This window comes from Macadamia integrifolia, chromosome 7 (assembly GCF_013358625.1).
Source record: "Macadamia integrifolia cultivar HAES 741 chromosome 7, SCU_Mint_v3, whole genome shotgun sequence".
Taxonomy (NCBI): domain Eukaryota; kingdom Viridiplantae; phylum Streptophyta; class Magnoliopsida; order Proteales; family Proteaceae; genus Macadamia; species Macadamia integrifolia.
This window is the reverse complement of record NC_056563.1, coordinates 8,623,746-8,688,613: the sequence shown is the minus strand read 5'-3', so window position 1 is coordinate 8,688,613 and position 64,868 is coordinate 8,623,746. Positions and strand designations below refer to the sequence as shown.

The following is a 64,868-nucleotide window of genomic DNA, read 5'->3' as shown; positions in this document are numbered from 1 at the left end:
TTTTATGTTATGGGTATCTTATTTTTCCTTTTGGTTTTTCTATTTTCCCCTTCAATTCATAGTTGGAAAGAATTAGAAAACTATTATGGTTTTATCATTTTTGGTAATGATGGTTTCATCAAGTCGTATCAACGTGATATGTATGGAGAAATTCTAAACCTCTCCTTGTATAGGGAGATTTTTTCATTTTTGGGTTTTTTTTTCTTTTTTTGTTAGGATCTGTTCCGGGGTTAACCTTGTTGAAGAAATCAAGAGAATGGACACCTAATTCTCGTCACTCAATACAACATTCCAAAGAGAGCAGAGAATATTCACGTACGTGAATGTACCTGAACAACCCTAGTCCATGGATATGTCATATATTTTCTCTCTCCTTATTTAATAGATGTCATATCTACATAATAGGATTGTTCACGTACATTCACGTATGTGAATATTCACTTTCCTCCATTCCAAAACCAGAGCTATAGAATACAGGGTAGAGAGTAGAGACACCAACTAAATCTTCTTACCCAATTGGAAAAAAAAAAAAAAACTAAAATAGTTGGGGAAAAGGTTCCCCTTCCATTCGAAAATACTTCATTACCCCTCCTATGTCAAGCACTGATTGATATATATCATCACTTTATCAAAAATTGATAGCATGCCAAATCTTGGTGAGAGCCAACTTGAATTTGAGTGGAAGTAGGGGTGTCAATATCCAAACCGGACCGGTTAAACCGGACCGAACCGAACCGATTAAGCCCGATCCAAACCGAACCGATGGCTTATTGGGCCGGTTTCGGTTTGTATATTAAATTGAATCCGGTCTCGGTTCGGTTCGGGCTAGCCCGTTGGGCCACCGAAAGCGCCGGAAATTTGCACCGAAACCGGAACCGATCCAAACCGACCCGAGCCCACCGTTTAACCCTAAATATAAAATTGCAAATTCGACATTTTAACCTCAAAACACGGCTTCAAGTCTTCAACCTTTCAAAACCTGAAAACCCTAAATCCCTAATTTTTCAAAGAGCGAGTGAGCAGCAGGCAGCCCAGGTTGGTGACGCCGTGACGCCGTGACGCCGTGACGCCGTGACGCCGTGACGCCGTGAGAGAGTGAGCAGCAGGCAGCAGCGGCCAACAGCCAGCGGACAACCGACAACCCATCGCCTCAAAGCTTTTGGGTAAAGCTTAGAATTGGGCTCTGCCTTCAAAGAGAACGAAGGAGAGCGGCTCATTTCACTGCTTGAGAGCTTCAGAAGAGTTTAATGAAAGGGCCTAATTTTATCATCTTCAGCTACAATTTCTACCAAACGTCATCTTTCTTTTCCTCTTTTCATCACAAATGTTAATAATACTGGGTCGAAAATCAATGACACCGAAGAGGGTCCGTAAGATTAAGTTCATTCAATGACAATAACTTGAAGAAGATCTACGGGGGCTGTAAGCTTTCTTACCTTAGTTCGTTCAACAGATCAGGCGATCAGCGCTAAAGCTTCTAGAACAGAATCTTGGATCAGAATCGTAAAGGTCTGCAAATCGACCATAAAAGAATGCCCATTTGTTCCATGAAGATGGAGATCACTGGCTGATTCTTGAAACAGACGAGGTATACACTTCCCTTCTCTCGTCCCTCCCTCTCTCCCCTTCTCGATTTCCAACTTCTTTTTAGTTGAGTTCTTTCTTCTGATTCTCTGACTTCTTGAGGTCGTAGGCTGTTATGCTTATGTTTTACTTTTTTTTCTTTGTCAAATGTGTGCCTAATTACATAGCTCGATTTTGAATAGCATAATGCCATAATCTGTAGGATTCTTTCATTATCTCTATGACTCTATCTGTGGTACCTTTTCTAGGCTCCTGTTTGCATTATACATATACAAAGTAGTTCTTCATTTTAAAACTTTGTTAATGTCTTCTAATTAGGAAGGGCCGAAGGGGCAACAAGGTGAGTTTTGTATAAACCTAGTTCTGACTTTTGAGTTTTGACTACTGCAAAATAACTTGCTGATTTTCTTGCTGATACAATAGTTAGCTGTCAATATATAGTTGCACACGAGCCACATCTATGTTCTCTTTCTGTTGAAGACCATTTTTGTACCTGCATCTATCTCTACATGTACATTATTTAGTGTCTTTTGTCCTTATAGTCATTTTTACCTAATTATAAGAAAAGTAATCTTATGTATTACTGATTGATTGAAATGAGGGGATTGAAGGACTGAATTGATCAGTATTACTTTGTTTTCCCCCTTAATATCATAATATAGAACTTTCCAATTCAGTTTGGTGCATATAAACACTGAAGGTCTATGTCAAGATTTGGTAATTATTTTTGTATATTGTATAAATTATTTGCAAAGATGCGTCAGACATTTTCACTTGACTATTTTACCCTTCATTTTTATTTAAATTACATCACTCCTTCATTATTGCACGGTTTGCACATCGACAGACGACAGCGACGACAGGTAAAGTTGTAAAGCTTGTGTTTTAATTGAGAACTAATGTTTCCCTCATCCAACAGCCGATTTGAGACCCCTGCAACCTTCAAGTTCTCTCTCTACAAATTTCAGCTCTTTCTCTGGTACTCCAGCCTCCAGGACCCAGGTATATCCTTTCAGTCAATTTTATCCTTCCATATTTTATTTTTGAATCTTATTTATGTTTTTTCAACTTCTTCAAATATGAGTGTTTGAATCAAATTTCAGCATGCAATAGTGTATTATATAGGGCTAATTTAAAGAGGTCATTTTTGAATTTGTAATGCTTGGTATTCTTATTTTATTAATATCTTATTTATGTTTTCTTATTAATTATAGAAATGCCCATCAATATAGAAGATGAGCCTGATTGTGGGTCAGATGCTGATGTTATGTCTGATGATGGACCATATATTCCTGGAATTCCATCAACAGAACCTTCAAGTGTCGTAACACTTGAAACAAATGCAACTACCAAAAGGAAAAGAAGGAGTGTAGTTTGGGATGATTTCACAATCATTGATGGGCAGGGTTTTGATGATGGGAAGAATCGAGCTGAATGCAAAAGATGTAAGCAAGTTTATAGGGCTGATAGTAATATTAATGGAACTGGAAGCCTTAGGAGACATATTCTACATTGCCCAAAAAGGGAAAACAAAGGAAACACAAGCACCCAAATGATTTTTGGTGTAAATGATGGGAAAGTGATGTTAAGAGACCAAAAAGTTGACCAAGATTTTGTGCGGGACAAAATTACGAAGCTTATTGTGAGACATGAGTTACCTTTAGTTTTTGTTGAGTATGAGGAGTTCAGAGAGTTAATTACATACCTTTTTCTGGACTATACACATATTGCTTGAAACACACAAATGTCGGATATTTTGAAGTTATACAATTTGGAGTCCATTAGAATCAAGAATTTACTTAATTCATTTGCTGGGAGGATTTCTTTGACAAGTGATTTATGGACATCTATCACTAATGATGGATACATTGCTTTGACTGCCCATTACATTGATAAGGATTGGGTGTTGCATAAGAAGTTGTTGAAGTTTTGCATCATGCCACCTCCACACACTGGCATCCATATTTGTGAAATGGTTTCAAAAATCTTGTCTGACTGGGGTATTGATCGGAAATTGTTTTCAATTACTTTAGATAATGCCACAGCTAATTTCTGTTTTGTTGACTTGCTGAAGAAAAATTTGAATTTGAAGAATGCTCTTTTATGTAGAGGATTACACTTTCATAATAGGTGTTGTGCACATATTCTCAATCTTATTGTACAAGATGGACTGAAACACATAGATGACTCTGTGGTGTTGGTGCGATCTAGTATAGCCTATGTGAAAGGATCACATGCAAGAAAAGTAAAATTCTTGGAAATTTGTAAGCAATTGGGATTACAAAGTAGTAAGGGCTTACGTGCTGATGTCTCCACAAGGTGGAACTCAACCTATCTCATGCTTGATTCTGCATTATTTTATTGTAAAGCATTTGAGAACCTTGGACTAGTGGATGACAACTTTAAAACTTATCCTAGTTCTGAACAATGGTTGAAGATTGAGAGATTAACGAGTTTTTTGTATCCCTTCTATGCAATTACTGTTTTGCTTTCTGGTTCCAAGTATCCCACAGCAAATTTATATTTTGAAAATGTTTGGGAGATTCACAAAAGTTTATTAGAAGAGGTATCACGTGGGCTCAACTTTATGAAGCCAATGGCAGTGGAAATAAAGAAAAAATTTGACAAATATTGGAGTGAATATAGTCCAATTTTGGCCATTGCTTTGGTGTTTGATCCTCGATATAAACTTAGTTTTGTGACTTGGGCATTTTCTAAGCTTTGCAATCTGGACTTAAATGCATCTACAATGTGCCACAATGTGAGGAATTCTTTATATCAATTGTTTGATGAGTACAAGAGTATGCAACCAAGTGATTATGATGTTCCTACACTTACCCATCGTCCTGGGAGATCTAGAACAAGATTTGTAAGTAAATTTACATTCTGATAGTAATTTTGATTTATTTTTTAATACAAGTTTTCAACATTCATTGCTAATCTTATTAATGATTCATATTTCGACTATTTCTCAATTTTCATAGGAATTTATGGTATCCGAGCTTGCTGAGATGGATAATGGAAATAAATCTCAATTGGATATATATCTAGATGAACCCAAGGTCCCATTCAATGATAATGAATATGATGAGTATGATGTGTTGGCATTTTGAAAAGCAAATGGGTCAAGGTATCCAAATGTGGCTCGAATGGCTCGTGATGTCTTGCCTATACCAGTTTCCACAGTTGCTTCAGAGTCGGCTTTTAGCGCAGGGGGCCGTGTTATTGATAAATATCGGAGCAAACTCCTACCTACCAATGCTGAAGCATTAATATGCCTTCGGGATTGGATGTTTGATATAGACTTCAGAGGTAATTTTTCATTCAGTATTTTTTTCATTTTTAATTGTCTTAATTAGTTAATTAGTGTCTTATTTTACTTTGTATGTAGCTGAGCCTTTTGATGATCCCACTGATGTGGATAATGCACTTGGAAATATACTGGAACTATTGCACATTGAAAATGAGAGAGGTGCAGTAGCTAGTTCTTCAGCTGGTCCTACTCCTAGAGAAGGATAAGCTCAATGTGCCTGCAACAAGAGAAAGACCTTCCTAGGTACCTGCAAATTCTAACATCTCTGATTTGTTTGCTGGTTGTTATTGCTTTTTGCATGCTGTGGTAGTTGCACAACCACATGGGTTATCCAAATTTATATCTTCAAGGGGTTTATTCTGTTACATATATTCATTAGTTGAACATTGGTTAGTGTTTTAGGTATTATAATACCTCTATTGCTTGTTATTTTCTGTATGGTCTAACTGTAGATGATTTGATAAGGTTTGTCTTTGGATATACCTGTGGATAAATGACAACAGTGTTGTGGGAGCCATTGGAAAGATATTTATTGCAGGTTTGTCTTTGGAACTATAGCCTTATTGCTTTACAGTCAAAGGGATCTCATGGTGATCAACCTGGACTTTTTTCTTAATATTTCTACATGATATCTTCACTTGTTGATGTGCAATTGTTTGTTCATTTTTTTCCCAGTCGCATCTTTTACTGTAGCACTTGGTTTCATTTTTTGTGGAAGGAAGTGAGTCTTCTCAATTTTAAAGCATTTACAATTGATCTAGATTTCTATTAACATAGTTGTCAAGGTGTGCCTTGGCGGCTTGTTGGTGTCATTTTTGTTTTTCACCTCTCCACCGCCTTGGGTCATTTAGCCACCTTGAAACTATGCTTTTCATGTGTGTGCTTTGTTTAGTTTAAAAGCTTTTGGATCTACTGGAGTTATTGTCATATCTTTTGTTCTACTTGTAGATTATTTTTCGTTTTTTAGGCCTTATAATATTTTCAATGACAATTAATTTGTATATATTGTAAGAAAGATAAATCGGTAGTTGCTGCTGTTCTTGTTGGGAAAACTTTTCCCTGTATTAGTGTTCTACTGTATGCTTGAATTTTATTTTTCACTCGTGGGGTTTGAAATATAGTTTTCATTTATCTTGCTAATGAGAAAACACTAATTCTTTCTGCTTTCAGGTGTTGAGAAAGCTTGTGGATGATGCATCAAAGTTTTTGAATGACAAGGCACTAGCATCAATGCCAAGAGAAGAAGAATGGCGCACGGTTTCATTTGTTTCAAAATTCCAAATTTCTTTAGAAATTCTAGTCTTAGTGAGAATTATATTCCTAGTATAGTGTGGAATTCTGTTTGAGTTTTGCTTTTAGTTTCTTTCCACTTCAAACTATTTTTACCTGTCTTCGTCTAAGGCTCCAAGTTGTATAAGGTCTCTATTGATACAATCTTGTTTTGAATTGGTTTTTTATATCTCATCAAGTCCTAGTTAATTAACAATCTCCAAACATAATAATATAATGGGGAATTGTTAACTAGTTTTAAGTTAAATAGTTAATTAGTTTTAAGTTAAATATATTGGTTGTTTTTCATTTTTCAAATATTAATTGAATTGTCAAATATTGGTTTTCAGCAGGTCAGTTTATTGTTTCCTAATGGCTCCACCATACCGGTTTAAAAAACCGATCCAAACTGAAATCAACTTGATAAAACAAAACCGGTATCAACCCGAACCCAAACCGCACCGAAACCGACACCGGACCGAAACCGATAAATCCTTAATGGGTCGGTTTCGGTCAGGTCTAAAATCACACCGAAACCGGTGGAACCGGACCGAAACCGCACCAAACCGGACCGTTGACACCCCTAAGTGGAAGCATCAATAGTAATGGAATTTTTTTATTTTGCATAGAATGGAGATGGTACTTTCTCGCTTTCCTAGTATTTGTGCGGAGCCACACTATTGATCATCTTTTTTTCCCTATAATTTTTTTTTTTAATGGGAAAAATAAGCATAAAGCTAAAAAGGTAATGTAGCTCTTCACCCATGCAAATAAAAGGTGAAAATGACCATCCCACTCCTCATGAAAAGTGAAAATTTCTACCCCTATTGATGTTTCCAAGTATATTCTCACTTTTATAGATTCCTCTCCCAAATTAAATATAATGGTGTTTCACATGGGGGAGTGCAATTCCTGTATAGATGCGCATGCATCCACTAAGACATATAAATCATAGAAAACAAAAACCCTCTCCTTCAATAATTGAATGGAAACAGTCATTGTCTACATTGTGCGGCTAAGGAGAGTCATTGACAACTTCTTACTAGTGGTGAGTGACTGAGAGCCGGCATGGAAAACAAAAACCCACTTCTATATTTGTGCTTTCGTCTTTTTTCTCCACTACCAACCAAAATTAAAAGGTGAGGCTATCAACCTACCTCCGCTACCTCTTCCTTCCTATAAAGAATGTTGGCTCCTCCTCCTCAGTCCTGGAAATCCTTTTCAACAAAATCTATCCTCGATTTCGAAAGGAAGCAAAGAGGAGGAGAAGATGGAGAACGGGTCGAAGCAATGGCGTTTCAAGGCGAGGAAGGATTTGACCTCTGCTTCTGATATCACCGTCAGAGGGATGCTCAACAAGCTCCATGGAGCTATTGTTGCCACCGACACAAGACCCACAGTCTTCCTCGGCCATGGAGATCCCTCTGCTTTTCCTTGCTTTCGGGTTACTCCGACAGCCGTAGACGCCATCGTTGATTCTCTTCGTTCTGCTAAGTTCAATGGCTATGCTCCCACTGTCGGTGTTCTTCCCGCTAGAAGGTAAGAGTACTCTTTTTAGGAAAAAATTCCGTTGCAGTATGAGAGTGGATCAGGTACTTAGTCCGTAGGGATGCAAGTTTGACACTGACAACCCGAATCTGCCCTTGACTCGTCCTGATCCTGAACAAGTACTAATACGAAAATTTTGGCCTTGACGGTCCGGCTCGACCCTGAGTTAGGGTTAGGGCGGGTAAATGTTGATATCTTTGGCCCACCCAGCCCACCCGGCCCTGATTTTTTATCCTAATTTCTAGCCCTGATTTTTGCCTGACCCAGCCATGGTTTTTGTCTCTGATGTTGGTTTTGAATTTTTTGTTTTCTTAGGATGTTCTTCTTTTTATTTAATATGACGAGGGTTTTGAGATATTTGGATTATTTGCCCTATTAATAAGGTCCTCTTTGGTATCATTTTTCTTTTTGATTTTTATTCACAAAAATAGGTTTGACTGTGTTTGGTAATCATTTATGGACCTTGTTTCTATTTAAAAAAAAAATTGATAAAATACAAAAACCAAAAAGAGATCAAGAGTCATTTATGTATTTTGGCGAAAAATGATTTTCAATATTTTTGCGCTGAACTTTAATAAACACGTGCATAAAATTCTAATATGGAGGGGTAAAATAGTCATTTGCTTAGAAATTCAAGCCCCTTGCCCTCTATTTTTCAGTCCAAAGTAGAGAAAAAGAGTTATAAGAAAGATAGATTAAGGGAGTCTCTTTACCCATTTCTTTAAAAAACCATTTTGGCAATAGAGATACTAAACTATTTCTCACAAAAAATCATTTTTGTCAAGTAGTTACCAAACCATTTTTATGTTTTGATAAAAAAAATGGTTTTCATTAATCATTTTTGTTAAATAGGTAAAAATTAAAAAGAAAAATCATACCAAAGATGATCTCTTTGTTTATCATGACAAATGATTGAAATTTTTGGGTTATTTGCTTTCTTCTTGTTTATCATAATAGTTGGAGTTATTTGTATTGCTTGAATGTTTGTTTTAAGATGTTTTCCTTGTGACAAGTAATTTGTGACTTTGTGTTTTTTTTTTTTTTATCTCCTCTTTATTATATATATATATATATATATATATATTATTTTTTTAGTTGGGGTGATTTACATTAGCCTCTCCTAACGTTTGCCTATATTACATCCTCCCCCCTAAAAAATCGTTTATTACATTTAAACCCCAAAAAAGTAACACTGTTAGACTAGTGTTAGTTTTAGAATGTAAAAAGACAAAATGGCCCTTCTTCCTTCTCCAACGAGTCTCCGCAATGGGTCAACGAAGGCTAAATCATTGAAATACAAACACCGAGTTCTCTGCAACAGAGAAGATGTTAAAATTGCAGAATATAAGTGGAAACCAAAACTCAGAAGCCCTAAAGCTAAAACCAGTCCAATTATGGCTTGGTTTTTTCTCTCTTTGTAAAGGGAGATGGCCGATTGCTGGAAGATCTTCTCAATTATTCCTCATGATTACCGGCTCCTCAAAGAGGTCAGTAATGGCGGCAGCACCATTGTTTACAAGGTGATCTATATCTAAGGATGTGAATTTGTAATCGAAACCGTTTACCAAAATCGAATCGATCCGTTTACACCGAAACCACAAAACCGTTTAGTACATGGTGCGGTTATGGTTTCAAGTTTCATGCCGATTAGCTAAATGGGTCGGGTCAGTTTTAACCACAAAACCCGCTGGTTTCAAACCAAATTGAAACCGTTTAAACAGAACCATTAAAACCGATCTGGTTAATCCATATAACAATTAAATAAAGCAGGGGCAGTAATCCGTATAACAATTAACAATTAAATTAAGTGTCCATCCTGCTTTGGTATAATTTATTGCAATTCAATTTAGGCTTTAAATCATGAACTTGTAATCCATATATATTACTATGTTATTTTGTTATCACAGACGGGGTGTTTTTGGCTGAACCACCTGTCATTTTAATATTTTATGTTGTAGAAGGCTGGATTTGGATGTTGTATGATATTAGTTCTATACATTTGAGAATGGCCCTGCAAAGAAATAGTATTAGATTATCAAATTAAGACATACCATCGTCAATATAGAATTTCTTATTTATGATTGCGAATTATTTTTGGTTAAGCTTATGATCTTCAGTTTAGAGATGGTTGCAAGTTATAACAAACCGATTGTGAATCGTTTTACAAACCGTATGGAATAAACCGAAATCAAAACCGTTTAAAACCGTAAAACTGAAACCGTTTAGAAACCATGAAAACCGAAACTGTTTACTAAACGGTCACGGTTTCAGAAAGTGGAACCGTTTAGTAAATGGTGCGGTTATGGTTTTAGTCAAATAAATGTGAACCGAATCGATCCGCACAATTTAAACCAAAACCAAACCGATTAACACCCTTATCCTCCACTGCTTCCTTTCGAGACCGCTTCCGAGACCTCGACATCTTCTTGTCATAGTTATTAACATTTTCGCCGCTGCGGTGAACTTGGTGTTTGTATTTCAATGATTTAGCCTTTGTTGACCTGCTGTGGAGAGTCGTTGGAGATGAAAGAAAAAGAGGAAGAGAAAGACGAAGGGCAATTTTGTCTTTTTACATTCTAAAACTTATACTAGTCTAACGGTGTTACTTTTTTGGGGTTTAAATGTAATAAATCATTTTTTAGGGGGGAGAGTATGTAATATAGGCAAACACCAGGGGGAGGTTGATGTAAATCACCCTTTTAGTTATTTCATATTTTGTAGGGTCAGGATTAAGATACACCCATCAGCCCTTGATGGCAAATCAGGATCAATCAGGGTCAAGGTCAAAGTCAATCAGGATCATCCCGACCTGACCCTGAAAAATCAGGGCGGGTAAGGGTTGGGTTGAACCCTAAAGGGTTGGGCCTGGGTTGAAGTTTTGTAGCCCTGAATCAAGGTCAAGGCGGGTTTGGACCCAATTAAGGGGACTCAAGGTTGGGTTAAGGTTTTAAGAAGCCCAGCCCAACCCGGCCTTATTGCACCCCTACTTGTACTAGAATAAAGTGTTTGATCCACATTTGGGGATCGGATTTAGATCCTCTCCATAGAGCCTAGGGACCAGATAGTAATCCCATAGCTAGGAGGACCTATGCACACGTTTCGAGGTCACCCCAGCTATGAGATCACTCTATGGAGAGGAATCCTATTGATCCCTAGTAAAAATAAAAACTAATTAAAAAAAAGAGAGATTAAATGGAGTCAAAGTGTGAATCAAACACCATACAAGTAGGGGTGTCAAAACCTAGTTCGAACCGATAAAATCTATCAAAACCTACCAATAAAATCGGAACCGAACCAAACCGATTCTTATTGGATTGGTTTTGGACTAAGGTATGTTGGGATGGGCTGAAAACCAGTCCAAACCGAACCAACCAATAACCAAACTGAATGAAACCGATAAAAAAATAAATGATTATGAGATTAAATTGGTGAATTGACTATCCATTTTTCACAATATTAGTGAGACAAATCAAATCTTTCCCATACAATGATAAACCATGATTTAATCATAAATTTAAAGTGTTTTTTTTTTTTCCATCAAATCTTGTCACTATAAGTTATGAATGTAATATTTCATTATGGTATAATCCCAATAATAAATCGATCTAAACCGGTATTAACCCGATATTGAAAAACCAAAATAAATTGAAACCAAATTGGATCAAAACCGAAACCAATCGAAAACCGGAGTTCCTTATCAGATTGGTTTTGGTCTCCCTCATTCTTAGACCAAAACCGATTCAACCCGATCGAACCCAAACAAAACCGACCGATTGACATCCTTACGTACAAGAATAATTCTCATACGATTACCTGATCCGGAGTCAAGTCAGGGTGTGGATCAGGTCCTCGTAAGAGAATCATTCTCTTACGGTGTTTGATCTACACTTGAACTCCACTAAATATAAAAACCAATTAAAAGAGGAGAGAGATTGAGTGGAGTTCAAGTGTGGATTAAACACCGTATGAGAATCATTCTTGTATAAAGATTTAGGGGACGGTATCAGTATCGACAGAGACCAATACCAATCTGAATCAAATCAGATCGGTGGATATCAGTTGGTTTTGCCCCTACTTCTTATAAAAAAGTATTAATTTTTTACTATTTTACCCCTGAGACCATCTAGATCAATGAGGGATTGGGAGTGTTCTCAACTGGTACCGATTTGATACAGCCAATCCCAGACCGATACTTGAAACCACTGATCCGGACTCGTCGAGGGGTCATAACAGTCATTAGTCAGGCATGACCCGTGGGAGGATGAAATTTCTATTCTCCTACTTGATTTTTGGTTTTATGAACAGAGCAATAGCTGAATACCTATCAGGTAATCTTCCATACAAGTTATCTCCTGATGATGTGAATCTCACCTCTGGTTGCTCGCAAGCCATCGAGGTGGTTCTATCGGTCCTGTCTCAACCGGGTGCCAATATCTTGCTTCCAAGACCAGGGTTCCCTGCCTATGAATCTCGTGCTGCTTTCAGCAAACTCGAATTCCGACATTTTGATCTTCTACCCGAAAAGGGTTGGGAGATTGATCTTGATGCTGTCGAAGCTCTTGCAGATGATAACACTGTTGCCATGGTTATCATCAACCCTGGAAATCCCTGCGGGAATGTCTACTCTTACCAGCACTTGCAGAAGGTACAAAGTACAGTAGAAGCATTTCTATTTCTGTGTGGGTTGTGTTTGAGAATGTATGTATTTGAAGTTTCTAAATTGTATTTTAGGTTGCTGAGACTGCAAGAAGGCTAGGGATAATGGTTATTGCGGATGAAGTTTACGAACGTATCGCTTTTGGGACTAACCCATTTGTGCCCATGGGTACTTTTGGATCGATTGCTCCTGTCATAACACTTGGGTCCATTTCCAAGAGATGGGTGGTGCCTGGCTGGAGATTGGGTTGGCTTGTCATAACTGATCCCAGTGGCGTCCTTAAACAAAACAAGGTTCCGACTCTTCTCTCTCTCTCTCTCTCTCTACAGTTCTTTGCCTCAGGGCAGAGGTGCCAATTTTCAAACCTCATATGGTGTTGATTGTTGAAACAGTTGATTGTCTTCTTTTGTTGTCCACTCAGTTCTAGTATTGCGTGTAAGAGAGCAGACTTTCTGTCCAACACAGTACTTATGAAACATTGATGCCTTACATACCTATTGTTTATCTATTTGGCACAAAGATTCTTTCCCTTTCAAAAAATTTTTGGGGGTGGGGTGGGGTTTCATCTCTTCAATTTTACAATGTGGTATGCATTTATTCTCAACTGCCAAAACAATTAATGTAATTTAGGGAAATGAAATAATGTTCATTCCAGAATGTTTGATTGCGTTTTTGCTTTTTGTTATGTGTTGTTGCAGATTACTCATGGTCTTTATTTTCTGGAGGCTAATATGACTTCCTGTTTCTTCTTCTTAGATTGTTGACAGCATTCATGGTTGTCTCAATATCTGCTCCGACCCCGCAACTTTCATTCAGGTTTATATTCATATCCATATAGAAGATATGATATCTGCAATCTTTCTGACATTAATCACTGATAAGGATTTTTATGACCCTGTAGTTCGATTCAAATAACATTACCTGAATAAGCATCGCCAAAAACAAATTAGCTGCTTAAACTAACATTTCGGTATGGATAAAGTACTTGATGCCAACAATCCTTCAGACTCTAAAACATAGCAGCCAATGTTATCCAAAAAGCATGAACTTTGGGGAGTATATTACATAGATATAATCTTGTTTGCTTCATTGAACCTTGACAAACTTACAATATTCTAGTAAAATTGTAATGGGCTATTGAAGGAAGTACAACTTTGGGCCATACTGAACTTTTCTCTTAACCTTTAGAATTCAAGCTTTCATCACTAAATGTGAACAGAGTAAGGGGAGAGGGGAAAAGATGAATATGCAGTAATTCTTTTAATGCATGAATGAAAATTCTCTTCTAATGAACCCATACAAGGCCGAATGCAAGAGTGATAATATTAAAGTTAATACTAATGGTTTATGTATTTTTTCTTATCTTTTTATTACAAATTACAAACCCAGGTATTATGGTTACTTGTTTGAATTTTAACTAAAGCATATATTGAACTAGACAAAGATACCATCTACTTTTTATCAATGCTGCTGTGTTGCCTAACAACTTGTTCAACATAACAGGGGGCAATTCCTAAAGTTATTGAGGATACAAAAGAGGATTTCTTTAAGAATACAATCAATATATTGAGACAAGCTTCAGGCATTTGTTATGAGAGAATAAAGGAAATTGATTGCCTTACTTGTCCACATAAACCGGAGGGATCTATGTTTGTGATGGTAAGAATACAAGACAAACTCAAGGGTTTTCTTTGCTTGAAATTAATGGTTGGTAAAAAACACTTCTTGATTAATATCTTGTAATGCAGGTAAAATTAAATCTATCACTTCTAGAAGATATTGTTGATGATTTTGACTTTTGCTTCAAGTTGGTCAAAGAAGAAAATGTGGTTGTTCTACCAGGTGAGGAATGCATTTCTGCCTTTCTAGAATTGGTTTCAAATACATAGGCAATACTTTGAGGATTTCTTAAGAGAATAAGGCTTTTTCCAGGAGAGATCTTAAGATATCGAACAATATGATAAGCCAAATCTAAGTGAGCTGTCTTGGAGACACGCATATAATTGCTAATTATTCTCACAACATAGCTAGGCTGTGTGAATGTGTGAGAAATAGCAATTAGAGTTCTTACTTACCAACCTTTTGTATCTCCTAGCATCAACAGCTTGATCTCTACTCTCCTATGTCCTTGCCGAATATGTAGTTCTGCTCAAATTGGACTGTCTATAGGCTTACACCCTAACATCCCGGTCTCCTCAAGTAGATATTGGAAACACATCTTCTCTGTGATATGAAGGCGCCCTTCTTTAATCCCGTGTCTATTCACAGGGAATAATTTGAACTTCATTACACCAGAATCAATTCTTCCACTTTTTAATGCAAAATAGGGGACGAAAAACAGAAAAAGAAAAGGGGAGTCTAAATCAACTGTCAAAATGGGCATTGAAACAAATAACAGAAGTAAATACTGATTTGAAGAGCAGAAGAAATCAGGAGAGGGAGATAAAGAACCGATTGTTCATTCTATTTTCTTATATATATATACACACATGTTGTAGTTACAGTGGACAAAATTGAAAATTGTATATCTTATCCAATTTACAGTTGTGTTTTAACCGCATCCACAACCCACCCCCACCAGAAAAAAATTATTAACAGCCACTACTCTTTGTATAGGGCTTGTGTTAGATTTTAAATTTGAAAAGATTGGCAGTGGTTTGTGTTGCCCTTGATGTCTTTGAATGCTATTTGCTGCAGGTATCACGGTGGGATTGAAAAATTGGCTCCGTGTAACTTTTGCCATTGAACCAGCTTCTCTCGAAGATGGTCTTGGGAGGGTAAAATCTTTTTGCGTAAGGCATGCCAAAGAAACAGTAAAGAACCAGAACCAGAACCACAATCAAGAATAACAACCATGGTGATTATCAACATAACGTTGAATCCCATGCTCTACTTTATTACTGAAATAAAGTTTAGTCGCACCAAATTGTTGGAATAATGTTTAGTCGCATTTGGTTGAAGTCCTGTATTCATGTAAGGACATGTTGGTCGACGGGTTCGAAACTTGGAAACAATCTCTCCTACGAAACAAGGGGTAAAGTTGCGTACATTTCCCTTCCTAGACTCGACAATAATGAGAGTCTCGTGCATTGGGTTTCTCATAACTACATGAATAATTGAGGTAGTAATAATCCAGCAATTGATTTTACTACATGTAGCGAGAAGGATCATTAATTTTGACATAGAAGTAAATCCATGAGGTATTGGGGGTGCTCTACCGATTCAATAGCTGGGTGTAGGGTTGTCAAAAAGGAGAACGACGCGATTGAATTGATCAGACCAAATTGAAACCGATCGAACTCTTTATCAATTTGGTATTGATTTTAGTTTTTAGAATTAATAAGAACTGAGACTGGACAAATAATGGAATGGTAAGGGATAAGATCATTCTATTATTTAAGATCCTGATGTATTGAAGAAGTGAAGGTCCTTCCATAGCAAGAATGAAAAGGTGTGGATTAAGAAGATAATCCTACCAAATTCCCCTAGATGGTTAAAGAAAACCAAAGCTTCCACCCTGTAATTTAATGGAATATGTAAATGTAGAGATAAAGGCGGTGATCATCTCACACCAATGCATACTAAAATCAAGGAAGTCAAAGAGAGCCTTCAGAGTTCCCCATTCAACCTTATCGTATGCCTTAGATATATCAAATTTGATAACCATTGAACTTTTTTCTTTTCATGTTATCGAAGATGGTCAAATGTTTCATGCAAGGATTAAAGTATCGGTATCGGTCGTCGTATCGGTCGGTCAAAATTAAGATACATATCGGAGGGTATCGTATTGTATCGGAGATACACTAAGATACGCTAAAGATACACACATAAATGGATAGGAAACATTTTTTTAAACACTTTTGCATAAAGAATTTGTTAAAAAAAGCCATTGATAACATGTATTATGCATAAACACTAAATTGAGGGTATCGTACTAAGAATTTATGGTCAGTAGTTGTTCCATAAATGTAAAATCCTTGTTCCCAACCTTGATTTCCACTTTAGTTAAAGAGAAATATGGCTGACAGCAACTTGGAACAAAAACCCTTCAAAAAATCTTTTTTTTTTTCTGAAAAATTACCCATATTGGCCATTTTATGACCGTAGCACCGATACGTATCGATACTCACCGATACATACCGATATATATCGATACTCACCGATACATGCTGATATATACTAATACGTACCGATCGATACATACCGATACGTACCAATACATACCGAAACGTATATTTTACCTCAATTTTATATTTTTCATGGAGTCATATCAAGGCATGTCATATCGTATCGATGTGTATTAGTGGTGTATTGATGCATATCGGGATGTATTGTAGGATATATATCGATACGAAATGATTTAAAAAATTCAATGTATCGTATCGGTGTGTATCGTATCGACCGATTAAATTTAAGATACGTATCGGAGGATATCGTATCGGTATCGGAGATACTTAAAACCATGGTTTCATGAGAAATGATGATATTCAGTAACTTGACGAATATGAACAAACACAACTTCAAAAGGAGAGATAAATTTATTGAGGGGGGGGGGATGTAACCTAAATAATTTTAGAGTACAAAAGTATAAACATCATTTCTTACAATGTCTCAACATCTTTGTAAGAAGATGGCAGGAATGCCTTGAAAGCACCAGTGCTAAAACCTACTGCCTTGATTTCCTACTCAGATGGAATGACAACTAAACCAGCATTTTCAGGATTAGAGATCACTTTTTTTTTTTCTAAGAATCAGGAAAGAAATTTATTAAGAAAAGGAGAAAGAATTACAATGAAAACTGGTCAAAAAGATAAGAAAATAAACAATTAGATCACACCTCCACCTTCGACATGACCATTAGCAGAGAGGACAAACCAAATGAGAAGCTACATACAAGTATCAAACTAAATGATATTGAGGCTCACTGTGAGCTTCAACTAATATCATAGGCAATAAATCATATTTAAAATTAGCTTGGGGGCTTCTTACAAACCCTGATGCTCCATGGGCATTGATATTGAAATCCAAGTATTTTAGGTCTTGTCACTTGTTGGACCCGGTAGTTTGTTGGAGGGGTGGTTCTTGGGTGTGGAATAGCCTTAATAAGGTGTTACCAATCTTGAGAAGGTAGGTTTGTTAGCATGTCGGGGATGGTTCATAGATCTCTATCTCCGGACTGATCCATGGATTCCATATCTTGACAATTTTCATGTTCTCCAATAATTCATCGTCATACTTCTCTCTCCAAAGTATCCGAGTTAATAATTAATGGCTCTTGGTGTCATAGTCCTATGCACTCTCATTTTCCTTCTAATATGGTTAATTTTTTTTTTTTTTTTGTTAACCAAGGTATTCGGGTAGCTTACGCGCATCTTGATTAATCCTCGGAGAGATTAGTGTAGCAATCCACCGCCATGGTCTTCGTTTAAATCGTAGATGCACATATAGGGAATCGAACTTGTCCACACAATCCCCTGTTTGCCCTAACCATCTGGATAACCTATGGATGGATAATATGGTTAAGGGGAATTTACTATCACTCCCCTACACTTGTCCTATATTAACTAAAACTCACTTACCTTTTACTTTTTTACTGATACTCCACTGCTTTTTGATTTTTACATCTCTTTCTCCCATGTTCTTTTTAAATACCCAGATTACCTTTCCTTTTCACTTGTAACCTATTGCACTTTTTTTAAATTGCGGGGTCTGGAGAGGGTCATAATGTATATAGTCTTACCCTTGCTTCATAGAGAGGCTGTTTTCTGACTCGAGCCCGAATTCATTAGATGGCAATGGAGCAACCTTACCGTTGCATTGGGGTCTTATAATAACCATGCATATACTGATTTATTTATGCACTCATTTGTTTGTTTTCATTTGCATGTGTGAATCCTTGGACGAATCTGTTCAAACTTGTGTCGATCATATTGCAATGGTATTCCAACAGGAATGGGAATGAAAAATTGGCTTCGCATCACTTTTAATGAACCATCTTCTCTTGAGAATGGCCTGGAGAGGGTAAAGTCATTCTGCCACAGGCATGCTCAGCGAGATTAGTGCAATTTCCAATCATGTCTCAAGACTCTCAACCAGTCTCACGGCGGGGGTGAATCATAATCCAGTGCCTATTGACCCATTTTGAAGAATGACCCGCTTCAACATCTTTTGATGATGATCCAAATGGGATTTTTTCTAAGATCTGTGATGGAAGCAAAGGGGTAGGTGGCAACCCACTCTTCAATGAAAGTTTCCTGAGTTTCATTCGCAGTCCAAACGAAATCTCTACGACATAAGAATCCCTCTTGGGATCCTTAGTTCCACTTAAATGTTCATGAATATTTGCAGATTCCCCCCTCCCCCCTCCCCCCCTCCCCGGTGAGATTGGACAGGTGAGGTGAGAAAAGTTCAATTTATCAAAGCTTCAACTGATCAATACTATTATATAAAGACAAACTACTTTTTAACTGTTTAGCATCTCTCTCTCTCTCTCTCTCTCTCTCTCTGTTCTGTCAACATTTCCAAAGTTCAAATGGAATGTGTACATGACCACAGAGTTTGAGCACCATCGCATGAAGGATAACCCACACTATACTATCATGACAGATAATCCAGAATGTTGGAAGAATTTCAATTGAAGCGAATCCATATACCTACTCACAAAATAATAATGAAGAATATAAGACACAAGTGGTCATAAGTTGAGGAATAAATTGGATAACAAATGATGCATTATGGGTTGAAAGTTGAAACTAAGAAGCAAGTTTCCTTTATTTTCTTTTTTCTTTTCCCCCTTATTTTACATAGCAGCAGAAATAGGGAATACACCGAGAAATTGGGAAGAAAAATATATACAAATATACAATATCAACAACTGTACAGTTCAAATTGCACATAGGCAAGCTGATTAGGAAGCAACATTGCGACCACATATACTTGCTCACAAGAACATGTTGCTCAAAGAATGGACTAATCCTTGTAAACATCTCTAAAATGTTAAAGCCAAATGCTAAAACTCTCGGCAAAAGGTTTGAGAGTCAAATCTTTGCACAGCTCAACCAGCAAGTAATCAATCCCATGAAACCTGTCTCCATAGGCTGGGCAATCTCTTTCTCCCTTCTTTCTAGAACTCTTACAAACTCTTCTGTGCTTAATCTCCCATCACGGTTTGTATCAAACATGTGGAAAATTATGCCAACCACATTTTCAGTGAGATCAACGCCGCATACATGGGACGCAGCTCGTCGGAAATGCTTCCTTGTCAACAAACCATTTTTTCCATAACCAGAAATTGCCTGAGACAGTGGCAGCAATTTTTTTCGGAGCTCTGCGAAGTCCTTGAATTCATCCCATGTAATTAAGATGTCTCTAAGACGTGGTTCATTGTTCAGTTCTTCAACCCGATCAAGGAACATTTTTATGTGACTCATGTCAGCTGAAGCAACCATGGACAAAGCAAAGTCCTTAGCTGATATCGTTCCACGTAACTTGTAATCATAATGAGCAAACTCCAACCGCAAGATCTATGAAGTTCAAGAAGATATGATTATAATCTAATAACTGTAAGCATAAAGAATAGGAACATTAAATTCACTGGAAATCAACAGATCAAAATTTTTATTATGATTGATGAAATGCAAACTCAAAAATGAAAGGCCTCTGCAGTTGCATGTTTGAGCTAGTAAAGGATGTCACTGAATGAGGGGTTATACATAATAGCATTTTGAGTACTGGTACATATATAAATAAATATATAGGATCAAACCTTCCACCCATCTCAAGGATAGCCTACACTTCCCCCTCCCAGTCGATCTTGCTCTTTGAAGTGGTTGTCAAATGAGGCTTCACTCCACCCTCGCACTTTCAGTTTATTCTTTCTAACTTTGAGAGTGACATGGATCCCACCAACCAACCAAGCAAATGTCTACGGGTCTAAGTTGAAAAGGTTTCCATTATATAGGTTAACATGGGAACTAGGTCAGTTTACACTTTACACTTTAAGCTTATCCTAGACTCGCTCACCCCTCTCACTACACCTCAACACATATATTAGAGCCTGCATTTATCTTTTTCCCCAGTACCCAAGATCCATTCTTCCTTTTTTTTCTTCTTTTCTTTTGGCAATTGTCCAATCTTTAGTATAAACTTCCTAATAAAATGTGATCCCAATCCCCCTTAGGGATTGCTTTTCCCCACTTACTAACTGCATTTATAATTGTTTTCTTTCCGTCCTCTTTCCATAAGCAAGAAGAGGGGAAGTTTGAGGGAATCATACCTCTGAACGGGATCATCCAGGGTTCATGTAACTGAAACTTTGATTTGGGGAAAGATGCCATGAAACTACTCTAATAAATATTTGATATTGTTTCAGAGTTCCAGAATTAAGAAAATAAAAATAAATCAAAAGTCAAAAGAGAGCATACACTTAAAATGTAAAGGTTTTACTTGAACAAGCAGCATGCATAGAAGATACAATGAAAAATGATTTCATGTAAAAAAATCCATATTAAGAAACTAACAAATAGGATTTCTGCATAACGACCTACAAAATGACAAGTACCCTAGGTGTAGATTAATTCAAGACCCAAGTCAAGAGACGAGGGAAAAAAAAAAAAAGGATGAAAAAGGGAAGACATACCTCATCATGTAAATTTCTCAAAAATTCGACAAATTTTTTATGTTGCAGGGATGCTTTCCCATCCTTGCCAAAGAAGTATTCCAGCAAACCCCCATTTTCTACAGAAGTCCTAACTTTAAGCCCAGTTCGCCGTCCATCCCTATGTTGAGTACCTTGTCTGCTATGGGTCCGCATCAAAGCCATCACTTTCTTAAATTCTTCCCTGTCTATCTCTCTGTAAATGGATGTAAATGATCAACATCACATACAAGGCACGAAAATAAATAATAAGCAGCAAAGTTAACTAAGAAAACCCTTTAACCTGATGATACAATGAACCAATAGTTTACAAGAAGTTATAAAAAATGTTAAATATTTTTCTTAACATCATTTATCAAGTCATAATGTAGTGAAAATAACAATATTTCCAATTAATGCATGAAGAACAAAGTCAAGTTCAACACCACTCCAAGGCAAGCGTTTGCCATAATGTCTTTAAGATTAAGCTTTACTTTCTCGTTCTACCATACCTCAAGACATAGCTTCAAACTCATTTCAAAGAAAGCCATATTACCATACAGATGCTGCTAACCACTATTGCAAAATTAGTTGATATAATATTGTTTCATCTTTTCCTAGTCTGTATGTTGTTTCTATTGATAATTATGTCCTAGTGAGAATTTAATTCCTATTAAATATGGATGGCATGTCCTAAGGCTCTGTTTGGTTCAAGGGAAATTAAAGGGAAGGGTTATGGAAATCTTTAACTTAAAATAGACTTTCATAATCATTAGCCCACATGGCTATGTCCCTAAAATCCAAAACATTCTATAATTTGCTATTAAATTTCCTAATACTTTGCATCCAAAACCCTTGGGTTTGAAAAGTAAAAAACAAATATCTAAAAAGCATCATAACTAGATATGGTAATAAATTCAAGTAGTTTATAGAATCATGCTGAGTAATAAATACAAAATTTTCCTCCTTCAGGTTTGAAAATTTTCACTTTCTTTCCCTTTAGTTTCTCTTGCAACCATACAAAGCCTAAATATTTTATAGTTATTATATGCACGGCATACTTAAGAAAAGAAAAAAAGTGTTTCCTCAGCTTCTCAAAGCTAAAGCCAACAATATGGCCAATGTGTATTTAATATAATGACCTCTTGGATATGAAGACAAGTCATAAATAACATCCCTATCCATTACTAGACACCTTAGTTAAAGGGGAGGTACACACTGCACTGCAGCAGGTGATGAAAAGGAAGCAGGTTCCTAAGATTTTTTTTTTTTTTGGGGGGGGGGGGGGGGGTTTGTGTGGGGGGGTTCTGAAGGATTGGAAGCTCGTTGAGAAAGAATAAGAATACAGCACAAGATACATATACTGGTAGCATCTTTTCCCATAATCACTCACATCTTGATAGTCATTTGGACTATTAACTTGATCCCGTATACCAAAGTGGCAGTTGAATGGATTATTTCCATGAGGGTTATTCATGAAACAGCGATTGAAGGAGATTCATGGAGATTTTTGCATCTCATTAGGCTTTTTAGGCCATGTTTAAAACCTCATTTCTTTGGTGGAAAGACCAACCAATAAGATGGTTGATGAATTGGCTAAACAATGCATGCTAAAGCCAATGACAACTTTCCCAGCAACGAGAAACTACAGCCTCTAAGTATGGATATCCATGGTCATGTCCTTTGTCGGGACAACTTCTTGTGATTTGGTGGGCATTCCTGCATTATTATGGCTTTCTACAATTCCTGGTTTGAGTGCAATCTCTGTTGAGTTGTTGTTAGGTCTTTGCTAGCTTCGGCCTCCTCCCAGTGTGCTGCATCCCTGTTTATTGTCTGTTGTGGTTTCTCTGGGTTCTTCTCCCTTCTCTCTTACAGGTCCATGCCTCCCCCTCTGTAAAGGCAGGGTCTTGTAATTTATTTGTTGTAATAATTGTTCTCTCCCTCCCCCTTCTCTTTCCTTTGGTAATGAATTTTTTATTCATCCAAAAAAAAAAAAAAACTTAAGCCTTGAACTTGTTTTGCGCAATCCCTTCCACTGTCACACTTTAACTGTTTCCTCAGTGGTTTTGATTCTGGTCACACATCTGATGTTCTCAAGGGGCACTCTATTGGAGGAAGGGTACTGAATATATTTGTTCCTTCAATCAATAAAAAGTTAAAGAGAGAACAAGGATAATAAGGTGGATGTGAGAGAGAGAATAGCCAAACAAAGAAGCAAATAGTTGAAAAAAAAAAAAATACAATCTAGATTTTCCCTTCGGCCATAATGCCATTGTACAAAACTAGCAACTAGTATGTCTCAAAGATACATACCCACTATGATCAAGGTCAAACATTTTGAATGCCGCAGAGAAGCTAGATTCTGGGATGCTGAGGAGTGTTACAAAAAAGATATACCTGATAAAAAAAAACAAAATAAACTGGTCGGTTGGAGCCCAATTAAAAGCAAAAAATGGGAAGTAAAAAAAAAAAAAAAAAACTGAAAATATGATTGAATATCTTATTTGAGAAAATATGTTAAAAAGAGAGAGAGAGAGAGAGAGAGAGAGAGAGAGAGAGAGAGAGAGATTATAGATTGGAAACTAACTCTGCAAAAGATATAAGTCCGTCATTATTAGTATCAAAAAGCATAAAAAAGTTCGAAGGATCACATCGCAACTCGCTAGGTCTTCTCTCCCCTCTCAAATACCCTTCTCTAACAAGATTTGATTCAGATGGAGGAAATACAGGAACAAGTGCTCGCATCAAGTCTGCCGGTGTCATAAACAGCTCCCCTCCTGGAGTCCGAAAAGATGCAAAATACTCAAAAACCTGAAGACATCGCACCAGTGATGTATCAATAAGCATAACTTAGTTACAGCCTAGCAAGTCAGTCCATAAAAACATTGTTGCGATGTGGACACTCAATGCAATGTACAGTTTGCAGCTTAAGGCGTCTGATAAATGAAATTCAATCACTAGGCCCAAGGATGATAATCTGTGATTAGTGAAAAATAAGCCCCATAACCAAAAGGGTCAAATAAGAATGGACGGATCATTTCCCAAGGAAACTAGACGCAAAACCAGCTGAAAAACCCTCAAGATATCCTTAATGTTCAAACAATGGTAGCGATTTTTTTTTTCGAGGATGAAGAGAAAAGGAGAAAGAATGAAGACAAGTATAACTGAGTACACAGGCATTTTTCCAAATATCGAAGCATAGAAAAGGAGCTCAAAACAACATTGTACTAGATATGGACAGATAACAGTACAATAAAAACACGTACATGCTGTGCCAGCATATTTATCAAGAGTCAGATATCCAGAAAGGTGGGATGGTGACTCTAGGAATCTTGTTCAAAAGGACCTCAAGTGGAAAGTCCTAGCACACAAAAGGTGTAACAATAAATTATTAGATTCCTATTCAAATCACATAAAGTGCCTTTAAAGCTTCAAATCTTCAAGCGGATGCAGCTGAAAACAGAAAACAAGTATGACAGAACTATAAATATCAAAATAAGGGAAGAAAATGTGGATGACAACATACATAAAGACATCAAGTTACCGAAGTTGTTCAGCAGAAAGGAGGCATTGTACTATTGTTGCATGACTGTACTAATAAAGCAAAAGTTGTTTGATTTGAATACCTTTTCAGGAGGACTTCGCATCCTAATGCGCTTTTCATAGTTAAAGAAAACCTTCCTCCTAAATGCATCTGTGGAGACAAAAAAGCCGGAAATAATTGAGTTGTGCATTGTATCATGGTTGAACCCAACAAAAAGGAAATAAAGGCCAACAAGACACAAGGAATAGCAGAAGAAAGAAAGATGAGATATATAAGCTGGTATAACATAAATTTCAATATAGATGTTGCATTGATAAATGAAAAGTTTGTCAAACAATGAAAACTTATTATATTGTATCAATCAGCCAGAAAATAACCACATATCAGTTGAATTTCAAGATACTAATGTTCTGAACACTAGTTATTAAATACCACCTAGGTTGTTAAGTAAAATAATTGACTAGAAAGAAGATAAATAAGAAATTATTTTGCTTTAATAAAGTAATTATGGTGTGGAGGATAGTACCAGGTACTTGACTCCTTTCAATACAAGTTAATGCAAATAATAAAACATTGCGGTATAGAAAAATGGTGAATGGACACGGCATAGTAAAAAAAAATTCTTTATCAATACACCTTGAAGGAACATCAGAAGATTTATTGGTTTTTAAAGCCAAAAATAGGATCAAAGGATGGAATTCTAAGATGTATGCAAAAAAAGGCAGCCCACCATCTTGCACACTGCACAGAAAAGGATTTGGCTCCCAATTAATCCATTATAACCAAACCGGAAGCCCAAGGAAACCTTCAGTCCTTTCTCATTAAGAAAAATTATTTTGGATAATGGCACTCTTGAAACCCCACCGAGATAATCATCTCAACATCTTTAGATTGAATTATAACAAAGGGGCACCCAGTGCTCGAGGCTTCTATACAGGAGAGATTTTCCAAATGCCCCCTCCCAAGAACTAGTACATTCAAGGATGAAGAGGCTTTTTGCAATTTTTTGTGAAGCATTGACTTTTCAAGAGGAAAAGCATCCAAGTTGACGCAACAGATCCAGGAAAATACATAATAGACAATGGCAGCAAGCATGCAGTTGATAACACATTATATATATATATATATATATATAATAGAGAGAGAGAGAGAGAGAGAGAGAGAGAGAGAGAGAGAGAGAATTAGTGATGCAACGATTTAAAGGCAATTCGAAACAATACAAACTTTAATAACCTGTCCTCCGAGGTACATTGTTTCTCATAATTTTCCTCTGAAGATTATGTTTGCAGCAACAAAATCACAGAAGTATCCTTTCGAAGAATAAAACTTTTATATTAATCAACATGAACTCAGAATCATGCAGAACATCATATGGAAATACTGAGACTCAAGTAAGAAACAATGCAATGTCAATGACAAATATTTCAAGCAATTGAATATAAAGGGAGCTGAGTACAAAAATGAAGCAAATAAATCATATTATATCATATAAATGAAGAATATGAAGTCCACGTATATGTATCATCTGAAAATCCAAAACAAAGCAATGTTGAAGTTGTAAAAACCCACCATGTCAAAATATAATCACAATGTCTAAGGTGGCATAAATGTCGATTCGTTGATGAACAGGTTAGGCAATCAAAATATAAAACCGAAAGGCTTCATTGGACTTAAAACAAAATCGAAAATTCTCCATTTTCTTTTAAACAGAGTATGACACAGATAATCAATTAGGATTTGAAACATACATCAATGTCAGCTTTTAATGAAATGATTGGGAGGGAAAAGTAAATACCTCCGAAGAGGTACGGAGATTTATTTCTTTCAACCGCATCTTGAATGGTCGAATGCAGTTGCGAATCCTCCTTCGCTGTTGCAGTCGACCAATCAGCATAAATCGTAGAAAGAGAAGAATGCCAACACAAGAACCCAAATCCCAAACCGACGGCAATCCCTGAAAGGAATTTCGGGGAGGAACCAAAACCAGAGTGTTCCCACTTTTCTCCGTCAATGTTGGGCGCATCAAACAAGCTTGATTGAGAAGAAGAAGAAGACGAAGAACACAAGCCTCCTCCTGCTTGATTGACAAATGATCGAAAGTTCAGCCGATAGATTCCTGGGAGTCGGCAGATGGAAGGTGCATATCTCTTGAGAGAAGCAGCGGAATACATAGTATGGACACGTCCTGGAAGTTGCAGAGAAGAGAAGGGAAGAGAGAAGGAAGAAGTGCTGAATTGGTGGAGAGTCGTCCGGACGAGTTTTGAGCGAGAAAGGTGAAGGGGTTTGCATTTGAGGGTTTATATAGAGTTTGGATTCGGGAATGGCGGAAGGAAAAGGGGTTTGTAAGTTTTTTTTTTTAGTCAGTTTTGTTAGTTTCTTTTGTTTCGCTAACGGTTTTTAGTGATCAGTGGTCGCGCACTGTTTTCGGTTCCTCCATTCTAAACTAATTTCTGTGGGCCACAAAGTGAGGGAGAATGAGAATGGCCCCTCGGCTTATGTTGGGTCACCCAACTACTGACTCCGGTCTGTCCCCCCTGGAGCCACAGGAGCCAACCATCCACTTGCACAGGGTTATGTGGGTCCCACCTGAATAGGAGAATCCCAAATTTTTATTTTTTTGGGTAGGAGAGAATCCCAAATTAGAAGATGATTAGGTGGTTATCAATTGATATTTTGCTGTTTACTTTGGGTAATTATTAAAGCTTGTACGTAAGGTGACAGATAAGAGTGGTTATTCTTTGATGTGAGTGTGGCAGTGTGGCAAGCATCAGATGATTGAGAGCATTTGGGCACGTGCCCTAAGGTCGTCTTGGCCATCCAATACTCATTGCACTGTCACACTTACTGCAGAGGATGTTTTCACGATAGATACACACATCCTTTTGGTTAGGAAAATTATTTTTTTAGGAAAATAAATGTTCACGTGGCTTCATTTGAAATCCAAAAAAAAATTTTGCACCCCCTATCGGGTTTAGCCCAACCTAACCCGACCCTGATGGACCTTGATTGGGCAGGGATGGAATGAGTTGGCCCTGATTGAACCTGCCAACTTTGCATTTCATTTGTTTCTATATGCACTAAGAAAATTGAAACATGAATCACCAATCATTTTAAAAGAAAATCTGATATAAATAAAGAAAACATAACCATAATATATCAATAACATGTAAATACTAATGTTTCCCCCCATTTTCACACTGCACACTAAGTTACTATCAGCTGAAGTATGAATTGTTTTTAGTTACTGATTTCAGGAGAGTAATTCTCTGGCCCAAAGGTAATGGAAAAGAGGAATCAAAGTTCAGGTCGGGAGGCTAGCTAGTAGCTAATGGTTAAAATGTTCAGATCCCTTCAAAGCGAGAAAGTCGCCTGGGTTGCTAATGGTTAAAATATTGAACAATGAGAGAGAGAGAGAGAGAGAGAGAGAGAGAGAGAGAGAGAGCCTATGTTGAAGTTGGTTGTTTGAACTTTAAAGCAATGTAGAGGCCAAACACAAAGAATTACAAAGATCTTGATGCAAAGGCCAAAGGCACGGTGTGATGCAGGGCCTTAGCGAGAAGAGTACTTTTACAGTAATTCCATCAGTCACTTTGAGTGTTTACAAAAAAAAAAAAAGTCATTTTGAATATCATTTATTATTATTATTATTATTATTATTATTATTAAATACTTGTTATATATGCCTATAGGGTAGGGTAGGGTTGGATTGGCCCAAGATCTCAATTTAGGCCCGGCTCAACTCGGTCTTGGGCCTAATTCTCAATCCTTATCCACCGTACGGGCTGAAATCTCAGCCCAAGCCCTGTTCGGGATTAAGGAGGGCTAGGGCAGATTTGGATTGATCGGACTTTTTTGAGACCCTTACCTCCGAGCGATCAAGAAGTATTCTTTTCTCTATACATTTTGGGAAAAAAAGACACCTGATCCCAAAATACCAAAACACCATACTTTTTTTCGTCTTCTTTTGTCCTGAATAGTAGTGGTGGAACAGTGGAACGCGTGTCTGCTATTAATCATATGTATAATATAATCTGATTCAAAATAGGAACTTTCTCATGATCTCATATCTTTCTACTTTGCAATTTAGGATTTTTTCAATACTGTTTGCTATTTTTTTCCTCTTTTATTTAGCCAACATATTTCAGCATATGTATTATTTATTTTCAAGCTTTGATTTTTGTCATTGATCTCTCTTATAAAACTTTCATAATATTTCATGGATGATTTTCATTATGTTTATCAGATTATGGTTATTGAGTTTTCTCTAATATCCAGATGATTTTTCGAGAAATAACTTCTTTTCATGAATGATAAAAAAATGCTGAGAAATATTTATATTTTACTTAGATGCCCTGACTGTTATTAGGGGTTATTTAGGGACTAAACCAACCCTCTTATGGATTAGATATAGGTAATTTTTCAGTTGTGGGTTCACCTATTTGTAACCAAGACACTTTGTAACCATATATATATATATATATATATATATATTAATTCTTAAAAGACGAATTGTCAAATATTTAGGACCCGTTCAATTTTGTTTCTCCTGTTTCTGTGTCTAGAAACTAGAGCAGAAATGGTTTTAGTCGTTTCTGTGCTAAGAAACGATATTTGGAAATGCAAAAAGGTGTTTGATTTTTCTGTTTCGTTTTCAACAGTGTAGTTGAGTTCAAGACATAAGTGAAGGCACAACGTTGTAAGAATGCAACTCACGAGTGAAGGCATGACGTTGGAGTTACATTTATGCTTCATGAAGATGAGCTTTAGAAGGATGAAGGCAATTCGAAACTGTGAGCTTCGCACAACCAGGTTGGAATCACCGCATTTGGATACCAAGAAGTTTCAACAATGAGTTGGGGGTTTTGATAGGTCGAGTGAAGTATTGGATTTTTCACAATTTTTGTTGCTCCCACATTTTTTTAGAAATAGAAAAACAAGTATAAGTTATTTCTCCATTCCTATTTCTAGACACAGAAATAGACATAAATTTCTATTTCTGTTTCCAAAAACAAGTAAAACGAAACAGAAAAATCAAACGGTTTTTGGGGTGTTTTTTTCTGTTTCTGATCACAGAAAAACGGAAAAACCGTTTTAATAAACAAAATCAAACGGGCCCATAATGTCCAAAGTTGTACATTCGCAAGGACCCCTCATCTTTCCTAAAATTATGCTAAAAACTGGTGGTGGTAGCCTTTATAGAGGTAATTTGGTGAATTCCTACCTAATGGAGCCATTTTCCTTTATGGAGGTAATTTGGTGAATTCCCCCGAAGGGAATTATTAACTTCTGAAAAATTATGTTGTCTTAGCCAAAGGTTTCAAAAATCAGAATTGGATTGATCAAATTGGCTGATTTGGATTGAAATCGATCATGATCGATCCCAATTTCGGACGTTTCAAAGCAGCCGAAATGTGGACCCATTTAGTCTGGTTACCAATATTTCTGTGTGTTTATCTATTGGATTTAATTGGTACCAGATATGATTATTCTAAATTGGATATTCCAAGGTTTAATTGATAATCCTTCCATATCCTGTAAGACAAAATTATGTATAAAATGTGAGGATTGTCTACTATGCTTGATTTGAAGAAGTTGTAAAACATTAGATCATGGCGCTGGGTTTTTGGATTGGACAACTAGAACAAATTCCTTGTCTTCAAACTTATATTTGTCATATGGGAGGTTGGTAATAGCATGATTTTATGACTACGTAAACCTTAATATATCCTTCTCACACAATAACTTTCATTAAAAAACAGAATTTTTACATCCCAAGTTTTAAGATCTTCATTTGCAGAGTTACAAATACGGGAATCTCGACTAAAGACAGATTAGATAAATGGGTAGATATTGATCCACTTTGTGTGTTTTACCACAATCAGCAGGAATATGTGTGGTATGTATTATTTGAGTGTGAATTTTTGAGAAGAATTTGGGCAGCCAACCCGCTTGGTCTTAAACCTGAGCTTTTTCCTTATTCTTTCTTTAACAAATTTTTAATGTATTGTTTTCACCCATTTGATATTCCTAAGAATAAATTACAACATTTATTTTCTCTGTTGCTTGTCATTTGCTATTTCATTTTGAAACATAGGAACCAAGTGGTATTTGGATCACAAAACCAAAACTCTCTGCTCATACTGAAACAAGTTGTATTCTGGATATCTAATGGTTTACAAACCGACCCTTATACTGCAAAAAAAATATATTCCCACACCACAAGGAACTTTAATTTTAATAGTCACCAGTTTCACCATCAAGGAGGAAAAGTTTTATAGAAGGGTTTTCTCCTTTATTCTAAACAATTAATGTATCCTATCTCACGCGAATTATTTGTTGATAGGAAAAAGTGGTGAGGTGGCCTGGAGGGGACTTCTAGAAGGGATAAAGGCAACAAGAGATGAAGGATGGAAGGTGGACACGGTTTAGAGCGACATAGAGGATTTTCTTGGTTTTTTTGGCAATACTAATCACAAACAATTAACTTTTTGGTTTTGGGTTTCTATACCATTCCAATTAGAAAATGGAGTTTTTTTCAAATCACCCAAACTTTTGTATAAAGACTGACAACTACTATCTTATTCATAGGCTGAAGGAGATGGCAAAAGACACTATTGCTAGGAAATGTTTGATTAACCCTTATGCTACAATGTAGAAACAATAATATTTCGGTTATGGTTTTAATTTAATTTTTTTTGAATAAAAAAGAATGGAAAAGGCTAGGTATGCTATCAGTATACTTAAGGTCTGTGTCTATTTGTCTCTTCTTTTTCTTGAAAAGGTCCACTATGGCCATCACATCCTTTAAAGCCCTTCCATTGGTTGAGCCGCTAATTCCATGAAAACCAACATATCTAACCTCCTCTCTAATAAGTGGGCCTATTGGGCCCCTTGTGTGGGTCATTGTCTGCCCTCATTGGATCTTGTACTTCTGTATGGCTACAGTGGCCCTTGTACCTTGCACAAAAAGAAAAATAAATAAATTAATTAAACGAAGGAGACCCATGAGCTTTGTTAAGTATTGCTACAGTAACACATGCAAACATGTTAAACCGATCGGGCAGGGCCACATCTATGGCTGGCTCCATTGTGGGCCTAGGCCTCCTTCAAACTTAACCATATTTTGACTGTGGACCATTGGGTTGTTCCACGCCCGTACATTTTCCTAACCAAGTAATGAGTAACCAACACTGTGCTTTGGAAGTTGGCCTAAGAGACATTTTTCGTGGGCCTTCGTTCCCTATTAAAGTCCATAAAATCAGTTGGTCGCAACCATTCCATTAGGGTAGTTGGGCCCAAGCAGATAATGGATCCAATTCCTCTAAGCTCTCAAGTGACCGACATGTCAATGGGCCCTATCAGCCCAATACCACCTCAATTATTTATTATTATTATTATTATTATTAATTTTTTTTTTGTCCTCTCTATGTTTGGCTTTCATCACTTGCGCATGCAAAACTAACACAAATACATCAAATCATCATTTCTAATTAGGGTTTTGTGCTTAATTTATATGTGGAATACGTCAAAACTATCTACCATTTGATTAAATAAGACAAGTCGGATGAGGAGACCAAGAGTCAAGGTAGAACTTGTACAAGATGAACTGCCCTCCAAAAACCAGTAGCGAGGAAGCTGTAAGTGGAGTGCATAAGCACCACGCAAGCCATGAGTGAAGCATGCAACTAGCACTGGTAGAGCAGGGAGGTACTTGCCACAACTAAAAGAGAAAAGTTTATAATCTTCTATAATTACCAACTAATGACAGTTGAAATTATATGCTACTATGTTCGTAGCATATGCATGTTTCGAGGCCAATTAGTGGGTGAGCCTGTGGCACAATGGTGAAGTAGTACTATTACAACATATTAGTCACAAGCTCGAAACTTGGAAACCGCCTCTCCTACAAAAGGATAAAACTGCTTACATTTGCCCCTCCCAAACCCTGCAGTAGTGGAAGTGAGGGGGGATTGGGTTACTCTTTTTTTTATCGAAAACAGCAGATGGTTACTTGAACATTGAATATAAGTGCAAATAAGATGCTTAGTCAAGAATGATTAAGTGAAATTATAAGGAAGAAGATGCATATAAATCTCTATAACCCTTGGATCCAAAACAAAAAGAAAAGGGAGATTCATGCCCATGACAGTATCATTATGGTGTATTCATCAGTTAATAAACGAACAAAAAATGAGTGCTGATGGCCAAATCCCATTACAAAATCAAGCACAGCCACAAATGGATCTTTCTCTTACAAGTCTCATTAAAATGGAGTTTTGACTTTTTTTCACGGAAAGGAGATTCATAACTGTAGCAGACAAACCCTTTTATACAATCACAAATTGGTTAAGATTCCACAATCAAAATGTTACCCATTAGGGTAAAAGGTATAGACCTGCTTCTAAAAGTCACCAACAGAGCTTTTTACTTGAATCTAGGGTCACCTTGGAAAAAGATGTTGCTTTAGGTTAACCTAACTCAATAAATAAGCATTCAGTGCACAATAAAGTTTGAAAATCATGGATCTTGTATATGTCCAAATCTCACCAAAAAATAAAATAAAATAAATAAAATAAAATAATAATAATAATAATAATAATAATAATAATAATAATAATAATAATAATAATAATAATAGGAGGGTAAGAGAACGCTACCTCCTGACACAAGTACACGCCAGCGGCAGCAGCCAATGGGAGGTTGTGCTTGAGCATCTTCAGCATGAGGCACGAAGTCTTTTCACACCCCGCTGTGTCTTGGCACAGGTACACGTAAGGAGTTAGCGCTCTTTCTTCCTAATAATAATAGGAAGAAAGAATGCTACCCGATGATGATGATGATGATGATGATGACAATGATTACAACGATGATGAAGGAAAAAGAATGCTACCCGATAGTGTTGCGTACACCTAGACGAATTGGAAAGTGGAACCACACTGTGAAAAGATGCTCATGCCCCCACTCCACTTCCAGGCATATGCAACACTATCAAGTAGCGTTAATAATAATAATAATAATAATAATAATAATAATAATAATAAATAAATAAATAAATAATAAAACTACACACTTGCGTGTGTCTACACCTAGACAGGCAGACGTAAAAAGACTATGCTACCCCTTACACTATGTGTTGAAGATGCTTCCACACGACCTCCCATTGATCTCCTTGTTGGTGCAACATTCTCTTGCCCTACCAATAAATTATTCTCAACTGTAGGAGGAGAGGTGACACTCCTTTTCCCATGCCGTGATTGATGCCAATTCTCCTAATCAAAACAAAACCCTAGGGCCCACCCATAAGAGGGTTTGATCACATGTGACCAGTTTTTGGAATTTAGAGGGAATAACAGCTGAGGGTCCCAAGAACCAATTTGTCACTCTCAGCTAGCTCTCACTCTCAACAACCTAGCAATTTAAGTGAACAACTAGTCCATTCCCTTTCATGATTCTATACACCATACCTTATCTCCTGCTATATATATATATCCAAGGTAAACAGACACCTATCTTCACAAAGCCATGGACTGGGTCTCCTGGTTATCCAAAACTGAGCTCCACCCCTCCCTTGTGCACAAATACAGCCTTGCCTTTGCACACAATGAGCTTGAGGAGGAAGATATAGCTTACTTTGACCATGAATTCCTCCAGAGTATAGGCATAACCATAGCCAAGCACAGGTTAGAGATACTCAAGCTTGCTAAGAAGGAGAAAGTTGGAAAGCCACCTCCTGTTTCCAGGGTTATAGCTGCAATCAAGAAAACCAAGAGATGTCTCTCCAATTATATCCACACATTGGTTCATGGTGATGAGTCTGCTCTCATTGTTTTCCAGAAGGCTAATAATAGTAAGCGTTGGAGGGAAGCCATGTTGAAGAGGAATAAGAGGTTGATGATGCTCAAACAAGGGAGGTCATTGATGGTCTCAAATGGAAGTCCAAAAGTTGCAGGACCTCCCAATGGCTGTGGGGGAAGTCCAGTGGCTTCCCAACTCCACAACAACAACGAAAAAGTCGCCGACGACGGTGATGCATATTGGTCTACTGCTGTTGAAGAGTTCAAGTGGGATTCTATGTTTCAGGATTTGAAACCAACATGAAGGAAGTTCTTTTTCAATTTTTTTTTTTCCCAATTGGTGAGACATTTTTTCCTTTCTTTCTTCTGTTATGTTGTGTTTTGGAAAAGAAACCATTGAGAGCTAGTTAGTTTGTGTGTATGTACAATCATGTTATCCAATACAAGGTTTTAAATCTTCTTATAAGCGACAGAGCTAAAGCCTAATGGTTTCTTTTGGGTAAGAAATTTCAGTTAAATCTGTTTGGTTTTGAATAACAAAAGATTCAAGCATATGAGTAATTCAGTGACCTTATCTATATATTAACTGGTAACTGTTTCTCATTCAAATAAATTTAAAGCAATAGAACCTCAACCTACTCCTCTCCCAAGAAACCACAGTGCAGAATGCTTAATTGTGGAGAGGTTCAAACCAGTATGTCAGACATTTTGGCCTACTGAGTACTGACAACCTCTAGGAACCTTCTTTTTTTTTTATTCTTTCAAGAACTTCATATTTAATTACAAGATCCCTTTCTCTATTTGTTCCAATAATTAGCCAGGGATGGATCTCAATGTTTACAAGTTTCCATCAACTTTCCACAATTTTTTGCATAGTTTACCAGACCATGAACCAGCTTCAGTGCTTGTGAATGCAGATATAAGGTAACAAATTACGCCCCCCCCCCCTTTTGAACCCGCTTCAGTGGTTGTGAACGCAGATAAAAGGAATCAAATTAGCCCCTAGCTAAGTTCGTGAAGGATGAACCACTCCTGAAAAAAAATATAGTGATTCTCTCCCAATTGATTGGATCATAGGTGCGAAGAAGATTCACTTCATGGAAGAGGTCTCTGGTTCAAGAACAGGATGGCCCAGCTGCATCAGGTAAAAAAAATAGAAGATCCGACTGATATAGCTCAGTTGGTAGAGTGTCACTTTTGCCATTGGGTTGTTGCGATTACGGATTGGATGTCTAATTGTCCATGAGGCAATGATAGTATCTTGTCACCAGAGGCTCACTTTTCCAAGTAATGGGAAAGAAGACCAAAGCATTCTACTCAGATCCTACTGAAACAAAAATGAGCTGTCAAGAACATAGACGAGGTAAGGTGGGAAATTAGTCAGATCTAGTATAGATCGTACATGGACAGTAGTTGAAGTCGACGGCTCTCCTAAGGTTCCCTCATCTGGGATCCATGAATAAGAGAATCAAGTTGGCCCTTACAAAAAACTTGAAGAAATATCTCCCTTCAACCCTAAGCATACTGTAACAATAGTAAAATCCATGGATTGACCCCATTGTCTCCACCCAGAGGTCACGGGGGTTTTATTTATTTATTTATTTATTTTTTTTTTTTGGGGGGTGGGGTTGGAAGGATTAAAGTACGTTGTACAATATAGACACATGAAAACAGAGTGGTTAGGTGAATCTAATCAATCTCTTGTATTATTATTATTTTTTTTATTTGGGGAGGAGGGAGGGGGCCAACATAATCCAACAAATGTCTCAACCACCAATTATAATGGCATTACAGTTGTGGCTTATAAATCCAGTGGTACAAAAAGAGACAAGTTAGCAGGAATACATAAATCTCATTATTCAATTCCCAGGCAATAGGGGATAAATAATCAATAGTATGTAATGAACTTCCATCATCAATATCTTCAACTACATTAAAGAAGAAAAAAAAATGATTTGCAGTTCATACAGAGATCTTATAACACATCGCTCCCTCAAGTCTGTAAGACTGGGTACCAACCACCCTTATCTTTGTAATACTAGATTGAATGTATCACCCTAGATGCAACACCAACTGTTTACAATAAAGATAGCTTAAAAAAGGCTTTAAACAAGCATTGGCACTCCAATGCCAGTAATATATTTTCTTGACTAGCATGAAGATACATCAAATCACAACAATGGAGGAAGGAAGCTTTCCATGAGCATCCTACACAATACCCCCAATACTGCAAGATCTCTAGGGAGAGATGGAGCCCAAAATTCTCTTATGTTCAGGGTACAAGCACAGATTTGGATGACAGCTGAAGCAGCAAAGTTAAAATGTGCTCCCATAGAAGCATTTTACTAACTTATTCATATTCAGGTCCCAAAAAACATTGAACTCCCTATCAGTGATGCGAATTTGGGTGACGGAAGGAACCGCCAGCATATAGCATTTGGTAAACAGGTCTGATTCTAAAACTAAGGATTAGGCACAACAAAGAGCCCAGACCACAGACACCAGCTAGGACCAAGAATGTAAGCCTAAAGCAATTAGGACCCAAGCAGGAAGCACTATTCTCGAGCAAACCCAATGCATGCTGTTTTTCTGCCTCTTTATCGTATACATAACCAGCAAGAAGACCTGAGAATAGGAGTGCACCAAGAGGATTACCGATCCCCATGAAATTGTAAATTATACCGAAGTGCTTCAAACCAAAAAGCTCAGAAGCAGTTGGGATCATGATAGAGAAATGAGCCCCATAGCAGATCCCAAGTAAAGCAATTGCCGCATAAAGGGTACCACTGAGAGCAGAAGCAAACAAAAGGTACACAACGATCATGATTACTTGTGTGCATGCCAACCAAGTTGTCCGAGGGATTGTTTTCGATCTGTAAGCAAAAGAATCTCATACATCAGAACAAACCCATACGGGATTACAAGGAAATATGAAAGATGATGGTAATATATTCTATATGCAGCCTCACTGCTACACACCAGCAGTGTATGGTTTCACCAACACAGCAAGTCCAGTGAAGTTCACCTCACTGACAGGGTCATAGCAGGGATATCAAAACCATCAGAGCATCATAATCATCCAAATCAATTGATTTCTGTTGGACAATGCTTCTAGTAGGAAGATTCTCCAATCAAGCCAGATTTTAGAAATATGGTCTCAGGTTGATGAGCATATGAATTTCATTAGCTTGTATAGAATATAATAATATATGGCCATGGGCACAAAAAGGACATCCTACTAATTGTCTAATCACTTTCTCCTAGACATGGCTAATTGATCAAAATCGGCATTTTTCAATCACGGTGATTTTAATGCTATGATCCAATACTTAGTGCATAATTTACTTTCATGCTATTTACTCAAAAACAAGAAAATAATTCCCAACAAATAGCATAGCAAGGAAAATATAATACTGACCTGACAAAGTGCTCAGAAACAGCACCTCCACCAAGACGGCCAATAAAATTGCAAAAACTGAAGAGAGACAGTAAGATTGTAGTATCATTCACCCCTTGTGCAATCCCAATCTGTGCCAGATTATTGAGAACAGTTATGCCTGATCCAACACCAATAAAGTAAACGAAGAACAGGAGCCAGAAATCAGCTTTCACAATAGCTTCAGTGAACTTGAAATCATCCCCTCTCCTTGGCCGCCTCTTCCTCTTCACTGCTCCCTCCCCTTCAGCCAGAAGAAGATCAATGTCTGAAGCATCATCACTCTCATCTAAACTTCCAAGCTGTGTCGCCGATACTGATGGACTCAACAATGGCTCTGTTTTGTCTGATTTGCCTTCACCTACAATCAGATGACCTGAAGAACCAACTGGCAGCCCAAGTGTACCCGATTTCCTAGAATTAGCTGGGTATAATGTCATCTTTACTGGGATTGCAAATGGAGCCATGAGAAGGAGAACCATGATAGCAACAAATGTGTAGGAAATGGGAGCACTCAGATTGAGCACATCAGTCAATACAGTGGTTGTGAGAAGATATATGCCAAGAGCAACACTGGCAGCTTGGACAAAAAGAAAATGGCCATGTTCTGCAGAGTCATCTCCAGATGCTGGTGTACAAGGCCTAACAAAATACATCACTGCAAGACATAAAAGAGGAACACCAAGTGCGAGGAGCAGCAAGAGCTGCGAAGAAGAGTTTTGCAGCATTGCACCATATATCTCCGTGTATACTGCAGCAGCTATTCCCCCATAGCCTTTGAGAATACCAGCAACAGTGCCCCTGCTGAAAGGGAAGTTCCGCATGTTAGTTACAAGCACAGCTGTGCTGAACCAGGCACTGCTATTAGTGGCGATACAAAGAGCAAGCCATAACTGCCATAATGTAAACACCGGTGTAAGACACACACACATAAAAATGAATCCAAAACCAAAATATGCAATGAAAGTAAGATATTAGGCAGCATAAGTGGCAATAGAGAAAATCCATTAAGACTGAAAAAAACAAATTACTTGGGGAAAATATGATAATCTGAGTGCTAAATTTCAAGTCTTGAAAGACCAAATGTCAGAAAAAATAAGACGTGAGGCATGAAAAAGTAGGACTAAATGGGCATGCTATTGCTAATTATGATGGCTTTCTGAGTATTTGTGTTTGCTAGTTAGCATGGCATTTTACTTTATTGGTTCTCACCTAAGTGACCACATCAAGCAGGTGCAGGAATGGATGCAGGACAGAACTGAGGGAGCATAAATTTCAAAAAAGCCCAAAGTTTTGGAGTTGCAGCATGTCTTAGTTCCACAAACCACCAAACAGCAGTTCCAGTCTTTGCAAAGATTTAAGCGGAACTGGTCCAGAAATTTTGGAGCACCAATCCCAAATTTAGGCCTCTATGTTTTAATTGTTGGAAGGACATATCCTTTCCCGTAATGATTGTTGTATTAGTTCCTTTTCCTATCTTCTTTCTCCTTTAATTACAAGCATACTACATACTACTAGTCTTTCCTTTATCTGTCTCTTGGATAAATTCTTTTTTACCTTCTAAATAAATAATAGTAGCGTATTAAACAAAACAAATTATTTGTATTTCCATCCTTTCCATCCAAATTAATTATCATTAATGATAATGGTAATGATCTCCTTACTTTTTATAATGATAATGATCTCCTTACTTTGTATTTTAAAAAACTATAATCACTGTACATTTTTGGAGCTTTCAAAAATTGGAGCTCCCTTGCTCCTGTTCCCACAATCACTCCAAGATCTGGCCACTTAGAAGCATTTGTATGTGGGTGTGTTGTTGTTACTGTTGTAGAAAGTATAAGATTTTATAGATAGAAATTATATAATTTGCAGGAATTATGGGGTCAGCATATCTCTCTCTTAGCTTTATGTTTCTATAAAAGAAAAAGAGAAGGCATGAGCATGGGTGTGTGTGATCTCTTTTTTGTCTCTAGATTTTCTTTGAGTGAAGGTGGAGAGAAGAAAATAAAGAAAAACTTGGGCTCTTTTGGGTGCGCTCTCTTGCGTTCCTCATATTGAGTTGGAGCATAATGGCATTCTCTGTCCAAAGAAGAAGGAAAGGTGCTATAGTTTTTCTAGTATTTGTCAAGTCAGGTTTTGAGGTGGGAAAGGGTTTGTTTTTCCCAACAAGTGGTATAAAAGCGAGGTTCTTGAAATTGTGTGTAAATAATTGAAGGAAAACACTACAACATGGATGATTAGTTTGAGTGGGAGCAACTGAATTATTTGGAAAGAGAAGATGGAACTCTGGAAGACTTGCTATATTGCAAGGATCTGTACGCACTCGTAGAGGGTGATACAGTGAAACCAGAAAAAATATCTGATGTTGAATGGAAGACCTTTGATCAAAAAGCCATTCGATTTTATCCAACAATTACTGGATGATTTGGAAAGCGAAGATGGAAGACTTGCTATATTGCAAGGACATATATGCTACGCACCCGTAGAGAGTGATACGTTGAAACCTGAAAAAAAATAAAAATAAAAAAAATAAATAAACAAAAAATAAAAAAAGGAGTCTAATACTAAATTGAAGACCTTGGATTGAAAAGCCATTGGATTTTCCATTGGATTTTATCCAACAATTTTTGGATGACACCATTTTCCATCACGTATCCACAAAGACATTGGGACATTCAGTGTTGAGGAAACTAGAAGAACTGAATGAAAGGAAGACTATCAGTAATAAAGCTTTCTTAATCAGAAAGTTTGTGAACCTAAAATATAGAGAGGGAAGCTTGGTTGCAGAACATTTAAAGTAGGCACAAAGTATTGTGAATCAATACTCCTGCATGTAAATGGTGCTTGACAATGAATTACTCACAAGCCCTGCTAACTTCTTAACTTGTTACGACTAGGAGACGCTACATTCTGCACCAGATGGGGTTTTCCAATTGAGTCAAATGACGTTAAGTCTGTTGAATGAAGAGACAAGAATGAAATCCATAGACTCACCTCAATAAGAAGAACTTGTCACAGAAAATTGGAGAAATAAAAACAAGTTAAGGAAAGAGATTACATACCACCACTACACAATGGCTTGCATATGAAAAGGAGTGCAAAAAGCTCAAAAGAGATCCAAATAAAGAGGAAGGAAGATAAATGAAAAAGACATTGTTGTCATCTACTAAGAGGAGATATCATTATCTTTTCAAATAATTGAAAATCCTAACACACCTCCTCAACGAATTGTTTATACTAATGACCTCATTGATCTTGTTCATATCCTCCTCCCATGACACATAATGATGGAGGCAGATGCAGATGGTGATGATGGCCGATGATGCTCAATTGGTATAAGTGACGTGAACAGGAGCGCAACCTCTCAAGAGCCACCAGTTGAACCTCACTGAGGAAAAGATCTAACAAGGAGCAAAAACCATCTTCTAGGGTTCCTCCACCATATTAGTATGTGCAGGTAAAGCGAAATGCTCTGATCAATGTGAATTGGATCCGTTCCTCATTTGATGAGAAGATTTATCAAGTAGCTACATGATGGAAGTACAAGCTTTGATCAATGTGAACTTGGATCCATTCCACGATCGAAAGTTGTTCATTTAAGGGACTAGCGCTATATAGAAGCAAACAAATAGGGTGCACAAATTGCATAGATAGTGGTGTATACGGAATGATGCATGCACAAATAGTTGTGCACATAAGAGGATACATGCATTGAGAATGCGTAAGGTGAAGAATGAAGCGAGTAAACTATTTGCAAAGAGGCAAAAGAACCACATTGTAGGATTGACAAGATGCAATGGGGACTCCTACAATGTGAGAACTGAGAAGTTTGATGTATGCATGGTGGAAAGCTTGTGTGCAATAATACACAATGTTGACATGATAGGTTCGGGAGATCCCTCCTTATGAATAAGAGGGGAAGTTTGTTAGGATCCTCCTCACGTAATAAGAGGGGGACCCATATAAATTTTCACTCTCACGTCATCTCATTGGCATGTTATTCTAAATATATAGAAGGGGAGATTGAGGTGGTCAGGGCAAACTTTCCTCTCATGTCACTTACCCACACACAACCACCACAAATCGACTTGCATTTGTTTTCACTCATATCTTGTTTCTGTACTTATCTCTTATGTATTCCCTCTTTCTTAGCTTTATGTTTCTATAAAGGGAGAGGAGAAGGGGTGATTAAAAGCATAGAGAAGTTCCCTCTCACCACCTCAATCTCCCCCTTCTACACACACACACACACACACGCACACACACAAATATATAACATGCTAATGAGATAACATGAGAGAATGGAACTCTCCTTGTCGCCGTCATCATAAAATTATATGTGGGTCCCCCTCTATAACGTGAGGAGGATCCTAACAAACTCCCCCTTCGACCCACAAGGAGGGATCTCCCAAACTTATCATGTCAACATTTGTGTATCACTACAACACAAGCTTTCCATCATAACGTACATCAAACTTCTCATATTGTAGGAGTGTCTACAACATCTTGCCAATCCTACAACTTGCTTCATATTGTTTAGGTTCCACGAAAGCAGTTATCACACATTAGATGTGAATAGCACGATGTGAAGACTTATGAGGACTTAGCCACCCTCCTCTTATTAATGGCTAGCTTTTAAGGGTGAATTCTACCCGAGTACCAACACAATTTTCCTGCCATCACACATTATATGGTGACAAGAAACCTTAATCATCCAACAAGACACAAGCTATGTTACTGTGGACTTTCATGCAAATAAAAAAAAAATCTAACGAAATAAAAACTAGCATTTCAGCTTTCTATCCACCATTCACCCCATGACATGGATATGGATAGAGATGTGACCATATCTAGAGTTGCAAATGGTTAACCATGATTTCCAAGATATTTCCCCAAACATGGTTAATGATCCACCTAGAAACACTATTGTCTTCAATCTAACGTAGACCACCATAAGGGTGGTTTTCTTCCTCGTACAAATGCCTGGGGATTTGACCAACTGGAAGAAAGCTCAGCATGGTTCCAAGACACTTCCCAAATTATGGTTAATCATCCACCTAAAAATAATATTGTCTTCAATCTAACATAGATCACTGTAAGGGTGGTTTTCTTCCTCGTACAAATTCCTGTGTATTTGACCAACTGGACGAAAGCTCGGCATGGTTCCACCGCTTGTTTACGGAAATGGAATTCTCGAGATCCAAAAGACAATCTTGCCAAGCATTTGGTAATTTTTGCACTTGACAATTTACTACGGCGTACCCAATGCATGAGGCGCCCACCTCAATCGCATCTGGGGAGGGTCATAATGTACACAGCCTAATCCCTGCATTCGACAACTTACTATACCCAGCAAATATCCTTCCTTTGAAAAAAAAAAAGGCAGAAGTACTAATAAACAAAGTTCTAAAACTTCTAGGAGTTCTAATCCCCCAATCAATTCACAAATTTTCAAACCCTCTCAATATTTTGGGACCAAAAAGTCCACATAAGATTTTGGTTTCCATGCCTTAATATTGTTCCGCATTGGCACCTCAGTTGAACTCAATTTTCCAGTTTTATCCTTCCAGTTTTACCTCTAGCCTATCAATGCATCCCGTATGCGTTTATGATGGGGCCCACCTATGGCTTCTTTTGCTATCTAAAATTCTTTGGTTCGGTATAAGGAGGGGAAAATTAAACTAAAAAAATAAGGGTAAATTTGAAAATAAAAAAAATGAGTTTACATGAGGTGCCAACATGGAAAATGAGGTTGATATGATATAGGATTCTTACGTCTAAAACCTTGTGATCCCAAAATATTGAGGGGTTGTGCGAATCCAAAAAAAAAATGTTAGGGGACTAAAAGGTCCCAAAAGTTTGAAAAGTTGAATATTGGTACTTTTGCCAAAATAATCTATCCATGGGAAGGAACTTGCTCTGTTCTACTTACTAATGTAGAACTGGCAGGCTGCAACCTATTGTTTTGAAACCACAAAGTCTTTCGTCAATTATCCTCCATCAGATCACCATTACTCCCATCAAAACCTCAAAGAATTATGCTAGCAAATGAGTTTCCACCATCTAAAGCAGGAACTTAATGTCCAGAGGACATTAATCATAATCAGGCTCCAACAACAGTGGCTATCCCTGTGTATCCTACTGGAAGTGTACAAACACCATGGAATAGGACCCCATGAATCTGACGTTGAGGTTTGAGAAACATAAATATCATCAAATACACTTAACTCTACAATCACTTGACTCATTCCAGAGAAGGAGGTAGACTCCCACAAAAAGTTTGTTCTGTGATGCCAAATAATAACTTAGCGATGGTCCTTTCTTCATGAAGGAATATGGAGGATTAAAAGTTAGTAGCTTCGATATTTGATTACTTCAGTCAAACTTTCAACCGAAGTGAGTTCACATCTGCTGAATATCCACTGAGCTAAATAGATCACCGGAGTTCAGAGTCATCTTAAATTTTCTGTTCTGCGGTTTAACAAAATTCTGTAATCAAAGAAAAGAGCAACGGAACAAAATCCTATAATGAATGCAAAACAGCGACCAAACTAACTGGTTTATTATCCGTCTTTCAACCTATTTAATCTTTTTCACCCCAATCATATCAGTGAAGAATCCTTAATCCATCATCGTCATTTATTCTACAAAGTCCTAATTTCTCTAATCCTAAACCCAAACTTTGCCCCAAGGTTGGTTTCGAGCAAAGTGAAAAGAAGAGTACATAATGTTGAGGAAACTAAAATTAAAGATAGAACTTCTGCTGGTTGTTTGGTCTCTTCCTGAAAAGTAAAAAGTGATGTGAACCAACTCTAAAAATGTTTAGAGAGAAAGTGGTTTTTCCATCCAAATTGGATAGAAAGTTTACAAAATGAAAGTGCCGCTTTCCACTTTGCTGGAAGAAGTAACATTTCGTTGGAAAGTGCTCTCACTCCCTATAGTATAAAAGAAGAGTACATAATGTTGATGAAAGTAAAATTAAAGACACAACTTCTGCTGGCTGTTTGGTCTCTTCCTGAAAAGTAAAAAGTGAAGTGAACCACCAACTCTAAAAATGTTTTGAGAGAAAGTAGTTTTTCCATCCAAATTGGATAGAAAGTTTACAAAATGAACGTGCTTCTTTTCACTTTGCTGGAAGAAGAAACATTTTGTTGGAAAGTGCTTTTACTCCCTATAGGGAATAATATATTCCATGCGTCAAGAAATTAGCAATTGATTTTCAAGATCGAAATATTTACATGCACAAGCAATGCATAGAAATACTAGAGAATTTAGTTAGGAAGAGACACTTGATATGTACTCAGGTACAGAAATATAACATTGGAAAGACACTATACTGGCTTGGATAAATGTAAACAATGAAAGAATCTAACATGAATGTTACTCCATATATTACAGCGTCAAGAAATATAATTCAGGTCCGAGAAAACGTCCTCGGAAGAATATATTGGAGTGACATGAGTATTCAAGGCATAGAAATTATTAATGGGCTAAAACAATAATCTATGGGTAAATTTTTATCACATTATACCTTCAAAATCAGATGCCACACAAATCCAGACCCCCCCCCCCCCAAAAAAAAAAAAAAAAGAATGGTTTACAACGAAGGCAAAGGGACCCAAATATATGAGTGGGAGGAGTTTACTAGATCTTGCTGCTAGGTCGAGAGCTCAGATATGCATATACTGATATACCCAATCTTTTTTTTCTGCTAACTATATCCCCAATCTCACTCATCTAATAAAAATAAGGGCAAGGAATCGCTACCTGGTCATGTGGCCCCTGCACCAACATGGGGCCAATTATAGTGCACAAGGGCATCAACATGAATGGGATTTTTTATTTCACGCCGTAAATTTCACATGCCCCTGTGTCTGGGCGCAGGGGCCATGTGACCAGGAAGCTTTCTTTTTCCCTAAAACTAAATAAGCAAATAATTCAACGGAAAGACAAGTGTCATCCATGGCCTTTCTCAGGTGGTGGTTGCATACGGAGGATCATTTCTATTTCAATTGTCAACTACTGACCTTATTGAACAATTAGGGGAATATTATACCCATGGTTTTAAGTATCGGTGCGTATCGTGCCATATCGGCCGATACATATCCGTATCGGTAGGCATCGGCACGATACATACCGATACGCGACATGGAATTTTGGGCCCTCTTTTGCGTATCGACTTATCGGTCGTATCGTATCGTGCCGTACCGATACGGTACCGATACTCTGCGATACGAACTTTTGAAAATATGAAAATTCCCGTGAGTATCGGTACGTATCGACTGTATCGTATAGTATCGAGCCGTATCGTATAGTATCAGTACCGTATCGGTACGTATCGACTGAAAATATGAAAATTCCTGTGAATGTGCCTTTTGTTGTTTGAAACAAACACTTCAAACTCTTACCAACAGTTTTCTATATTTCTCTTCTTTCTTCCCCTTTGATTCACACACCTTTTTGGAGACTCAAATGGTAGATTGAAAGAAACATTGTGAAAGTGAATGGTTCAAAGAAGGAGAAAAACATAGTCTAAGAAGAACTTTGACCTTGAAAGTTGAAAATTTTGAATAGTAAGTTCTTGAATCTTTACTCACTTTTTTCAACTTTAACCTTAGATTTTCAAGTTTTTTTTACAAATCTAAGGTTCATCATACTTAGAATCACATTTTGTGCATCATTATTACATAAAATCATTGGATTTATAAGGATTTACAAACTTATTTCAAGAGAAAATGAGGGTTTCAATTTTTTTCAAATTTCTTAGATCTACTCATGCTCAATGATTAAAAATGTTTAGATTTTTTATATGTTATGTAAAAACAAGTGTTCTACAACTTCCATGGAAAATTTTGATTTTTCTCAAAAAAATATATTTGTCTATCAATACGATACCCTCTACTTAAGTATTTATGCATTCTACATGTTATATATAGCTTTTTTTAACTTTTTTTGATGCAAAAGTGTATAAAAATGTGTTCCCTATCCATTTATGTGCGTATCTTTAACGTATCTTAGCGTATATCCGATACGATACGATACCCTCTGATACGTATCTTAATTTTGACCGATCGATACGGCGACCGATACTTTAATCCTTGATTATACCTCACACTGGATTGATAGCATTCAAGGTCAAGGCCCAACTGATTTACAAATCCAATAAGTTTAATGGTATTATCCATAGTGTGTGAAGTGGAAAGTTTACTAGGTTTCCCCTAATTTTTAGGATAAGCTCAATATCCATAAAAATTACAAAAGTCGATGAACTGCTTAAACAAGTGCAGAAAGTAGAAAAGCTAACGACCACAAACTACTGCATCTCAGTAGCAGAAACAAGATTTTAATCGAGTCCAAAAGATAGTTCTGATTTTCAGAAGTCCATCGTTCGCATCAAGGAAAATAAATCAAGAAACCCATCAAAATATGCAAGAAAAACCATAGATCAAGCATGCACAATAGCCAGATCAAATCATCCTCCACCCATCAAAGTACTCAATTAGAGGGGAAAAAAAAAAAGGATTCAACAGACGAAATCAAAGAAAAACAAAACCATATTCTGAAATGGGTAAGAGTGGAAAACTGGAGATAACTCACCAACCAGTAAGGCAAAGACTGAACAGTCTGGCTTACAGCAAGCCAGATAACTCCATAACCCAAGAAACAAGCCAAAGCTCCGATGAAGAGAACAATCCAAGGTGGAAGTTTATTGCAGATGACACCGGGAATTATCCCAAAATTCTCCCCAATATCATTGGCAACTCCAAGCATAGTGAGCTGCTGTTGGTCGAAACCCAGAACAGATTTCAGAGAATGGGAATAGAGAGGGAAATTGTAAGAGTTCCCAACTGCTATCTGAACCCAAACAGCAGCTCCAAGACCTACCCATGGAGGCCTACTCCCTGCTTTCAAAACCTGCATGCTTGGTTATCCTCACAGAGAGAGAGAGAGAGAGAGAGAGAGAGAGAGAGAGAGAGAACCCTCTGTTTTGCTCCTCAAGCCGGTTCACTGTACCTCCTTGTGCTGTGGCCACTTGGCCTTTTCTCTCTTCCAATTCTCACAACTCAATACTCCACCCTTTTGAAGACAAAGAACTGAAGAGAGAGAGAGAATGAGACAGAACTAATAATTATTAATTGAGAAGAGTTTAAAATCATTTCTTACCAGGAAAGATTTGAAAGATATTCAATTACAACTGTAAATGGACAAAAACAGGTCTTTCCTAGTACCTTCTTTTCTTTGTTTTACTGAAATAGCCAAATAGGTAGTGACATAAGATGGGCATGTGTAGAATGCCCATTAACAACTGAACCATTAGATGAGAATTTGAGGGTCATTTGTAGAATTAGAGACTTCATTTTGATTTCAATCTGACAGTAAACACTTTAATGATACTGTTTAGGTATTTTTTTTAAATCATTTTCCCAAAAAATTAACCATTGCTCTTTAAATTTTTCTATGTTCTCCCATCCCACTCTATACTCTTGAAGGGGACACACGGTCGGTCACAGTCCAAAAACTGATTATGTTTTTCTACCTTCTCTTTTTAACATTTAATAATTAAAAAAAAAAAAAAGCGATTGAAGAGGCTCCATTTCCAACTTTTTTTTTTTTTTTTTATAAAAGGAAATTTTGCCATCTATTTGTATATTTATTTTAATTTATTAAAAAAGTAAATATTTCTTAAAAAAAAAATTAGAGATGGAAAAATAAGAAATCCGAAAATTAGAAGGTCAATGAATTGTGAGAATCTGGCATATGGCTAAGGAGAAAACATATTTTATCTGTAGAAAGTTGAAATCAAAACCAGTATGAATTAATCCAATCCACCACCACCAATATATATATATATATATATATATATACATACATGATAAACTCATGGCATCCATCATGTTCAGTTCATGTTATGTCTTTTTCCTTTTCAATATCAATTTTATTCTTTCTTTTTTTCCCTTTTACTTTCAATTAAAAAAAATTAGGAATTAAAAAAAAAACTGATATTATATCACTAATTCACTATTCTCTCTTGCTTAGTAGTTAATAGTTATTATTTAATAATTTCTTAGCTTAGTTGGGGTGAGGTTGTAGCACTATGTCCGAAGGAGGTTTTGAGGCTGTTAGCCCCCCTTCTATACTATACCCATCTAAAAGTAAATAGTTATTATTTACTCTTATTAAAAAAAAAAATTTATTATTTATGCAATCTGGGTTTGTTTTCACGATTTGGTATTGCTCTCTTAAGAGCATGTCAAAGGTTTGATCATTGGTTCAAGTCCTCCAAGAGCACCCTAGTTCAGCATTATAGCATAAAATTGATTTTTCAATTCATAACAAATCATTGTTTGCATCTCCAATTTGGGGTATAGCCGTTGAGACACCCATCGCTACATCTGATAGCTAGAAGACCTGAACACGCACCCCGGCATAGGTCCTCCTAGCCATTAAATGTACATTAGACGTCTCAACGACTAGAAAGAATTTGGTTCTATTCAAGGGTCTCACCAAATGTTTCATCTTCTGAAGATTACCAATTTTTTTTTGTTTTTAATTGCCAAAGTTGAAAACTAATATATTGTTTTATAATGTATGGCCTCTTATATTTTTTCTAATGTTTCCTTAGGAATAACTCCTCCTCCCCCTAAAAAGTAAAACTGCCATGGCCTACTTGATATCTTTGAAGAGGATCTTTTGTTATACAATCTGAATCTTATGAGCATGAGTGTGTATACCAAATCGTGGGGAATCAAAGATAGAACAAGAGGAAAAAAAGGAAAGAACAGAAGGGACAGAGATAAAGGGCGGGTGGGACAGAGATAAAGGGAAGGTGAATAGTGCTAGTGCTAGTGTAACAACGTAATACGTTATATATAATTCTCCTAAGGTAGCCTTCCCAAATCTGAATGTGTGGCACGTACATGCGGGTCTCACAACTGCTAATCTACTTCTAAACTTATAAAATTTAAAACTAGATCAAAATTTTAATCATAGAAAGTGAAAAGCTTTAGAAGATTATATACAAATCGTGGAAGGGGCAAAGAAAGGGTGGTTTGTACTATTCCGGATCAGATTCATGTACGAGAATAATCTCGTATGTCCTTGTTCCATGGATTTAGAATTTATTTTTTCTCTCTTTATTTAATAGATTTCAAATTCATAGATCAAGTACATACGAGATTATTCTTGTACGTGAACCTGATCCAGTTTTGATTTGTACTTGGTTATGTCATAGGCTTATTTTATTTTTTTAGAAGAATATATTTTTTTGGGGGGTTTAAATCTCCCACACCAATGTTTGTCTCTCTCCACTCCCCTGCAAAATGATCTATCTACACATCCCCTTTAGATTGAATTGAAACAAGAAAGTTCATTGTTCTTGTGCAAGTGCAGGAGCTGCACTCCTGAACTGAGAACACCTCCCTCCCCCTCCCCCGGGTCCCTTTTTAACATAAGATATGAAAGAACATAATACAGAGCTGCATAGAAGATTACTACGTTACTATAAAGCTAAATAGGGAACAACTTTCATCGCTCTGCAAGAGTAAGGAGTAAGACCACATCGTAGTTATATTGGATCTTTCTATTTTTTCTTTTTTTGTAGAGCTACACTAAATGGCTAGGAAGCACTTAGGATGCATAGCCATGCATCCGATATACACTGAACAGGCTCCCAAATCCATTCCATGCTTTTTAATCCACTTAGCTGCTAACAAGCATGAACCCGAGACCTATGCTATACACCTTTTTTTTTTTTTGTAGACTATGCCATACATCTTGGCGCCACAAGCCACTTAAGCAAGGGGCCGACCATCGATAGCTTTGTTTGTATATTGTGATGTTGCGTATGATGCTTGACTAATAAATATTAAATTTTGATACCCCGCAACAAAATATTTTGAGTATTTTATTTTTTAGCAAAAAAAGAAAAAAATTTCAATCCATTTTTTTTTTCTTAGAAAAATATTTTGAGGGAGACTTATATAAATTTTATATATGAGTGTTTAGAGGCAACATAATTTAGATTCCCTTCACTCTCCACTCTCCCTTAACAATAATAACAATAACAATAACAACATTATTCAAAATCTTATTCCAACGTAATGAAATTGGCTACATGACAGTCACACTAGACATGAATTCTTGACGTTCACACTTCATTTTGTTTTCTTGACAAAATGAAAAATACATTACTCCTAACTAACAAAAGCCTTAGGATAGACTTGAAGAATTCTTTGTGACTCAAAATCCATATATCTCTATCAAATCTACTTGTTTGGCTCTTGTTGGCGTGTGGCCGTGTGTGTGAGTCTGATTCTGTGGCAGATCTGTTACAATTCAGTTCAAAGCTATGAATCCTCTTGTTTTTCCCTGTGCTTCACTTACACATGATAAATATAATCATAGTGAAATTGTAATTAAAGTACCTATACTTTGCTTAAAGTTTGTAATTTGATTAATAAACCTCTCTTCATGGTTGAGCCTATTATGGATGCCACTGGCAGGGGCACCATCATTTTCATGTGAAGTGGGGAGGAGGGAGCTGGGTGGGTGGGTTACCACCTCTGCTCCCTCCATTGCTTTGCAGGCAAGGTTTTTACGATTACATTTATTTGTTAAATAAAGGACATATGGAGGCTTTAGAGTCTACTCCTTATAAGTCCTTACACGAATGGGTTCCCACTTCCCACAGGGTGTGAGCTCCACTTTGGTGTGGCATGCATGAGCAGTCTTCTTCTTGCCTATCTTCTTTTTTAACTTTTTGACTAACAAGTGTTTGATGTTCTGCCGGTCCATTGACTTAAAGGCAATGTTGTTCTGTTGCTAGGGACAAGTAATGGAGCCCATGGCCAGCCGTCCACTAAAGCTACATTGGCCCATCAAGGGATGGGTTATTTGTACCTAGGTCTATAAAGTGGCTTATGATGATTATGATGTAACAAAACAAATACTAAAGAGAGGAAAAGAATCACATAAACGTAAATAAAGATTTATATGATTCGATAAGACTGTTTATATTCATAGTGAGATGAGAACCATTTCATTAACAGTAGAAGAAAAAAAAATTATAATCATTTGATCTCATACCTTTAACAGATATCTTGAAAATTAAAGTGTGATTGTTCCATCATAAACTAGTGGAATATAGTCCACCCAATTCTACGTTTGTAACATTCAATTGAGTTAGATCAAATTCGGGCGAGTTTGATCGATTCCATCCCAACCAAGTTAAACTGAATTCCGAATGAGTCTGGATAATTCTAAACGAATATGATCAATCTAGTACTTAATTCCAGCTTTTCAAAAAAAAAAAAGTACTGATTCCAAATTGTACAGGTTGACATATAATGTTGAGGATGAGTAAGTTTTTTTTTTTTTTTTTTTTTCTAATGAGTATCCAAGTCTTTGGCCTAACTAGTCCCGCGGATCCAAACTGAGCCCACAACTGCATGGATCAGGTTATACCGAGGTTAAATAAGAACTATTCAACTTTCACTGAAAGCAATGAAGAGCATTAAACACTCCCGTGTGATTGGCTCAAGATGTGCCCAGTGGGAGTCGAACTTAAGACGTCCAAGTTTATGGCTCGTACCAAGTTCATTGCTCACCAACTGCGCTACCCCCTTGGGTTAGGATGAGTAAGTTCAAAATCATGGATCCTAATGTAATAGATGATATGGAGCTGAAGTGTTTTTCAACCTTTTTTTTTTTTTAAAGAGCACAAGATAATTTTTTTTTTTTTAATTAATAAGTATCTTTATTATTTACTCAATGGAGGAAAAATACACAATCATTGAATTTGAGACAATTGTCTTCTTGTCCTTTTGCTTCCCCACATTGGTAAAACAATTGGCTTGGAAAATCAAAAAAACAAGTGAACACAACTGTATTTATTTATGTGAGAAGGGAGGCAGGGGTGGAAGATTTGAATTTTTTTTTAAATGTATATTTTATATAAGAAAATTTTCTCTGATTTGTGGGCACCTCTATGTGTATCTCTCTCCTCATTATATAAAATAACATTATTGCCCTTCTATGTATGATAACATTTTGATCCATTTCATTGGTGTATTTCTTTATGTTGTTTCCTTCTTTCATAAAACTTTTAACATCATCAAAAAAAAAATCCATGTATGATCATTACAGCCTTGGAGACTATGCACTTTTCAGCACTATCAGAAAGAAAAGTAAAATGGTATGTTTGATAATTCTTTTAAGTTGTTATTCTAATATTTTTTTCTTTTTTCTTCCTAAATTGAAATCATTATAAAATATAATAATAAAATCTGGTATAAAATAAATATTATATAAATAAGAATAAGGGTATGTATTTTCTATCGGGAGTGGCCCTTACACCTAGAAAAAAAGGTGAGCAAATCCAAGGAGGGCCACGATGGTCATTGCAAGGCCCCTGACGCAGGGGGTCACTCTTGGACAGAAACCCAATTAAAGAAAATCATAAGCATATCCTAGTTTAATAAATCTCTTCAATGAAAAAAAAAAAAGAACTTTCGTATATGGTTTATTATAGCCTTGGACACAAATTCTTTTAATTATATAATATGCTCCGAAAATCTTCCTTCTTATCCCCTTTCACCCCCTAAACAAAGGTCTATTTTTCATAAATAAAATGAAAACAAAATGAGAGAGTGTGTGATTTCTCATCAAAACAACGAAAAAAGGACTGAAAGTTATAAACGGATAAATATACTACATTTTTAACTTTCTTTCACACACACACACACACACAAAAAAAAAACTATTAAGTACAAAAAACTATAAATAACCACTCATATCATATCCATGGAGAAATATAATTGTTTTGAATTTATAAACATCATTAATTAGATGAGTGCATTTATATATCTATCCATCCAAACATGCATTTAACAAATCAATATGCATAGTTAAATATAAGTAGTCACTTTTGTATGATCAATTTGACTAATCATCCATTCATCCTGATGATAATGATAATGACAATAAAAATAACAACAACAATCTGGCATAAAAGAAAGGGATTATATCAGTAAAAACTTTTGTGTATGGTTCATTATAACTTTGGATACATTCTTTTAATTACATAATATCTCCAAAGTCATCCTCTTCATCCCCTTTCCCCCTCAAAATAAAAAGTATGTTCTTCATAAATAAAATATAAAAAATCTATAATTACAATAATTAAAAAAAAAATTGATATCAAGGAATAAAAGAGGAAAAAAACAAAAACAAAAAAAAGACAGAAAGAGAGCGATTTATCATCAAAACAAGGAAACAAATGAATTTAAAGTTATAAAATAATAAATATAATACATTTTAACTTTATTTTCAAGAGAAACAAAAAAATAAGTCAACTAAATATTAAATATGAAACATGAAACATGAAGAGGTTTTTAATAAATATTTTATAAATAACCTCTTATATCATATTCACTAAGAAATATAATTGTTGGGAATATCTAAACTTCACTGATTATTAGAGTGCATTTATATATCTGTCCATCCCCGAGATGCAATTAGCCTATCAATATCACAATATGCAGTTGCCATTTATGCATCATCAAAAAAAAAAAAAAAAATCCTTCAACCGATTAGTATATATATATAGGTGCCATTTTTATTTTATAGTTATCCCATATTTGGATGCTCAAAATACCAAGAAAACTGCATATGTGTCATTTTTTTAAAAGAATAAATGATAGAAATATTTAAAAAGAAAAAAAAAAAAAAAAAAAAAAAAAACCAAATCAAGTCTTCCTTATGTGCAAAAAACCAAAGAAACAAATCCACACAATTATCTAATTTTATTTTATTGTTTTGGATGAATTGTTAGATTTGTTGATGCTATAGATTTCTCATGAGGGGGGTGGGTGGAAGGTTTATAAAGCAATGGTTGAATCCATGCTTCATTGCTGAAGTCATTAATCTGCTCATGCATTCACGATGGAGTTTGGATTTCCTTAGTCTCAAACCATTGTGAGTACCATGTGTGTATATATATATATACTAGTAAAAGGATACGTGCGAATGCACGTGGCTGAGAGAGAGAAATATGTATTTTAATCATATATGATATCCATTGAAGCAATTAGTAATTTAAAATGACTATTAAATTGCAAATAATGATAGACAATTACAACACATTTTTAGACAATCAATGGTAAGAGAGAGGCCTCTCTTTAGTAAAATGTCTCTTTATCTCTCTCTAAAAGATTTAGTTACAAGCTATCGAGGATGGGTTCTTTAGTATAAGAACCTTGAATGTGGATGAGAACAATCTTGGAGTCTCTGAAGAGGGAACGACATTGACGCATTTTCTTTTAAAGCTCTTTCTATAGCCTTGGTTACAACCAGAGAAATCGGGAGTTCAGAAGCTTGTTAACGATAATGCAATCACAATCACCAATTTCATCATTATGTAATCAAAAATGATTTTCTTATAAGGTTCATAAAAACAACAATGTAATGCTTTCATGTAAGAGAGCATATCACAAAAATAGAAAATCAATTGAACATGATTGAAAGACCTGTAGAACATATTAATTCTTGGTATTAATGGTTTGTTTAATAGTCTCAACTCTTTCTTTCATAGATTCTTTTACTTGGCAATTTGAGGTCACTTTGTTACAGATATCTAATACTGAAGCGATCCCTTTTTAATCATTTCTTTTTTCAGACAGATCTAGAGGCAATCACAAAAGTTTGTCCATTAGAAATTACTAGAGTATCTAATGTAAGTCTTACGTGTTCAATTGAATCTCCAATTAAGTGGTGGCTATTGGGAACTTAGGACTCAAAGAGAAGTAAGAATTGGTCGGATTGCATGAAAATAAAATAAGGGATAGAATTGGAGATATTTTTGAATCTGAGATCCAGCAAATTCTAAAGTGAAACCTGAGTAATTGCAACCCTCAAATACTCAAAATATATAATTTAACAACATCCATAAACCAAATTGATACTGTAGTCACTATTATTTTTTTAAAACCAAAATCCTGCTAATCCCATATAAGAAATAGAACTCACGAGGATCACATTATTGAAAGAATTTCTCAACATCTGCAAAAGAAAAACAACAACATAAACATCAAAACCTATGAAGCAAAAAATTCTCAAAATAAGAATGAGAGAAGCAATGAAGCAAAATCTAACCAGTGGTGAGAGCCTTGATTGTCCCAACGTGCCTTCATCTGAAATCCTTAAAGACTTCTTCAACCGATTGAGGATTATGAAGCCATGAGGTCCTTTCATACCTGAGACAAGTTAGAGGGTTAACTCAACATTAGATACGATAAACCCATAAATGAACGAAGAAAATCGAACATTTAAAAAGTATGGATTAAAAAAAAATTTGAGATTAGAAAAAAACAAACAAACAAACAAACAAATTTTAAAAGATAAGAAGTGCATTATAGGATCAAGGAGCGAAGATGAATACCTTAAATTAAATCATTGGATAGGAAAAGAAAAAACTAAAGAACTGTATAAGAAACCTTACACTAGCTAACTTGGAGCCAAAGAAATAACAGAGAAAGGGAGCTCTTAGAGCTCTCTTAGAGCAAATTGTGGACTTTGGGAGAGAAGACCAAAGAGGAGACACAACTCTCTGATTTTGTTACCTAATAAAGGGGAGAGAAGAGGGAATATTTTATTTACTAATAAATAAGATAAGAGCCGTAATAAATACATGGGGAGAGAGATTCTATTTCCTAATGAAGGAGAGGGAAGAGGGAAGAGGGAAGAGTTTCTTTACTAATAAATAGGTTAAGAGAAAGATTGGGAACGTGTATGAGAGAGAGAGAGAGAGAGAGAGAGAGAGAGAGAAATAATGGACGTTGGGTAGAGATAGGAATGTGCGTGACAGAGAAAAAAAGAGATTTCTGATTTTGCTTTTTGATGGGTAGAGATAGGAACGTATGTGAGAGAGAGAAAAAAAGATTTCTGATTTTGCTTTCTAATAAAGGGGAGAGAAGAGGGAAGATTTTATTTACTAATAAATAAAATAAGAAACGTATCAAAAAATTAATAAATATATAGGGGGAGAGAGATTCTATTTCCTAATGAAGGAGAGGGAAGCGTTTTTTTACTAATAAATAGAATAAGAGAAAGATTGAGTGCAAATATTCTGAGCTATTGTTGTAAGAGACAAAAAATTGAGAAATCCTGAGATATTGTAGTTGATTTTTTTTTTTTTGTCTTCTTTGTGGTATATATAAGGAAGGATTCCATGCAGTAAAAACCTTTAAAGTAGATAAAAGATCATTGAAAGATATCGTTTTTATGCAATAAATCTCTCCATAATTTTGTGCCTATTTTTTTTATCCCTTCAATATGTAATAATTATAATTAATGACATCCATTTCTCCTCCATGTTTAGAGAGAGTAAGTGAGAGAAAGAAAATTATAGAGAGCAAATACCCCTTTCCTCCACGTTTAGATTTTGTAAGGGAAGGAATGAGAGATTTTACGAGGGTTTTTTTTTTTTTTTTTGTATATCTCTCTCTATATTTACTTTTTTAATATTTCTATAATTATTTATAATTCTCTCTATGGAGAACTACTTTCCTCCATTGTGCTCCACCTTTTTTTTTCAAAGAGAGAGAGAGAGAGAGAGAGAGAGAGAGAGAGAGATTTAAGGAGGAATATCATATGCATTTTTTTAGTCCTTTTTAATATTTAATTAATTAATAATTATAATTAATTATTACTCTCTCCTTTCTCCTACACATTAGAGAGAGAGAGAGAGAGAGAGAAATAGAGAATTATGGAGAGTTTATTATTATTATTATTGTTATTTTTTTTTGTATATCTCTCTCCATAATTGTTCATTCCACCCCCATTCTCCATAATTCTCTCTATTTCTCTCTCCACTCTCCCCCTTTCTCCTCCACATTTAGAGAGAGAGTAAGAATTATATAGTTTATTATTATTATTTGTTTCATCTTCCATTTTGAGGGGTGAGAGGATGAGTGGGTTTAGGGTTTATAATTATATGCCTTTTTAATACTTAATAATAATTATAATTAAATACCTTTTTAATACTCCACTCTCCCTCTTTCTCCTCCACATTTAGAGAGGGAGAGAGTGAGAATTATAGAGTTTATTATTATTATTATTATTTGATTTATCTTCTATTTTTAGGGGTGAGAGGATGAGTGGGTTTAGAGTTCATAATTATATGCCTTTATAATACTTAATCATTATAATTATATGCCTTTTTAATACTCGACTCTCCCCCTTTCTCCTCCAAGTTTAGAGAGAGAGAGAGAGAGAGAGAGAGAGAGAGAGAAAGAGAAGTATAGAGAGTTTATTATGATATTTGTTTCATATTTCATTTTGAGGGGTTTTTGATCATTTGGGGATTTTTTCTGGTGTTTTTTGGTCATTTGGGAATTTTTTTTGGTAGATGTAAATGGTTTTTTTGTTATTTTGAAAAAGTATACCAAAGACAGGGAGTACGAACTTTTATCTATATATATATATATATATATATATAGTGATCTAAGAGTTTAGTTTTATCACCTTAACAACATTAATGCATGGTGAAAATTTTTTCTTACTCGAACCGCAAAGAGTACATTAGCACCCTTACTCTGTAGGATCAAGCTACTCTCCAATGATTGCACCCTCCAATGACTCTCCAATGATCATCTAAAGGTTGCAGGGGTTTGGTCACACATCCCAACACCTGCGAACACCTGGGGATGTGTGTCCAAGCCTTTCCAACTTTTGGATGAATCGTTAGAGGGTCGTTGGTGTTTGTGAGAATCCCAATCCTACTCTGTATCTCCCTTCTCATATTAAATGACTTCTCTATCTTCTATGCACAAAATTGTTTCTTCAATTTTTTATTGAGAACTCTCTCTATCTCTCTCTCATATGAAAAGATTACTCTATCCTCTATATGCCAAACCATTTTGTTGCTCCTCATTAGCACCCTCTCTCTATCTCTATATCCTCTTCACATGAAATGATTTCTTTGCGCTCTATGTATGAAAATGTTTCCTCGCTCCTCATTGGTGTGCTTTGAGCCGACCATGGAGGGTTGATTAGCACTATCTCTCCATTTGTCTCCTTTTCACATGAAATGTCTTCTCTGCCCTCTATGTGCAAAATTGTTTCATAGCTCTTCATTGGTGTGCTATGAGCTGACCACAAAGGGTACATTAATACCACCTCTCTCTATCTCTTTCTTCTCAAATGAAATTACTTCTCTACCCTCTATGTGCAAAACCGTTTCGTCCCTCCTCATTGGTGTGGTATGAGCTGACCACAAAGGGGACATTAGCACCATCTCTGTCCTCCTCAAATGAAATTACCCTCTATGTGCAAAATCGTTTTGTCGCTTCTCATTGGTGTGCTATGAGTTGAACGCAAAGGGTACATTAGCGCCATCTCTCTTCTCAAATGAAATTACTTCTCTACTCTTTATGTGCAAAACCGTTTCGTAGCTCCTCATTGTTGTGCTATGAGCTGACCACAAAGGGTACATTAGCCCCATCTCTCTCCTCCTCCTCAAATGAAATCACTTCTCTACCCTCTATGTGCAAAGCCATTCGCCGCTCCTCATTGGTGTGTTATGAGCTGACCATGGAGGGTACATTAACACCCCCTCTCTTTATCTCATCCTCACATAAAATGACTTCTCTACCCTCCATGTGAAAATCCATTTCGTCGCTCTCAATTGTATGCAATTGCGGAGGGTACATTAGCAATTTAGCACCCTCTCTCTCTCTCTTTCTCTCTCTCTCTCTCTCTCTCTCTCTCTCTCTATGTGAGAAACCATTTCTTTGTTATTTAATGGTGTGTTCTGAGCCAACCATGTAGGGTACATTAACACACTCTCTCTCCCCATTTTTCTCTCATGTAATGACTTTTCTTCCTTCTATATGCGAAACCGTTTCATCACTCCTCATTGGTGCACTCTGGGTCTCTAAGTTGACCACAGAAGGTACATCAACACCGTACTATCTCCTTCTAACATGAAATGACTTCTTTACTTTCGATGTGCTAAACGGTTTCATCGCTCCTCATTGATGTGATTCCCTATGCCATTATCTCATACAAATTAGTGGTTTAAAGTGTCATTTAAGAGCATAGCTTTCAAATTCAAGCTTCATGGACAATTCAGGGTCAGTGTCAGTGTCTGATAATAATAACACTTTTGGACCACAAAGTGGACCACTTAATTTGTACAACATGGATATGGAAACCAAATCGAACTTCTTCACTGTCTTTCCATTTTAGTTGTCATGGGCCCTTATCGCATTCCTTTCTATAATGCTGAAGATGAACGCAGGTCAGCCCAGATGGGGGTGATGTCCAGTCGGCTATAAGCCTATATAACCCATCACATTTTTGTGGGGGCTTCGTCCAGGTTCAGTCCTGTTAGTTAGTTATGGGCCCGGCCCAAGATTATTCGGGCTGTCTCTTAATTCCTCTTTTTGTCCATCGATAACAAAATTTTCAAATTAGGAGCAACGAAATGATTCGGACAAAGAAACCAAACTTCCCTAAGGTTCTGTTTGGTTCAAGGGAGATTAAAAGAAAAGAAAGTTAAATTTTCATATGTAAAAAAAGAAATGTTTGTAACCATTATTACCCCATGTGAAATTTTGAAAACTTTAAGTTAAGGCTACATTTGGTTGCAAGGGAAATGGGAAATGGGAAGGGAAGGGAAGGGAAGTTAAATTATTTTTAATAATATTTTGTGAGTTGAATATTATTATTTTTAATAATATGTTGTTCACCATAAATATCAATTTAATAATATTTTTAATAATATTTTGTGAGTTGAATATTAATATTTTTAATAATTAGATCAATTGTTTCCCTTTTGAGTCGTTTGGTTGCAACAGAAGTCAAGTGAAATTAATTTATCATAGTTGTTTGATTGGATGTAAAATTGATGTAAAATATTAAAATCTTGTAATCCAACACACTTTGCTAATTTGTAACCAAATACACATCCCCATTGCTCTAACCCACTTATTAATGTTTTTTTTTTCTTAATAATTTATTTTAAAATTATTAAATAAATAAATCTACAAAGTGTGAAACGAAACTGCTTTAGTTATGTTGCTGACCAAATAATGGAGATTCCTGGAGTCCAAATATTAGAGAGCAGTCTATAGCAATCAATGGCAACCTAGTGGTCATAGGTCTGAGTTGGGAAATAACCTTTACAAAGCGGAGGTAAGGCTGTATACATTATGACCCTCCCCAAACAAGGTCTCCAGTTATTTTTGAGCCGTTGATAACCTAACCGTTACCTAACAGGTTCAACAACTTACCACAAGGATACCGGACTGAAAATGAAAGTCCAATGTTGATGCCCCAAAAAATCAAAAGGATTGCCATAGAAATATCCACCAAAATTGAGAACGATTACATGGGGAAGTACTTCTTTGTCCACTTCATCCATATAACCTCTGAATTAATGGTTCAAAACTACACCTCCAATAGCTTCCAACATAGCTACTCAGCTAAATCACCCACATTCCTTTCACTAGAGTTCATTTTTAGTAACTAGAAAAGGTTCCAGTAGTGCTTATCCCTGAAAAAAAATCTTAAAACAAGGCTTCAACTATCTTCATGATGCAATCACCAATTTTTTTGGGTACCGATCTGAACAGAAAAAAGGCCACTAATTTTCAAATCACCATAAGATTAAATACATAAGTTCCTAGAGCTCTGTATAGACAATCCTACTAAGAGCTTCAGGGTATCATTTTCAACAGACCAACTCTCCAACCAGTTAAAACAGTAAAACCCTTGGTTCAGGTCTATCATACACTACCTCCCTATTGCAACTATTCAACAAGAACCCACAAATGAAATAGAAATTGTAGTGTTTCTTGACATATATTGAACAATAGTCATAAAATGAAGAGTACAAGCAATTTTTTAAACATGATACTACTACCTCAAAGTTGTATTTGAGTCCAACAAAACCAAACACAAAAAATCAATGCTAGCCTACACTTCAGATCCGTAACAGGTTCGCATAGTATACAAAGAATAGTAATGAATATTGATTGGTCTGGTTGTCTTGAGGACTAAGAGATGATTATTTAATAATGGAAGCTACAATCCTATCCTTGTCTCTAATTGGGAATACTTCCTGTAGCACATATTCTGTGATCATTTCCTGCACATTAAACAAGGAAAATCTGTTACAAATTTGCTAATCCCATGTCATGAATATTGTGGATATAAATAGTGCAGAATCTTGTGGAAGTCTATCCTGGATCTAAATAAAGAGAGAATCCAGGCTAGTCATATTTCAGAAATTCAGTGAATCACATTTTGGAACTAATTCTCAGGTATGTGAATTAGAAAGCCAGCCAAATTGGTTGTGCTTATAAGCAAGGCTAAAATGAATTGAATTGCTTCAGCCATAGCTTGCTTATAAGCAAAGCTGAAGTGTGTGTGTAAGTAGAAGTCATGAATCTCAAAGTCAGCTTGCATGGTTGTAGCAAAAAAATCAGATATTATTAAATGACATTAGAAAAGTTTGCTAAAGACCGTCTATGACAATAATGAAATGCTATTTTGTCTATGGGGAATGGTTGTCTTGGTCTGTCATTAATTTTTTTTTTTTTGGTAGTAGTTTATTTCTTGTTGGAGATTACCAGAGTTAAATTAGGAGTTGTTTTCTGGTTTTTGGGTTTATTTAACTACATCGAATCCTTGAATAAATGTAATAGTTCCTAAATTGATTTAGAGTTTGAATGAACTTTTGGGCTTCTTGCATGTGGAATAGACTAGACATAGTAGATCCTCCAAATATCCCTGTTCTTGCAGCTCAGTTTAAGATATTTAGCTATGACAAAGATAGATGGGTTTCCTGAGAAGAGGAAGCTGTTGTTCATGTCTACTCAATTTAGAACTCTAAAACAGTAGTTTAGATAAATTCCTAAACCTTTGATGAAAGTTCATTATCAGATTAATGTGATACTTTGATCCTGTCTAATTCAAGTGATGGCTATTCCTTGAATAGTTGAGCTATACCTACATGGATTCTATTTTTTTCTAATGATTGTACATTTGCCATCTTCACATCTATTGGGAAATTGTGGAGGGCTTGCTTTTGTTCAGAGTTTATTTGTTTGTTCTTGTCATATACATTTTGTAGCTAATTTATAATCTTATGGTTTTGTTGAATTTATATCCTTCACAATTCAACATTGCCAATTTATTTTCTTTGGAGGGAGGGAAAATTGGTAGGAGAGGGGTTTGAAACTGCAAATCAGAGAGACCAACCATTAGTTTTCTATTTTTGTTTTCATCATTGGATTGATCTTCCAGTTGACTCATTCAGACTTGTGATTTCGTAGACATATGTAATTGATTAGAATGTAATATCATGAGTTGGAATGAACCAAGGATTGAGTTGAGATCTTGTAGAGATAGGTAATTGATTGGAACATTGGATATAGGTAATGATATAAAGATCTAAACAGTTTCGACCATGGTCACAATTGCATTGACTATTTAGCTTTTTGTTCTATGCTTGTTAACTTGTCATTTCTGTTAATGTCTTGTAAGGTTGTGGGTTGTGGATTGTGGATTTTTTTTGGATGAATAAAAGAATTCATTACCAAGAGGAAAACAAAAACGAATACAAAGGAGGGAGGACCGAAAAGGGGCAAACCTCCATGGGGGAGGGAGACAAAACAGGGAGAAACCCTGTTAGTGGATATGTATATATACATATGACAGATTCATTGCTTCGAGTTATGCTCTCTTCTTTTACTTCTTCGGTTCTTTTAGTTTTAGATTCAAATCTTGCAGATATATACTGGGTTCCTTCTTCAACAATTTAAAAAGTCAAATTATTACAAAATTGATCTTTCTGGGTGTGGCATGCATGTGTGTTCTCTGGATTTGACTCAAAACTCCTGAAGCTTCAATGAAATTGAATGTAATGCTATTCTATTCAATTCATAGTGGTCGGCATGATTGGTCGGGTCTCACTGGACGTTCAATCTAAAGTTTTTGCTCGGTTATAATTGATTTTCTCAAGTTATTGAATTCCTCTATAATAGTCCTACCGAGATTCCAGAATCAGAAACTAATCTCCTAGCCTGTGCAGGAAAGCAAGAGGTGAAGAAAGAAAAAATACAGAGAAAAACCTAAAAAAAAAAAAACCAATAGAAATCGAGGAAAACATAAAAAAGAAAAAATCTAGCATTTTTTCACTCATCCTACTCCGTTCATTCTATTTAAATTCAAATCATCAAAATGCCAACGATCTAGTACATGATAAGAGCAGATTTTCTGAACTTTCGATCAAATCAAAGCTTCCGAGCTTCTGGGGTAGAGAACCAGCACTGGCTTAAAGCTTCCAAGTTCTCATAGAGAGAGAACCAACGCGTTCAAAGAGATTAGAGCTTCCGAGATTCTCAAAGCTTCCAAGCTTCATTGAGTGAGAGAGATCATAGCTTTCGAGGTTCTCCAGCGTCTGCAAAGGTTTTGATATTTCAAATGAAAGAAAGTAGCGCCCGCAAAGTCCGGAATCCCTGGGTTTTGATTTTACGGGCATTCGGGAAATAAAAGTTGCAGTATTAGGTTATAAGTAAAATTTATTCCCCATGTAAATATATGTTCCTTGGCAACCAAACACCAAGAACTAGTTCACCTTGGAAGGAAATTTCACTGTACATAAAAATTTTGCATTCCCCTTACAATCAAACAAAGCCTAAGAAAATAGTATCCTTTCAAGACTTGAATCTCAAGGGGGTAGCTGAGTTGGCAAGGGACCTTCGCCTCAAGAAGCATGTGGTTTTGAGTTTGATTTCTCTTACTTCATTGGGACCACTCACACAGGGTGTTTAGTGCTCTTCATTGCTTTCAATGAAAGTTGAATGATACTAATTCAACCCCGGTAGGATCCAGTCCATGCGGTTGTGGGGTCAATATAGGCCCGCAGGATTAGTCAGACCGAAGCTTTGAATACCCATCGTAAAATGAAGACTTGAACCCACATACCAATACCATTTTCTATGATCTACTAGCATAGCAAATTGTCATGCAAGTAGTGTAAGATTTTTTTTTTTATTGTTTTTTGTTTTTTTTGTTTTTT

The 64,868-nt window shown here is 36.3% G+C and overlaps 4 protein-coding genes and 1 long non-coding RNA gene across 5 annotated transcripts; 2 read left to right on the top strand and 3 right to left on the bottom strand.

Annotated features, from left to right (window-relative positions):
• Nucleotides 1–7,260: 7,260 nt before the first annotated feature.
• On the top strand, nucleotides 7,261–15,522 carry LOC122084327 (probable aminotransferase TAT2). The gene is made up of 7 exons (XM_042652487.1): nucleotides 7,261–7,705; nucleotides 12,020–12,359; nucleotides 12,446–12,664; nucleotides 13,128–13,187; nucleotides 13,875–14,030; nucleotides 14,120–14,213; nucleotides 15,069–15,522. Exons 1-7 carry the CDS (start codon nucleotides 7,437–7,439, stop codon nucleotides 15,218–15,220), a joined length of 1,290 nt encoding a protein of 429 aa, XP_042508421.1. The 5' UTR covers nucleotides 7,261–7,436; the 3' UTR covers nucleotides 15,221–15,522.
• A 3,584-nt stretch (nucleotides 15,523–19,106) lies between these two features.
• LOC122083759 (calcium uptake protein, mitochondrial-like) lies at nucleotides 19,107–26,836 on the bottom strand. The gene is made up of 6 exons (XM_042651650.1): nucleotides 26,346–26,836; nucleotides 24,633–24,700; nucleotides 23,594–23,817; nucleotides 23,320–23,403; nucleotides 21,010–21,223; nucleotides 19,107–19,894 (listed from the first exon to the last, which is right to left on the bottom strand). Exons 1-6 carry the CDS (start codon nucleotides 26,719–26,721, stop codon nucleotides 19,409–19,411), a joined length of 1,452 nt encoding a protein of 483 aa, XP_042507584.1. The 5' UTR covers nucleotides 26,722–26,836; the 3' UTR covers nucleotides 19,107–19,408.
• A 7,207-nt stretch (nucleotides 26,837–34,043) lies between these two features.
• Nucleotides 34,044–34,816, top strand: LOC122084322. Its single transcript, XM_042652471.1, has one exon. It carries the CDS (start codon nucleotides 34,073–34,075, stop codon nucleotides 34,646–34,648), a length of 576 nt encoding a protein of 191 aa, XP_042508405.1. The 5' UTR covers nucleotides 34,044–34,072; the 3' UTR covers nucleotides 34,649–34,816.
• Nucleotides 34,817–36,176: 1,360 nt separating this feature from the next.
• LOC122084320 (protein NUCLEAR FUSION DEFECTIVE 4-like) lies at nucleotides 36,177–47,855 on the bottom strand. The gene is made up of 3 exons (XM_042652470.1): nucleotides 47,381–47,855; nucleotides 37,763–38,673; nucleotides 36,177–37,217 (listed from the first exon to the last, which is right to left on the bottom strand). Exons 1-3 carry the CDS (start codon nucleotides 47,702–47,704, stop codon nucleotides 36,734–36,736), a joined length of 1,719 nt encoding a protein of 572 aa, XP_042508404.1. The 5' UTR covers nucleotides 47,705–47,855; the 3' UTR covers nucleotides 36,177–36,733.
• A 7,745-nt stretch (nucleotides 47,856–55,600) lies between these two features.
• On the bottom strand, nucleotides 55,601–56,493 carry LOC122083817. Its single transcript, XR_006141730.1, has 3 exons — nucleotides 56,220–56,493; nucleotides 55,934–56,034; nucleotides 55,601–55,840 (listed from the first exon to the last, which is right to left on the bottom strand). It is a non-coding gene; the product is annotated as an uncharacterized LOC122083817 (long non-coding RNA).
• Between the last annotated feature and the right edge of the window lie 8,375 nt (nucleotides 56,494–64,868).

Bases quoted from the DNA above. Each gene is read 5' to 3' on its own strand.
- LOC122084320 (XM_042652470.1), bottom strand. From the start codon at position 47,704: ATGCAGGTTTTGAAAGCAGGGAGTAGGCCTCCATGGGTAGGTCTTGGA. The intron at 38,674-47,380 runs GTGAGTTATCTC...ACATTATGGCAG, and splicing joins AGTCTTTGCCTTACTGGTTG to TTATGGCTTGCTCTTTGTAT. The intron at 37,218-37,762 runs GTCAGTATTATA...TTTTGCTTACAG, and splicing joins GTTTCTGAGCACTTTGTCAG to ATCGAAAACAATCCCTCGGA.
- LOC122083759 (XM_042651650.1), bottom strand. From the start codon at position 26,721: ATGTATTCCGCTGCTTCTCTCAAGAGATATGCACCTTCCATCTGCCGA. The intron at 24,701-26,345 runs GTATTTACTTTT...TTGTCTCCACAG, and splicing joins ATCTCCGTACCTCTTCGGAG to ATGCATTTAGGAGGAAGGTT. The intron at 23,818-24,632 runs GTATTCAAATCA...CGATGTCTTCAG, and splicing joins TGCGAAGTCCTCCTGAAAAG to GTTTTTGAGTATTTTGCATC.
- LOC122084327 (XM_042652487.1), top strand. From the start codon at position 7,437: ATGGAGAACGGGTCGAAGCAATGGCGTTTCAAGGCGAGGAAGGATTTG. The intron at 7,706-12,019 runs GTAAGAGTACTC...TTTTATGAACAG, and splicing joins GGTGTTCTTCCCGCTAGAAG to AGCAATAGCTGAATACCTAT. The intron at 14,031-14,119 runs GTAAGAATACAA...CTTGTAATGCAG, and splicing joins AGGGATCTATGTTTGTGATG to GTAAAATTAAATCTATCACT.
- LOC122084322 (XM_042652471.1), top strand. From the start codon at position 34,073: ATGGACTGGGTCTCCTGGTTATCCAAAACTGAGCTCCACCCCTCCCTT.